Source organism: Eschrichtius robustus, chromosome 8, assembly GCF_028021215.1.
Source record: "Eschrichtius robustus isolate mEscRob2 chromosome 8, mEscRob2.pri, whole genome shotgun sequence".
NCBI classification, from domain to species: Eukaryota; Metazoa; Chordata; class Mammalia; order Artiodactyla; family Eschrichtiidae; genus Eschrichtius; species Eschrichtius robustus.
Genome location: NC_090831.1, coordinates 17472661 through 17544749, shown reverse-complemented (window position 1 = coordinate 17544749; position 72089 = coordinate 17472661). Strand labels below are relative to the sequence as shown.

At 41.6% G+C, this 72089-nt stretch overlaps 1 protein-coding gene across 1 annotated transcript; it reads left to right on the top strand.

Moving 5' to 3' along the window:
- The first annotated feature begins 21136 nt into the window (after nucleotides 1–21136).
- On the top strand, nucleotides 21137–51089 carry PIK3CG (phosphatidylinositol-4,5-bisphosphate 3-kinase catalytic subunit gamma). Its single transcript, XM_068549922.1, has 11 exons — nucleotides 21137–21181; nucleotides 23341–25347; nucleotides 28449–28514; nucleotides 28627–28852; nucleotides 30295–30398; nucleotides 32674–32820; nucleotides 34216–34306; nucleotides 35231–35361; nucleotides 36341–36452; nucleotides 37647–37804; nucleotides 50811–51089. The coding sequence occupies exons 1-11, from the start codon at nucleotides 21137–21139 to the stop codon at nucleotides 51087–51089; spliced, it is 3366 nt and encodes a 1121-aa protein (XP_068406023.1).
- The last annotated feature ends 21000 nt before the right edge of the window (nucleotides 51090–72089 follow it).

Sequence of the window (72089 nt, the reverse complement as noted above, 5' to 3'; positions counted from 1 at the left end):
TAAAAATGCAGATTCCCATGTCCTTTCTCTGGAAGTTTTGGTTCAGGGAGACTGGAGTGAAACTAAGAACCCACATTTTGAACAAGTCTCCCAGAGGGTTCTGATGTTGTCTGACCCTTGGAAAACACTAGCATAGCCCTGTTTCCTACCAAGTTTTGAACTTCCTGCTGTCCTGTAAAATAGGAAGTCCTCATAACCTACTGCCTCACACTAAGGTGGATGCACATGGTTTAGTACTGTCATCATCTTTCCTATCGTGAGGCATTTTGGGGCAGAGGATATAAGGCATCCATGGTGAATCTTGGCACTGGTGGCAAATAGACTGATATTGCAATTTAAATATGGTAATCATAGAATTTTTAAAGCAGAAGTGAGGAAACAAAAGAAGAAAAAGAGCCTCTGGTATTAATTCCAGTTATTTCAATACCATTAAGAAGGAGGAGGTTCTAAGAAAAGCCACACAAAATCTCTGAAGGGAAAGAGGAACAGCAGCATAAAAAAAGACAAAAAGAATTATATGAAATCTACTTTTACTAAAATCTGCATCAAAACCTCTGATGATTATATCTTATTTTAAAACAGCTGGAAATAGAAATCAGCTATTTTTTGTCTATAACTTTGTAGCTTAAACATTAGATTAAATGTTTGCTTTTTCTCTGATATTTTATATAATAAAGAAGTTTAGGGGAACCTCCCCGGTGCCGCAGTGGTTAAGAATCCTCCTGCCAATGCAGGGGACACGGGTTCGAGCCCTGGTCTGGGAAGATCCCACATGCTGCGGAGCAACTAAGCCCGTGTGCCACAACTACTGAGCCCACGCTCTAGAGCCTGCGACCCACAACTACTGAGCCCACGTGCCACAACTACTGAGCCCACGTGCCACAACTACTGAAGCCTGCACACCCAGAGCCCGTGCCCCGCAACAAGAAAGCCCACCTCACTGAGAAGCCCTTGCATTGCAACAAAGAGTAGCCCTCGCTCACTGCAACTAGAGAAAGCCCATGCGCAGCAACAAGGACCCAATGCAGCCAAAAATAAATAAATTAGTTAATTAAAAAAAAAAAAGTTTGGGGACTTCCCTGGTGGTCCAGTGGTAAAGAATTGCCTTCCAATGTAGGGCACGTGGGTTCGATCCCTGGTCGGGGAACTAAGATCCCACATGCCGTGGGGCAACTAAGCCCCTGCTCCACAACTATCGAGCTCGTGTGCCTCAACGAGACAGCCCACACATGCCACAAAATACAGAGCCCACGCGCTCTGAAGCCCGTGTGCCATAACAAAAGATTCTGCATGCCTCAAAGAAGATCCCGTGTGGCACAACTAAGACCCAACGCAGCCTAAAAAATAAGGAAAATAAATAAATAAAAAATAAAAAATGAAGTTTATAACATCACTTTTGAAGCATTTTAAAATTAAATATTGTATTTCAATGAATAAATAGGACTGGTTCATACCACTTAATGTTGATATCAACAAAGTCTTCCACCCAAAGCAACTTTAGATTTCAAACCCCATAGAGTGACGTTTAACCTTTTAAAATCTGATGCAAAATCTTATGTCAGCCTATTTTTTCAAGAAGAACCTTTACCTGATGTAACAGTCAGAACATACTAGGTTGGTCTACAGTTGCAAACCACTCCGAGATTTCAGCAGCTTGACTCACCACGAGAGAACTGGAGAGTTCTGCTGATCCCAGTCTTGCAGGGGCCGGGTTGACAAGGTTCCATCTCAACAGGTGCTTCCAAGTTCTCCACAGCACAGGGAAGGAAACATGGCAACTTGTGACACACTTCTGCGCTCAAATTCCATTGGTCAAAGCAAATCAGTGATCATCCTAACTTCAAAGGGGGTGGGGAATATCATCTTACCACCAGCCTCCTAGGAGACTGGAGTGTTTGTCACCAGCCCTACTGACTATCACATCTGCTTTTGCCTTTTACCTCCTTTGGACCTTTGTGCCACATAACAATCCACACTATCTATCCCCCTGTTTGGTACGCGTATTATCAATCCAACAAATTTATATTGTCAATCCAATGACAACAAAGCATTTCATCCTTTTAGAACCATTGTATTCAAGCAAGGTCTCCGTTGTTTCTTGAAACCACCATCCCTAGTACATCTCATTTTGGCAGGGCAAGGGTGCTGTGTGTAAGTTTAAAGAAAGAGAAGTTGGTAGCCCCGCTGTGGCAGAGATGACTTGTTCACCAACGACTGATGACCCTCCCTCCACCACATAGGATAGAGTTACTGAGTTGCAACAGGGCCTGTATTTCTCAGACCCTTGCAATAGGTGGGGTTACATGACTGAGTTCTGACCAATGAAATGGAGATGGAAATGCCATTTACCACTTTCAGGTCCAACCCATAAACATGCACCATCCACTGCTCTCATCTTCTGGCTGGATGTTGACGCTTGAGGCAACCTAGAAAGCCCCATGTTGGAGATGGCAGAGCCTTCAGCCTGGTCTTCAAATGACTACCTGACCCAGACCTTCCACCAATCCCCTACCCTGTTGATGATACACATAAACATTTTATTAAAAATAGTTTTCTTTTTCAAGTTTATGAAAATGAACTTTTATTATGAGAAATAAACTTTAATAGCGATGGGGTAGTAGGATAAATGGACAAAACACTACTCCAAAAATGTGAATTTTTTGGTTGGCCTTGACAATGACAAAGTCAGCTAACGTAATTCCTTCGCTTTCTACTAATCTCTCTCCAGTCGCCTCTGTGTATCCTCTGGATTACTGCCCTGTCTGATTAGAAGAGAATTTCCCAGCAAGTGAAGAAGGAACTGAATTATTACAGAGGAATTTGGAGACAGCAAGAGGGAGAACTGCCAGTTTCTGGATCTGTAAAAGCCTTTAGTTATCACTAACCACTCAACATAGAAACAAGATATAATCACAACATCAATGACTGCCTAAGGCTGATGGGCCATATTCTAAGTGTCTTATGATAGAAATAATTCATAATGCATGAAATTAGATATATGATAGCACTTAAATTTTATCACGCTCATCGAAGCCCTGTCATCTCTAATATATTGTGGCAAACATAATGCTATGGCTTGGCCAAACCTACTTTCTTTCCCCCCAGGGAACACGGATAGGCTGTATGTCCCAGCCACCCTTGGTATTAGGTGGGTCACGTGACAGAGTTCTGACCAATGGAACGTGGGCACAAGAGATGCGGGCCATTCTCAGACCCAGTGGAGGACTCAAGACCCAAGGGGAGAGCGGAACCACGAGCTGGAAGGAGCTGGGTCCTGAACGAATGCTTAGAATAGCACCTGTCCCACCCAACCAGCTTGGGACTATGATGTGAGAGAGAAAGAAACCACTGAGATTTTGTTATAGCAACTACCACAGTTATCATACCCTCGTGAATACATCAGGACTGCTGCACTTGCATCAGAGAACCATGTGAAAGCTTAAAACTGAACGGGATGCTATGTAATAAAGTAATCCTCAATAAAGCTGTTAATCGAAAGAAGAAAGACCAGGGGCCCCTAAAGATGTACTCTAACCCTGTCCCTCCCCCGACCCTGTTAAATTTGGCTCTTCCCAATTGTTTAACACCTCCTGCAGAATGTTTCTTGCCAGGGCCAGGGCAGGAACACCAACACTTGGCCACAGCTCACCCTCTCTTGGCCTCTTCTCCCATTCTGGACTCCTTGAGGAAATTTCATTCTTCTGAGCTTTGACCGCCGTATGTTATTCCTTCTGATGGACTGCTCTTTCCCCCCACCTCTACCTGTGAGCTCTACCCGTTCTGCCTACCACCCCGAATGAGGCCTTCCCTTTGGAAGGCTTGGTTGGAAAAGACAGCCTCCTGCTCCAAACTGCTATTATCCTTTCCCTGTGCAGCTCTGAGGGTCCAGCTCATGTTCCCCGCCTCATGGTGATGACAGGTGGACATCCTGTCTGCCTGCTAGGTTGCAAGCTCCTTGCAGACAGGAATCCATGTGCCAGCATTTGGATGATATTCGATAATAAACGTTGAATGAACGCATGAACAAATGGCAATGAATGCACAAGTCAACGAATAATTAAGTGGAATTCCACACAGCAGCTTGGATCAGAGACCCCTTTCCCTCCAAATGAGCCCACATGGGACCACCTTTCCTTTATGACATTCTGCCCCACCAGAGGGCCCTCCACTATATACAAAGATGGAGTGTTTAGACAGAGGTCACTGCTTTGAGAGGCAGACACGATGGTCCAGCACTGGCCTCCAGCTGAAATAGCAAGATTCAGATAGAAAGGAGTCTGCAAGAATGTGGAGAAAAAAGAAGGAAATAAACCCCCAGTTAATTAAGAAAATAGGGGAAGTCACTTGAACTTTAGACATTTTCAAGTAAAAATAATTTTAGGTAAGTACTAATTTTTGAACTTTCACTGATGTATAACACACACACAGAGAAGTGACAGTTCACAAATTGGTCACACCGTTCAGCCAGCACCTCATCAAGAAACAGACCATTATCAGCAGCGCAGAAGCCCCTCCCCCGCGGGTCAGTAAATACTATTTTAAAAGAAAAGGAAGGAAGGAAGGAGAGAGGGGAGGGGTGGGCAGGCATCCACTTTAAAAGAAAAGGAGAAATGCTGCAGCCGGGGCGGGCGGGGAGCCGAGGGGACGCTCCAGGGGAAATTCACAGCCTTACTGAGATACACCCATCAGGGCTTCTCCCGATCTGCTGAAAACTGTCATGGGATTAAACAGACCCACAACATGGGTAACTGCAGCAAAAGCTGGCTGAGCTTTGGAGGGAAGAGGATTCCTCCCAGGTACAGAGCAAGGGAACGCGTGCCGCTGTGTCCCCAGCCAGGAAAAAGCTGGCTCGGGACCCACGCCCCCAAACCCTCCCCACACCCAGTCCGTGCCCCTGCACCCTTTCCCTAAACCTGGAGAGGCAGGGCACCCTCCGTGCTTCCTTCCAGCGGGATGTGACTCCTGCCAGACTCTATGCCAGGATCCAGGGCTTTGGAAGGAACAACATCCTGGATAATGGCCAGAGAAGCAGCTTCTACTGATATTTTGTCACCTCTGGAGCCTCAGGACCGGGGCTTTGAGAGCAGGCTCCATCCAAGCCGGTCTACTAAGTCTTCCCCTCTCCTAGGACTCTCTGCTCTGCCCCTGAACAGGAAAAATCCCAGGAATGAAGGAACCATCCCTGGCTTGGAAACTTCACTCCCTGTTTATTGCAAACAGCTTTGTCTCTGTCAGGATCACGGGACGTGTGTAAGAGGTAGATAGAGAAGAGGCAGGTGATTGGACAGGTGTGTAGGTAGATAGATAAAAATTCTAGACAGTCTGCAGGTAATTCAGAAGGCAGGGTCCCAGGGACGGGTCTGGGTATCCATCATATGGGAGGATTTCTTGCTCACAAGGATGTGGTACAGGCAGTTTTTGGTCTTATATTTCTGTCACAATTAATAAGGGAACCACAAAGAGAACTTATAAGTTGGATCAGGCAAAGGGGCTATAAAGGGGATATTTCTCAGGCACTGTATTGAACAGTTCCTTATAATTAACATTAGTCAAACTGGGGTCCTTCCCAAGTTCCATACTCTACACACCATTATCCTCGCAAGTTTTCTGTGCTGAGGTTTTAAGAGCAGGTAGCTTACAGGGCTTTGGGTTAGGAGTTTCCATGGGAGGGAGGGGATGCCTGGGTTTCAGCTGATCTGGGAGGCTTCAGGGGTATCATCCAATATCCTTGTTGCTTCCTGTAAATTCAAGGGAATCCACTGACTTTCCAAAAAGAGATATTCCGTGCAGATTATCTAATCCACAGATAGTTACTGAGACCGTCACTTTGTATGTGCCAAGCACTGTGTTAGGCCTGGGGAATTCCGTGGTGAACAGAGCGTTCACAGCCCACAAGAACTCACAGTCTTGCGGAGGAGGCAGCCTGGTAAACAGCTGTCACCCCGGAGAAGCGCTATGACAATGACCTCTTAGCAGCTGTGCGACCTGGGGCAAGCCACTGAACTCCCCTGTGCCTTACTTTCAACATCTGCCCGTGGGCGTCATAGTAACGCCCTTTTCGTTGGAACGTTGTGAGAATTAAATGAATTAATATATTAAAGTGCTTAGAATAATGTAAGACACGTGGAAAGAGCTATGGAAGAGTTTGTTCTTGGTAGTGCTGATGTTACTGTTACTTCTGTGGTGATCACAAATGGAGGAAAGCTTTCCTAACCCTAAACTAGAAAGCCCTCCCAGGGGAGGTTATGCAAACTGCATACCGTGGTCTGTCGGTATCCTCAGGGCACTGGTTCCCGGACCCCAGCAGATACCACACTCCAGGGATGCTCAAGTCCCTTAGAGAAAATGGCGTAGTACAGTCCATAGACTATAAGGGATAGATCACAAAGGGTCTGATGTATCACGCCAAGGAATTTGCACTTCTAAGAATCAATTTACAGAAAAATCTTTTCTGGAAATTTGTCGAGTGCTTACTAAACTTTATTGGCCAAGTTGAGCTGAACAAGGAAACTGAGAAAAGTGCCCTCAGTGGTCAATTTCTGATAATAAGAATGGAATGTCCCCACAGGCACCGGGATCTGACTGTAGATCCTTGGGGTTGCATTAATTGTGACTGATTTCCTGTGGCTTCTTTTCTCTAAACTTTTACTCTGATTTTTAATCACAGTCTCAACTTCAGTGCTTGTGATTGGTCTGTTCCTATTCTCTCGTGCTTCCTGGTTCAGTCTCAGAAGGTTGTGCTTTTCTAAGAATTTGTCCATTTCTTCCAGGTTGTCCATTTTATTGGCATATAGTTGCTTGTAGTAATCTCTCAGGATCCTTTGTATTTCTGCAGTGGCAGTTGTTACTTGTCCTTTTTCATTTCTAATTCTGTTGATTTGTCTTCTCCCTTTTTTTCTTGATGAGTCTGGCTAATGGTTTATCAATTTTGTTTATCTTCTCAAAGAACCAGCTTTTAGTTTTATTGATCTTTGCTATCGTTTCCTTCATTTCAAACATCTGAGGCTGAACTAAAAAATATGAAAAGATGGATTCCAGTGCTTTGTCAAGCTGTGAGATACCCACATGTCTGAGTCGGATAGCTACTCTACCCAGGAACAATGACCAATAAGAGCTTCCCAACCAGTGCACCTCAAAGGCATCCCAGGCCCTTGGAGATACAGGCACTGTCTCATGCTTTGAGGAACCTCTTCACTTTATCCCAGTGTCACAGCCAGTTCTGGCTGCTATAACAAAGTCCCATAGACTGAGTGGCTATAAACAACAAATTTATTTCTCACAGTTCTGAAGGCTAAGAATCTGAGATGAGGGCACCAACATGGCTGGGTTCTAGTGAGGGTCCTCTTCCGGGATGCAGACTGCTATATTCTCCTTGTGTACTCACAGGGCAGAAACACAACAAGAGAGCTCTTTGGGGACCCTTTTATAAGGGCACAACCCTCATGACCTAATCACCTCCCAAAGGTCCCCCCCCCCTCCTAATAGCACCACACTGGGGGATTAGGATTTCAGCATACAAATTGGGAGTTGGGGGGACACAAACATTTAGTCCATTGCACCCAGTGTAGCACACAAATGTTGTTACTATTTACATGTGCCAAGACATGAAATAAGTTTGAGAACACAGGCCTGTCTTCCTATGTCTTTCCCATATCTCCCAATGCTGTCTTTCACAAACCCTCCAGTTCAGGGAACTGATCAGTTCACTGTCCCTCAAATACTTTTTGGCTTGAAGACTTTCCCCGCTGATTCCTCTTGCCTTAAATCCTGGACCTCCCCTTGTATATTTAAATTGCTTGAAATCTCACCCCAAGTGACCTCCTCCAGTAAACTGTTGTATTATGTAAGGACCGTTACATAATGCACTTTTAAAACCACTAGGCCTATACATACTATCACATTGTACATTATTTTTTTCATCTGCATATCTTGTCTCTCTAACTAGACCACAAATACTTTCTCTGAACGCTGTCACAAAGCAGCCTTCCTCATACCAAATAATTCATTCTTCATCTGTTTCTAGACTGTTGTCACCTCTTACTCTGTTCTTATTTTCTAATCTGTTTGATCTTGTCATTCCCATGATGGTTGGATGTGATAAAGATGGTCAGGCTATTTGATTGCATTATTTTCAGTCAAAATGTCATGTATGTCTACTATATGGAAAACATGGTGCTGGATGTATGGACATTCACAGAAGAGAAAAAAAGAAGAAAAGAGAAAAACATAGTAATAAAACAAGATAGTGATAAGGCTGAGGGGTTTTCTAACTTGAAAAATCTGGGGATACAAGAGGCCCCAACTAGTAAAGAATTCTTCTGCATGGAGGAAATATCCACATACAGGAATGAGAATCTGGCCATTATTTCTCCTCTGAAACATTTACTACATATAGTCAAATTTTAGTGGCTATATTAGGATTTGGGGAAGAGCAGGGTACTTAATCTCAAACCACCAAAAAAGCGTGAAGTATTTGCAAGCTTAGTCAAAGAACAGACAACCTTTGCATAATTGGACTTAGCTAAGTAGTTCCTACAGAGGCAAGGAGACCCAAGAGCTGGAGTCTAGCATTTCTAAAATAATTAGTGTGTGTGTGTATGTGGTGTCTGGTTGGGACTTGGCCTCCTGGGTGTGACAGAACCAGGGCAGGGAAGGAATCTGTTGAATGATCTGTGGAACAGAGCTGGCCAAGCTCATGGTCCTATGGTCAGCCCTACCAGCCCCAAACTCCCACCCAGCCCACCTATCCCTCCCATTCTGGGTGAAGTACAGCTTGGCAAACTTCTAAGGTGGTCCCTCCCTTGGTCCCTCCCTTGAATCAACCAAGAATGCCAACTCTGAGGCTTCTAAAGCCTCCAGTTTCCTAAGGGTGTATTCCTATATACTTTGGGAAACTGGTACAATCCCTCTAAATATTTGGGAGGGAGGCAGCCTTTGAGTTAAATAGTTTGCCTGCTGATGTCAACTATTACAGCACTGTTTGTAGAAGGTTAAAATCCAAGAGGACTACTGTGAAAGGAAATAGATCAGATGAGAGAATCATTTATTTTGATGTCAGAATAACTGAGAGGAACTCTTAATTATCCATCTCCAAGAAACCAGTGAGGCCAAGGCCATTCTCCCTGTTGTCCCTGGGCCTCAGCTGGAGTCCATAAGAGCCTAGGTTGGAGGATGAACTCTAGTATAGGAAATCCTGGGATGGAGGAGAGGGGGCACTGGTTCAGGATCCAGAAGGAACAGAGGTCACCTGGGAGATACAGAGCTGCTGTAAAAGTGATGGAGGATGGCTTTTCTATGGATTCTCTACTCGCCTGGGAATCAGGATCCCATCTCCCAGTGACCCTCTGGCTGACAGTGGGGCAGTGCTCAGCCCGCAATCCCCGGGACACCAACAAACCTCCTTCTATTTTGTCTGCAGTCAATCATTGCTCTTAGTAAGTCTCCACCCCTAGCAGACACACAAACACATGCACACTGTACTTTCAGTCTGAGCCAGTGATATTTTGGAGACCAAAAGCTTTGAAAAAATAGAGAACTGTCTCACCAGCCTAAGGAAGTGAACTTGCAGACTTTGTATTTGAAAACGTTCAGCTTCATAACTCAATCCCCCGGATCACTAGGTTTCTCTTCCCTTATGCCTCCATTACAGGGTATGAATAAGGAGTCACGTGCACTCCCATGAGGGAAAATTAATTGATGGGCTTTGCAGGACTAATGGGTTTAATTTGGCTCTATAAAAATCTTCCCACCCCCTCCCCATAAGGATAACAGCTGATCTTTCAGCAAAAACTCTGCAAGCCAGAAAGGAGTGGCATGATATATTTAAACTGATGAAAGGAAAAAACCTAAAACCAAGATTACTCTACCCAGCAAGGATCTCATTCAGATGTGATGGAGAAATTAAAACCTTTACAGACAAGCAAAAGCTGAGAGAGTTCAGCACCACCAAACCAGCTTTACAACAAATGCTAAGGGAACTTCTCTAGGCAAGAAACACAAGAGAAGGAAAACACCTACAATAACAAACCCAAAACATTTAAGAAAATGGGAATAGGAACATGCATATCGATAATTACCTTGAATGTAAATGGATTAAATGCTCCCACCAAAAGACACAGGCTGGCTGAATGATATATATATGCTGTCTACAAGAGACCCACTTCAGACCTAGAGACACATATAGACTGAAAGTGAGGGGATGGAAAAAGATATTCCATGCAAATGGAAATCAAAAGAAAGCTGGAGTAGCAATTCTCATATCAGACAAAATAGACTTTAAAATAAAGACTATTACAAGAGACAAAGAAGGACACTATATAATGATCAAGGGATCGATCCAAGAGGAAGCTATAACAATTGTAAATATTTATGCACCCAACATAGGAGCACCTCAATACATAAGGCAAATACTAACAGCCATAAAAGGGGAAATCGACAGCAACACAATCATAGTAGGGGACTTTAACACCCCACTTTCACCAATGGACAGATCATCCAAAATGAAAATAAATAAGGAAACACAAGCTTTAAATGATACATTAAACAAGATGGACTTAATTGATATTTATAGGACATTCCACCCAAAAACAACAGAATACACATTTTTCTCAAGTGCTCATGGAACAGTCTCCAGGATAGATCATATCTTGGGTCACAAATCAAGCCTTGGTAAATTTAAGAAAATTGAAATCGTATCAAGTATCTTTTCCGACCACAACGCTATGAGACTAGATATCAATTACAGGAAAAGATCCGTAAAAAATACAAACACATGGAGGCTACACAATACACTGCTTAATAACGAAGTGATCACTGAAGAAATCAAAGGGGAAATCAAAAAATACCTAGAAACAAATGAAAATGGAGATACGACGACCCAAAACCTATGGGACGCAGCAAAAGCAGTGCTATAGAGGGAAGTTTATAGCAATACAAGCCTACCTCAAGAAACAGGAAACATCTCGAATAAACAACCTAACCTTGCACCTAAAGCAATTAGAGAAAGAAGAACAAAAAAACCCCAAAGCCAGCAGAAGGAAAGAAATTATAAAGATCAGGTCAGAAATAAATGAAAAAGAAATGAAGGAAACAATAGCAAAAATCAATGAAACTAAAAGCTGGTTCTTTGAGAAGATAAACAAAATTGATAAACCATTAGCCAGACTCATCAAGAGAAAAAGGGAGAAGACTCAAATCAATAGAATTAGAAATGAAAAAGGAGAAGTAACCACTGACACTGCAGAAATACAAAAGATCATGAGAGATTACTACAAGCAACTCTATGCCAATAAAATGGACAACCTGGAAGAAATGGACAGATTCTTAGAAATGCACAAACTGCCGAGGCTGAACCAGGAAGAAATAGAAAATATGAACAGACCAATCACAAGCACTGAAATTGAAACTGTGATTAAAAACCTTCCAACAAACAAGAGCCCAGGACCAGATGGCTTCACAGGTGAATTCTATCAAACATTTAGAGAAGAGCTAACAACTATCCTTCTCAAACTCTTCCAAAATATTGCAGAGGGAGGAACACTCCCAAACTCATTCTACGAGGCCACCATCACCCTGATACCAAAACCAGACAAAGATGTCACAAAGAAAGAAAACTACAGGCCAATATCACTGATGAACATAGATGCAAAAATCCTCAACAAAATACTAGCAAACAGAATCCAACAGCACATTAAAAGGATCATACACCATGATCAAGTGGGGTTTATCCCAGGAATGCAAGGATTCTTCAATATACGCAAATCAATCAATGTGATACACCATATTAACAAATGGAAGGAGAAAAACCATATGATCATCTCAATAGATGCAGAGAAAGCTTTCGACAAAATTCAACACCCATTTATGATAAAAGCCCTGCAGAAAGTAGGCATAGAGGGAACTTTCCTCAACATAATAAAGGCCATATATGACAAACCCACAGCCAACATTGTCCTCAATGGTGAAAAACTGAAACCATTTCCACTAAGATCAGGAACAAGACAAGGTTGCCCACTCTCACCACTATTATTCAACATAGTTTTGGAAGTGTTAGCCACAGCAATCAGAGAAGACAAAGAAATAAAAGGAATCCAAATCGGAAAAGAAGAAGTAAAGCTGTCACTGTTTGCAGATGACATGATACTATACATAGAGAATCCTAAAGATGCTACCAGAAAACTCCTAGAGCTAATCAATGAATTTGGTAAAGTAGCAGGATACAAAATTAATGCACAGAAATCTCTTGCATTTCTATACACTAATGACGAAAAATCTGAAAGTGAAATTAAGAAAACACTCCCGTTTACCATTGCAACAAAAAGAATAAAATATCTAGGAATAAACCTACCGAAGGAGACAAAAGACCTGTATGCAGAAAATTATAAGACACTGATGAAAGAAATTAAAGATGATACAAATAGATGGAGAGATAGACCATGTTCCTGGATTGGAAGAATCAACATTGTGAAAATGACTCTACTAACCAAAGCAATCTACAGATTCAATGCAATCCCTATCAAACTACCACTGGCATTTTTCACAGAACTAGAACAAAAAATTTCACAATTTGTATGGAAACACAAAAGACCCCGAATAGCCAAAGCAATCTTGAGAACGAAAAATGGAGCTGGGGGAATCAGGCTCCCTGACTTCAGACTATATTACAAAGCTACCGTAATCAAGACAGTTTGGTACTGGCACAAAAACAGAAATATAGATCAATGGAACAGGATAGAAAGTCCAGAGATAAACCCACGCACATATGGTCACCTTATCTTTGATAAAGGAGGCAAGCATATACAGTGGAGAAAAGACAGCCTCTTCAATAAGTGGTGCTGGGAAAATTGGACAGCTGCATGTAAAAGTATGAAATTAGAACACTCCCTGACACCATACACAAAAATAAACTCAAAATGGATTAAAGACCTAAATGGAAGGCCAGACACTATCAAACTCTTAGAGGAAAACATAGGCAGAACACTCTATGACATACATCACAGCAAGATCCTTTTTGACCCACCTCCTAGAGAAATGGAAATAAAAACAAAAATAAACAAATGGGACCTAATGAAACTTAAAAGCTTTTGCACAGCAAAGGAAACCATAAACAAGACCAAAAGACAACCCTCAGAATGGGAGAAAATATTTGCAAATGAAGCAACTGACAAAGGATTAATCTCCAAAATTTACAAGCAGCTCATGCAGCTCAATAACAAAAAAACAAACAACCCAATCCAAAAATGGGCAGAAGACCTAAATAGACACTTCTCCAAAGAAGATATACAGATGGCCAACAGACACATGAAAGAATGCTCAACATCATTCATCATTAGAGAAATGCAAATCAAAACTACAATGAGATATCATCTCACACCGGTCAGAATGGCCATCATCAAAAAATCTACAAACAATAAATGCTGGAGAGGGTGTGGAGAAAAGGGAACCCTCTTGCACTGTTGGTGGGAATGTAAATTGATACAGCCACTATGGAGAACAGTATGGAGGTTCCTTAAAAAACTAAAAATAGAACTACCATACGACCCAGCAATCCCACTACTGGGCATATACCCTGAGAAAACCATAATTCAAAAAGAGTCATGTACCAAAATGTTCATTGCAGCTCTATTTACAATAGCCAGGACATGGAAGCAACCTAAATGTCCATCATCGGATGAATGGATAAAGAAGATGTGGCACATATATACAATGGAATATTACTCAGCCATAAAAAGAAACGAAATGGAGTTATTTGTAGTGAGGTGGATGGAGTTAGAGTCTGTCATACAGAGTGAAGTAAGTCAGAAAGAGAAAAACAAATACAGTATGCTAACACATATATACGGAATCTAAGGAAAAAAAAAAAAGCCATGAAGAACCTAGTGGCAAGACGGGAATAAAGACACAGACCTACTAGAGAATGGACTTGAGGATATGGGGAGGGGGTGGGGTGAGATGTGACAGGGTAAGAGAGTGTCATGGACATATATACACTACCAAATGTAAAATAGATAGCTAGTGGGAAGCAGCCACATAGCACAGGGAGATCAGCTCGGTGCTTTGTGACCACCTAGAGGGGTGGGATGGGGAGGGTGGGAGGGAGGGAGATGCAAGAGGGAAGAGATATGGGAACATATTGTATGTGTATAACTGATTCACTTTGTTATAAAGCAGAAGCTAACACACCATTGTAAGGCAATTATACTTCAATAAAGATGTTTAAAAAAAAAAAAAATCTTCCCACCCCCTCCCCATAAGGATAACAGCTGATCTTTCAGCAAAAACTCTGCAAGCCAGAAAGGAGTGGCATGATATATTTAAACTGATGAAAGGAAAAAACCTACAACCAAGATTACTCTACCCAGCAAGGATCTCATTCAGATTCCACGGAGAAATTAAAGCCTTTACAGTCAAGCAAAAGTAAAGAGAATTCAGCATCACCAAACCAGCTCTACAACAAATGCTAAAGGAACTTCTCTAGGCAGGAAACACAAGAGAAGGAAAAGACCTACAAAAACAAACCCCAAACAATTAAGAAAATGGTAATAGCAACTATATATCGATAACTACCTTAAATGTAAATGGATTAAATGCTCCAACCAAAAGACACAGACTGGCTGAATGGATACAAAACTAAGACCCATATATATTCTGTCTACAAGAGACCCACTTCAGACCTAGGGACACATATAGACTGAAAGTGAGGGGATGGAAAAAGATATTCCATGCAAATGGAAATCAAAAGAAAGGTGGAGTAGCAATTCTCATATCAGACAAAATAGACTTTAAAACAAAGACTATTACAAGAGACAAAGAAGGACACTACATAATGATCAAGGGATCAATCCAAGAAGAAGATATAACAATGGTAAATATTTATGCACCCAACATATGAGCACCTCAATACATAAGGCAAATGCTAACAGCCATAAAAGGGCAAATCGACAGTAACACAATAATAATATGGGACTTTAACACCCCACTTTCGCCAATGGACAGATCATCCAAAATGAAAATAAATAAGGAAACACAAGCTTTAAATGACACATTAAACAAGATGGACTTAATTGATATTTATAGGACATTCCATCCAAAAACAACAGAATACACTTTCTTCTCAAGTGCTCATGGAACATTCTCCAGGGTAGATCATATCTTGGGTCACAAATCAAGCCTCAGTAAGTTTAGGAAAACTGAAGTTGTATCAAGTATCTTTTCCAACCACAACTCTATGAGACTAGATATCAATTACAGGGGAAAAAACCTGTAAAAAATACAAACACATGGAGGCTAAACAATATGCTACTAAATAACCAAGAGATCACTGAAGAAATCAAAGAGGAAATCAAAAAATACCTAGAAACGAATGACAAAGAAAACACAACGACCCAAAACCTATGAGATGCAGCAAAAACAGTTCTAAGAGAGAAGTTTACAGCAACACAATCCTACCTCAAGAAACAAGAAAACTCTCAAACAACCTAAACTTACACCTAAAGCAATTAGAGAAAGAACAAAAAAAAAAAAAACCCAATGTTAGCAGAAGGAAAGAAATCATAAAGATCAGACTAGAAATAAATGAAAATGAAATGAAGGAAGCAATAGCAAAGATCAATAAAAATAAAAGTTGGTTCTTTGAGAAGATAAACAAAATTGATTTTCTTGACTCATCAAGAAAAAAAGGGAGAAGACTCAAATCACCAGAATTAGAAATGAAAAAGGAGAAGTAACAACTGACACTGCAGAAATACAAAGGATCCTGAGAGATTACTACAAGCAACTATATGCCAATAAAATGGACAACCTGGAAGAAATGGACAAATTCTTAGAAAAGCACAACCTTCTGAGACTGAACCAGGAAGCAAGAGAAAATAGGAACAGACCAATCACAAGCACTAAAGTTGAGACTGTGATTAAAAATCTTCCAACAAACAAAAGCCCAGGACCAGATGGCTTCACAGGTGAACTCTATCAAACATCTAGAGAAGAGATAACACCTATCCTTCTCAAACTCTTCCAAAATATAGCAGAGGGAGGAACACTCCCAAACTCATTCTAAGAGGCCACCATCACCCTGATACCAAAACCAGACAAAGATGTGACAAAGAAAGAAAACTACAGGCTAATATCACTGATGAACATAGATGTAAACATCCTCAACAAAACAGTAGCAAACAGAATCTAATAGCACATTAAAAGGATCATACACCATGATCAAGTGGGGTTTATCCCAGGAATGCAAGGATTCTTCAATATATGCAAATCAATCAATGTGATACACCATATTAACAAATTGAAGGAGAAAAACCATATGATCATCTCAATAGATGCAGAAAAAGCTTTTGACAAAATTCAACACCCATTTATGATAAAAACCCTCCAGAAAGTAGGCATAGAGGGAACTTACCTCAACTTTATAAAGGCCATATATGACAAACCCACAGCCAACATCGTTCTCAATGGTGAAAAACTGAAATCATTTCCTCTAAGATCAGGAACAAGACAAGGTTGTCCACTCTCACCACTATTATTCAACATAGTTTTGGAAGTTTTAGCCACAGCAATCAGAGAAGAAAGAGAAATAAAAGGAATCCAAATCGGAAAAGAAGAAGTAAAACTGTCACTGTTTGCAGATGACATGATACTATACATAGAGAATCCTAAAGAGGCTACCAGAAAACTACTAGAGCTAATCAATGAATTTGGTAAAGTAGCAGGATACAAAATCCATGCACAGAAATCTCTTGCACGGGGCTTCCCTGGTGGCGCAGTGGTTGAGAATCTGCCTGCTAATGCAGGGGACACGGGTTCGAGCCCTGGTCTGGGAAGATCCCACAGGCCACGGAGCAACTAGGCCCATGAGCCACAACTACTGAGCCTACGCGTCTGGAGCCTATGCTCCGCAACAAGAGAGCCCACGATAGTGAGAGGCCCGCGCACCGTGATGAAGAGTGGCCCGCACTTGCCACAACTAGAGAAAGCCCTCGCACAGAAACGAAGACCCAACACAGCCAAAAATAAATAAATTAATTAATTAATTAAAAAAAAAATTAAAAAAGAGGTGGGTCCTGTGTAGCCAGCCCAAGCCAATAAAGGGCTGTAATGAGTGGTTGCCAAAAAAAAAAAAAAAAATCTCTTGCATTCCTAAACACTAATGACAAAAAATCTGAAAGAGAAATTAAGGAAATGCTCCCATTTACCACTGCAACTAAACGAATAAAATACCTAGCAATAAACCTACCTAAGGAGACAAACAATCCGTATGCAAAAAACTGTAAGACACTGATGAAAGAAATTAAAGATGATACAAACAGATGGAGAGATATACCATGTTCTTGAATTGGAAGAATCAATATTGTGAAAATGACTATACTACCCAAAGCAATCTACAGATTCAATGCAATCCATATCAAACTACCAATGGCATTTTTCACAGAAGTAGAACAAAAAATTTCACAATTTGTATGGAAACACAAAAGACCCCAAAGAGCCAAAGCAATCTTGAGAAAGAAAAACGGAGCTGGAGGAATCAGGCTCCCTGACTTCAGACTATACTACAAAGCTACAGTAATCAAGACAGTATGGTACTGGCACAAAAACAGAAATACAGTCAGTGGAACAAGATGGAAAGCCAAGAGATAAACCCACGCACATACGGTCACCTTATCTTTTTTTTTTTTTTTTTAACAAAACAAAACATTTTTATCTGGTCCATTGGAGCCTGAGTCTGGAAACACCCATGGAGAATCATCCTACAGGGATGGTACTGACAATTGATAAAATAGCCTCTGTGTCAGAAGAGCTGCCATATGTACAGGGTTAAAAATACTCACAGCTCAGAGTAAAAGGAGGAATATAAAGGAGGCCCAAAGGGGAGTCTAGTGCTTCTGGGTGCTTCTCCAGGTGTAAACCCACCCCCCTGCAAGCCCCACGGGAAGCAAGAGGCCATAGACTTGGCCACCTGCTGCCTGGGGGCTGCAGGGCAGTGAGGCCAGGTGGCCCAGGAAGCCAGCCTCAGTCATCCTGGGGCAGACACAGAACTCAGGGCTGAGCAGCCACAGGGAGGACACTGGGCTTCTGAGGTGGGGCGGGGCTGGGAGGGGCCACACCCTGCATGTGACTGGACAGGGCTGGCCAAGGAGTTCTCCTGGACTCTGTTCCTCCCAGCAGAGGTCAGGTGGTGCTGAGGACAAACCCCCTCACCAAGCACAGGGCTGGGCCTGGGCTCAGGACCACCTGACCCACTGCCGCAACCCCAGCCTGGGGCATAGCTTCGATCCTGGCTGGCGCTCCAGGAATAGTATAGTGTCCCTCCCCACCCCTGCTTGAGCCCATGGTCGCCAGGCACCTGCCTCCTGGGACACTGCTGGGACTCCAGGAGCCCCTGCTTGCCTCATGAGGGCTTGGGGGGAGATGGGACCTAGGGCAAACTGAGGAGAAAAGGCTCCTGACCTCGTGCCCCACAAAGAGGGTGGTCTCTGTTCTCACCAGGGGTTCTGGCCTCTGACCTTCACAAGAGGGTGGTCCTGCTCTCATCCTGGGGTCCTGGCCTCTGACCCCCCAAAAAAGGGATTGTCCCTGTTCTCACCTGGGGTCCTGGCCTGATCCCACAGGATGGGGGGGGGTTCCCTGCTCACTCCAGGGTCCTGGCCTCTGACCCCCCAGATTTGGTTTTGTGAATGGAGCTCTTGGCTGCCTCAGCCAGGCAGGAGGCCTCAGGCCCATAGGGAAGGGGCAGCCTCACCTTGGCCCTGGCAGTCTGAGCCAGACCTCAAGGTGGGCTGGTCAGAGGAGCTGGCACACTGCTCCCTCGAGCTAGAGGACGCTTCGAGGTATTCTGCTTGGTAGCTATGAGGCCCTGGGTAGGAGGGAGGGGCAGGAAGGAAGGCCCAGGAGAAGCTGAGCCATGCCGCTGGCACTCCCTGGATGGGGGCCCTGAGATTCTGGTTCAAGCATCCGGTGTTGGGGTCTCCCTCGTAAAGTGCATATGGGGGCAGGCAGGGGGGGCAGGGTGGTCACAGCGGCCAGGGCCCATGCAGGCCAGTAACCTCGGGCATGAGTGGGGGGCCGTGGCTACCCTTGGAGGCCGTCCAGTCACTGAGGAAATCCTGGGCCACCTTGCAGTGCAGCAGGCGGTGGGTGATGGAGAAGCCGGCGTTACCCTCCAGCTGGGACAGGATCACCAGGACCTGCCTCTGCAGGGGCGGCACGCTGTCCTGGGTGCACAGGCTGCCACGCGTGGACACCACGCTGAAGCTGTCTGAGCAGTCGCGTTGCACGTGCAGGTAAGACTTGGGGTACTGGTTCTCCACCACCATGATGAGCCCCGCCCAGCCGTGCATCAGGTTACCTTATCTTTGATAAAGGAGGCAAGAATATACAATGGAGAAAAGACAGCCTCTTCAATAAGTGGTGCTGGGAAAACTGGACAGCTACATGTAAAAGAATGAAATTAGAACACTCCCTAACACCATACACAAAAATAAACTCAAAATGGATTAAAGACCTAAATGTAAGGCCAGATACTATAAAACTCTTAGAGGAAAACATAGGCAGAACACTCTATGACATAAATCACAGCAAGATCCTTTTTGACCAAAGCCCTAGAGAAATGGAAATAAAAACAAACAAATGGGACCCAATGAAACTTAAAAGCTTTTGCACAGCAAAGGAAACCATAAACAAGAGGAAAAGACAACCCTCAGAATGGGAGAAAATAGTTGCAGATGAAGCAACTGACAAAGGATTAATCTCCAAAATATACAAGCAGCTCATGCAGCTCAATATCAAACAAACAAACCAACAAACCAATCCAAAAATGGGCTGAAGATCTAAATAGACATTTCTCCAAGAAGATATACAGATTACCAACAAACACATGAAAGAATGCTCAACATCACTAATCATTAGAGAAATGCTAATCAAAACTGCAATGAGGTATCACCTCACACCAGTCAGAAGGGCCATCATTAAAAAAATCTACAAACAATAAATGCTGGAGAGGGTGTGGAGAAAAGTGAACCCTCTTGCACTGTTGGTGGGAATGTAAATTGATACAGCCACTATGGAGAACAGTATGGAGGTTCCTTAAAAAACTACAAATAGAACTACCATATGACCCAGCAACCCCACTACTGGGCATATATCCTGAGAAAACCATAATTCAAAAAGAGTGATGTACCACAGTGTTCATTGCAGCACTATTTACAATAGCCAGGACATGGAAGCAACCCAAGTGTCCATCAGCAGATGAATGGATAAAGAAGATGTGGCACATATATACAATGTAATATTACTCAGCCATAAAAAGAAATGAAATTGAGTTATTTGTAGTAAGGTGGATGGACCTAGAGTCTGTCATACAGAGTGAAGTAAGTCAGAAAGAGAAAAACAAATACCGTATGCTAACACATATATGAAATGTAAAAAAAAAAAAAAAGGTTTTGATGAACCTAGGGGCAGGACAGGAATATAGACGCAGACGTAGAGAATGGACTTGAGGACACGGAGCGGGGAAGGGTAAGCTGGGACAAAGTGAGAGAGTGGCATGGACATATATGCACTACCAAATGTAAAATAGATAGCTAGTGGGAAGCAGCTGCATCACACGGAGAATCAGCTCGGTGCTTTGTGACCACCTAGAGGGGTGGGTTAGGGAGGGTGGGAGGGAGATGCAAGAGGGAAGGGATATGGGGATATATGTATACATATAGTTGATTGACTTTGTTATACAGCAGAGACTAACACAACATTGTAAAGCAATTATACTCCAATAAAGATGTTTTAAAAAAATAAAAGTAAAAATCTTCCCACCAGGCTGTTTCTCTAATATTGTGGCTATGAGGCCTTTCCTTCTACTGAGAACTAGCCAGAAAAACATTTTGTGTGTTTATGTCTCATGAATGTATTTTTGGTTTAGATCTATGTCATTTTAACTCATTTCCACTCTCACACTTTTTACAAAATTAGTTCGAAGAGTAAAAAATATATAGTCAACTTAGCTCACATTCGTGCTGGGCTCTCTGTGTGTGCTTTAACAGGAAATGCATTTCTGACACTTTTTAAATGAGCAATCACACGTATAATCAACTTGGTTAAAACTTCCTTCCTGGTAACTGCAACACTTCCTCTGCATCTGGATATGAAGGGAGACCCAGAAAAGCGGAAGAGTTTAGAAGCACACTGGGTAGGTTTGAATTTGTTTTGTTTTCAGAAATTAAACAAATGATCCTTCAACATCATCACCTCCGCTGCTTTATCAGGTATTGCTTCCTTCTATTTTTTGCCCTTTGTTGGGTCTGACTCAGAATAGTGACACTTCCTTTTCAGCCAGGAGATTTTTATGTGGAACCGTTGTCGCTCATCTGATGATACTGCCACTGAATGTCTTGTTTCATTGTCTAGTCCAACCCGTGTGTGTGGATATCCACAAGGTTCCGGCAATAGCTTTGCAGGTGCATCAGTCCTTTTTTGTTTTTGTTGGGGAGGAAGAGGGAGGGCACGGGGGGCTGTGTCAGCAGCCTTCACGTTCTTACAAGTGCACTCTTCGCGATTAGTGTACTGAACGGTGTTTCTAACATCTTCTCGTAAAAGGAGAAAGCTTCACAGCCTCAACCATGAAGGAAAGCAGTGAGTATTGAGTCAGCCAGTTTTCTTCTGCACCTCGTATCTTGTAAGTCTATTTGATGTCGTGGAGGCAGAAGTGATTCCTGTGTATTTGCATGTTGCCTAAATTTGGACCTATTTTATTTCAAGTTAGTGCCAATAGTCACATAACTTACAGTTCTCTTCTTTGTTATTCTGTAAAGTAGCAAAGGAGCAAATAGTGAAGGTCTTAAGCTGTAAGAGACAGTCCTTTGGGACAGTTGATTTCATGTATTTACTAAGTGTAACTTCGTAATATTTTAAGAGAGGGACTGCTGAATTTAAAAGTAAGTTTAAGCCGAGTACAGAAGTTTGGATCTAATGAAACCTGCCTTTCTTACCCTTTAATCAAACTCTCCTTTCTGGTATGTGTCAAATGCTCCACTATTTCTTAAGGAAATAAGTACTTATGAGTGTCACTAACATTAGTCCTTTAAGAAGTAAATAATATTTTCTGAAACATTAATTTTTGTTTCACTAGTTGATTGTTATTTAGAACATCTTACAAAATATTAAAGGATACTAAATAGTAAAGTCAAAATACCTTATTCATATTTCAATTTTAAGATGTTTAACATTTCAGTCATTATTTGAGGAGTTTCTTACTGCAATAAGCCACATTTATACTTAAATGCTTTGTGAAGGTAGAGTGGATAAATTGTTGAGAACAAATTGGTGAATTCTCGTTATAGAGATGAAAATATTAGAGCAAAAAGAAGTTAAATAATCGATTGGGGCCCAAAAGCAGGTCCTTCCTTCCATCCTGTGGCTTGTCCAGAGGCAGATGGGATGAATTGGTACAAAGTTAAAATTACCTGACTGTTCATATTTGGAGAGTACAGCCCTGGGGATTCCCCTAAGATACTGCCCTAACGGAGTAATGACAGCCACTATACTTACACATTTCATGATTCAGTTTTAAATATCTGCAAATGCTCTTGAGTGCAACTTCACCAATTCTGATCTTTCTGAGTTTTATCAATGAAATGACTACCTCTCCTAACAAGAAAGAAAAAAATGAAAAGAAAACAAAAACAGGAAGTTGACTAGGGAGCAGATACCTGATCCAGAAAGTTTGAAAAGGGACCGTGAGGCCAGCTGGGTAAGGTGTCTGGGTCCCCCAGGAGACAAATGAGACTAAACGAAGAGGAAATAAGTCAAAGGCCTATTTTCAGAGGGGGTTTTTCAGCACCTCACATTGCACCTTATAAACCAGGACATGATCCTTTAACTGGATAATTTGACTCATGCACGCGCTTCAGTATGCTTAACAACAATTACCACTTAGAACTACTGCAGTAGGTCAGACACAGTGCTAGATCAGTGCTTTACCTCTCTCTTTTAAAATTCAATTTTCAAACAAAATGAAAGCAGAGAGAATGATTAATGAATCCCCATCTACCCATGGCCCATACTCAACAAGTATATTACCTTATTTAACTCTCACCTTACTTACCCCTCTGAGGTATTGCTAACCCCATTTGACAGATAGGAAACAGGCTCAGAGATTATTTAAAGGGCTCATGCCCCAGATTCTAAGTGGCGGGGGCCAGGATTCCTGGGCCCCGACTCCAAAGCCCCGGTATCCTCGCGCGCACGTCCTTGTCATTCGTCTACACCTTCTCCTTCTGCCAGCTCGCGGGAAACCATTAAGGGCAAGTGCCTGCCCTGTGACCGAGCCCTCTGTTTCTCCGCTCCCAGGTCGCAGAGGGCATGGAGCTGGAGAGCCATGAACAGCACGTGGTGCTGAGAGAGGACAACCACCGCAGGCGCCGGAGGATGAAGCCGCGCAGCGCGGCGGCCAGCCTGTCCTCCATGGAGCTCATCCCCATTGAGTTTGTGCTGCCCACCAGCCAGCGCAACACCAAGACCCCCGAAACGGCGCTGCTGCACGTGGCTGGCCACGGCAACGTGGAGCAGATGAAGGCCCAGGTGTGGCTGCGCGCGCTGGAGACCAGCGTGGCCGCCGACTTCTACCACCGGCTCAGCCCCGACCACTTCCTCCTGCTCTACCAGAAGAAGGGGCAGTGGTACGAGATCTACGACAAGTACCAGGTGGTGCAGACCCTGGACTGCCTGCGCTACTGGAAAGTGCTGCACCGGAGCCCCGGGCAGATCCACGTGGTGCAGAGGCTCGCGCCCTCCGAGGAGACGCTGGCCTTCCAGCGCCAGCTCACGGCCCTCATTGGCTACGACGTCACCGACGTCAGCAACGTGCACGACGACGAGCTGGAGTTCACGCGCCGCCGCCTGGTGACCCCGCGCATGGCCGAGGTGGCCGGCCGCGACCCCAAGCTCTACGCCATGCACCCCTGGGTGACGTCCAAGCCCCTTCCCGAGTACCTGCTGAAGAAGATCACCAACAACTACATCTTCATTGTCATTCATCGCAGCACCACCAGCCAGACCATCAAGGTCTCGGCCGATGACACCCCGGGCACCATCCTCCAGAGCTTCTTTACCAAGATGGCCAAGAAGAAGTCCCTGATGGATATCCCTGAAAGCCAGAACGAACGGGACTTTGTGCTGCGCGTCTGTGGCCGGGATGAGTACTTGGTGGGTGAGACGCCCATCAAAAACTTCCAGTGGGTGAGGCAGTGCCTCAAGAACGGGGAAGAGATTCACCTGGTGCTTGACGCTCCGCCGGACCCAGCCCTGGACGAGGTGAGGAAGGAAGAGTGGCCGCTGGTGGACGACTGCACGGGGGTCACCGGCTACCATGAGCAGCTGACCATCCACGGGAAGGACCACGAGAGCGTGTTCACCGTGTCCCTGTGGGACTGTGACCGCAAGTTCAGGGTAAAAATCAGAGGCATCGATATCCCCGTCCTGCCCCGGAACGCGGACCTCACGGTTTTTGTGGAGGCAAACATCCAGTATGGGCAGCAAGTCCTTTGCCAAAGGAGAACCAGCCCCAAACCCTTCACGGAGGAGGTGCTCTGGAATGTGTGGCTTGAGTTCAGCATCAAGATCAAAGACTTGCCCAAAGGGGCTCTGCTGAACCTCCAGATCTACTGCGGCAAAGCTCCAGCTCTGTCCGGTAAGGCCTCTGCGGAGGCTCCCGCTCCCGAGTCCAGAGGCAAAGCTCAGCTTCTGTATTACGTGAACCTGCTGCTGATAGACCACCGGTTCCTCCTGCGCCACGGGGAGTACGTGCTCCACATGTGGCAGCTATCCGGGAAGGCGGAAGACCAAGGCAGCTTCAATGCCGACAAGCTCACGTCGGCCACCAACCCGGACAAGGAGAACTCAATGTCCATCTCCATCCTTCTGGACAATTACTGTCACCCCATAGCCTTGCCTAAGCATCGGCCCACCCCTGACCCGGAAGGGGACCGGGTTCGAGCAGAAATGCCCAATCAGCTTCGGAAGCAGCTAGAGGCGATCATAGCCACTGATCCGCTTAACCCTCTCACAGCCGAAGACAAAGAGCTGCTCTGGCATTTCAGATATGAAAGTCTGAAGGATCCCAAAGCGTATCCTAAGCTCTTTAGCTCAGTGAAATGGGGACAGCAAGAAATTGTGGCCAAAACATATCAGCTGTTAGCCAGAAGGGAGGTCTGGGATCAAAGTGCTTTGGATGTTGGATTAACAATGCAACTCCTGGACTGCAACTTTTCGGATGAAAACGTAAGAGCCATTGCAGTTCAGAAACTGGAGAGCTTGGAGGACGATGACGTGCTACATTACCTGCTCCAGCTGGTCCAGGTAGGGGATGCACTCGCCTCAAGGGATTTATCTGCATATGCACAGGTGCCCCATTCAGCTGTCTTCCAACGCCCCTTGTCCAGAGAGTCACGATCAGTCAAAGGAGAGCTAATGAAACTACCTCAGAAAGTAGTAAACTCTTCCATTTACTTTTTTACTGTCTTTGAGGGCTTGTTGACAAGCATTTTGATGACATTAATATTTCTGCTTTTTAGGAGAACCGTTCCCGTGGGAATACTTTGTTCTCATTTACTGTATCAATGATAGACTTGACTTATCGAATGCTCCCTTGTGCCAAGGCTCCAGGTGATCTACATGATTTTCGTGTATTATCACATTTAACTCTCCCAACAACGATGACAGAGGTCAAGTTAATATTTGCATTTTATATATCAGGAAACTGAGGCACAGAGAGGCTAAGTAATGTGCCCAAGGTCACATACTTTGAAAGACAAATTCAAACCCAGGAGGTCTGACTCCTGGCCCTGCTCTTTTCACTGAGTCCCAATATCTGACATCAACCCAGCAGTGTCAGGATAGTGTGTCCTAGAGGAAAAACATCATACTCTCTGATTGTATTTGTCACAATTCGTAGAGTAACATCTCATATCTGGATGGGACCTTGAAAGCCCCTCTCTTTAGACAGGTCTGGTACTGTGTGTCCACTCCTCTTCACATGCCTTTCCCTGGGGTCCAGAGAGACTAAATCATTTGCTAAACCCTTGACTAAATCAAGGGTTTCCTTAGGACGTTAAAGAAAGGAGGAAGCGTTCTCTTGCTCACGGTAGCCATTCTCAAATTATATTGTGTTGCTTGACAAGGAAGAGGAAGGAAAGGACTTGGAAGGGAATTCTATTTTAGATAGCAGAAGTGTTCATTCATTAATTCAACAACAGAGACTGAATGCTTCCTCAGTTCTGGTTGCTGGATGTAGAGCAGTGATCAAAACAGGGCTGGACTCTGCCCTAGTGTAGCTTGTGGTGCATGAAGACTGACACCAAATGAGTACACATACAGGCAGGTATTGAGTAACATGTTGTGACAGACACTTTGGGGAAAAGCTACAGAGTGTTATGAGAAAAGAGTCAGGGGTTCTGGGGACACTTGATTTAGATTGAAGAAGCCAGGGACAGTTCTGAGTAGGTGATGTTTGATCTGAGATGGTTAGGATTAGCCAGGCTGACTGGTGGACACCAAACTATCTAATCATTATCTATATTTATAGGAAGTTTCTGAAGTTTTCTGATGCGAATTTTGGATACTCTCAACTTTGAATCTTCACCTTCCCATTAGGCAGATACTTGAAACATTATATTTGGCCTTTGCTTTCATCTATCAAATATAACCGATGTTTTTCTCTGCCATGAGTTCAGAGGCTCGCATAAACACTAATGAAAATTTTAGAAAAATCAAAGTATCCTCAGTTTTCTAGCTCTCCATAACAAAAAGAACATAAAACAAATTTGCATGAGATCTGTTCCAAGTCCCAAGGCTATCATGAATTATTTTACATTGTCATTTTCACAAGTAAACTTTGCAGAGTTGGAAAATGAATAGTGTTCTTCTTGGAAATGTTTAAATGAAAGAGGTCAATAAGTAATATTAACATTGAATCTGTGGTCCTAAATTTGAAGAAGAGTAGTCATTTGTAAAACTATTTGAGACACTGCAGATATGGCCAAATGACTCATTCATTCCTAATTAAAATGGTCTCCTGGTTGAGATCTTCATGGTCTTTACAGAAGTGAAACACGAAGAATGTCAAAAAGACTCACGTTTGGGTTAGAAACTTAACATTTCTGAAGTGACTACTGGTGGTTAAATAACCACAGTCTCAGAATTAAGATCTTAGCTGCAACTACTGTGGCACCAATTAGAGCACACCCCATCTTTGAAAGCATGGGGATAATTGAAATATTATCAAGTCAGTATTGTTCTGATCATTTCCAAACTGAAAAACCAGAGTAAGGATTGGAAATCATACCAAAAAGCCCCCAGGCCCTAAAACATAAAGTGGAATGGGAATATCTCTTATTTCTTAGGAAAAAAAGGATAGACTGTATCTATTTATAAAGGAGATACTCTGAGATATTTAATTTTAAACCTCTCTTTATGCTTATACATGACATCTACCCTATAATTTTATATGTGCATGTCTAATAATCAAACAATTTTTGTTAGTCTTACTGCTTTTAAAATTATGAACTATTGCAGACTTGCAGAAAAGCAGAGAATGGTGTAACAAATATCCATGCACCCACCAGAATTTAATTATTTTTTATGTTTTATTTTTAATTGGCTAGGCTGCAGCGGGCAGGGGCGGGGGGCGGGGGGTGGGGGGGGGCAGCCACCCACCTGGGCCCTGTTTTTGGTCCAACCCCTATTTTTCACTTGTCATTGGTTCTTTTTCCTCAGTCACAGAGCTGCCACCTATATGAATATCTCTGTTATTAGCCAAGTGATGTGAAAACTACTAAACACTGCTGAACCTGAGGAACCAGATAAAACAAGAGATTTTCAGGCAAATAGCCCCGTATACACTGCATCATGGCAGGGAGTAATGACCATTCAGTTGCCGTAAGAACCTGGGAGGCAGCACAGTGACTTGCCAGTGAGAGGCCAACCACACAACTTGAGCAGAAGAGAAGCTATAGGATTTTTAGGATCTTCACATCTAACAAACATTTCTCTCCCTGCATGTACAATATCCCCACTGTCTATTTTCTTTCCAACAACCTTTCTTCCCTTCCACTTTTATAGATGTGTTATAGCCATCTCCATCTTTCCTTTCTATCTTTCCAGCAAATCAGGTAAGCCTTCATGGGAACAAAAGCCCTCACCTCTTCATCTCTGAAGTCATCAAAAGCACGTGATTGTGAGTCAAGAGTTCTGGCTTCTAATCCTGGTCGTTCAGCAAGTGGTTCACCCTGGCCCAAACTGTCCTTGAAAAGAAAGGATTGAACTTAAGTGACTGCTCAGATTCTCGTCGCCCTATCCCTACATACCCACTAAGGCAGAGCACCAGTTTTTCTCCGTTTCCTGTTTCCCGATTAATCAATGGAGAATGCAATCCCACAAATGCCAATGTGTTCTTCCTTTAGGCTGTGAAGTTTGAACCATACCATGACAGTGCCCTTGCCAGATTTCTGCTGAAGCGTGGCTTGAGAGTAAGTACTTCCATTTTGATAAGAGCGTGACATTTAAAAAGTTACAGAGAATTGGCTGATAGATCTAGAGCATTAGTCATAATGGTGGCAACCTTCTTGTTTTCACCCTCAGAACAAACGAATTGGTCACTTCTTATTTTGGTTCTTGAGAAGTGAGATCGCCCAGTCCAGACACTATCAGCAGAGGTTTGCAGTGATCCTGGAAGCCTATCTGAGGGGCTGTGGCACGGCCATGCTACGCGACTTCACCCAGCAAGTCCAAGTAATTGACATGCTACAAAAGGTCACCATTGATATTAAATCGCTCTCTGCTGAAAAGTATGACGTCAGCTCCCAAGGTACGGTGGCTCTGTTCTCTTGGTTCTCTTTACAAATGCCTTTGTCTCCAAATGCCATCACTCCTGTGATCCTTCTTCCTTCTGGAAGGCAAGTCGCACCTTCCTCAAGGTAGCCAAGAATACATTTTTTAATCTTCTGTCTTCATAGAGTAAGCAAATTTAAAGTTCTCCCTTTACAAGTTAATATTTTTTAAAACTACATATATTTTTTCATGATGAATGTATGATACTAGATGTTAAACTCACTGAAAACTTAAAACAGCATTATGCAGATGTAAGATGTATTTTTTTAAGAGCAACTATGCACACACACAAAAAAGATTAGTTATTTCCAAATATCCTTTCTTCGCCATCTCTCAATACATGCATCTAATTTTCAAGTCCTCAGTCTTTTAAAGTAATGAATTATTGAGAAGTTATTTTAAATTTTTTGTATATATGTATACATATACATCATATATAGCTATATGTACATATATATGTACTTCCTATAAAAACATATATATCACCTCCTCTGTGTTCCAATGTTGTCTTCTTATCCCTAAGAAATCCTGTCCCTCAGCCCCTGCTTTAGGAAAATTAATCACTCTTTATCTGTATTCCCATAGGTTTTGGTTGATACTACATTAAATTAAAGTCATTAACACATCTTTCTGGTCTATTAAACTGTATGAGCCTTGAAGCTAGGAATTATCTCTTATTCACGCTTGTATATCTCAATCCACCACTATGGCTCATAATGGACACTCACAAACATACTCAGAGAGTATTTTAAATTTCTGGATATTTTGATTTGCCATTTTTGCCTTTGAATCTTTTCCAATAAACCAATAATGGTCTCTTCTAAAAATAATAATGGTAATAATAATCTTGCTTTTATTTTTATTGTAAGAAAGAAAGAGCAACATTTGTACCAGCCTCCAGTCTGTCTGGTACCCAGGCAGTAATTTTTTATTTATGTATTTTGCCTTCACAATTTTGAGGCTGTCATATTGCCTCCACACAACCTAACTTCCTCTTCTGAAAAGAATTTCCCAAACCCTAACCGAATTCCATTTAACATGGTCTTCCGATACCTGTTTCCCAAATCAGATGGCAGTTTAAAGCTTCACGCGTTGGAGAGAAAACTACAGTAATTCCTTACCATTATCCATAAAGCATCCTTCTCCCTCTGACTGTCTGGGTATCCCATATATATTCAGATATTTCTGTCCCCTGTTGTAATGTGTGTACGTGGTTATGTTGCTCCCAGTAAGCCTGACTTATCCTGCCACCCTCAATGGTTAGTTCCTCAAAGACAGAAACCTACCCCCTCTTCTCCTGTTCCTCACCCTACCAAATATATAGAATGTTGTCAATACCTGCGGCCTCGGGAAATGTTAGAGATGATATTGGTAATTTCTTGAACTCACGTAACTCTTGTGTGTGTTTGACAATTACAGTTATTTCCCAACTTAAGCAAAAGCTTGAAATCCTGCAGAATTTGAATCTCCCCCAAAGCTTCAGAGTTCCGTATGACCCTGGACTGAAAGCGGGAGCACTGGTGGTAGGTATCGCCTTGATGTCTCTCCATGGTCTCTATGTCGTGACGATGGCTCTGCCTGCTTTACTGGGCCTAGTAGATAAAAGCTGACGTTTATAGAGAGACAGGGAAGCTGGAAAGTCCCCAGATGGGCTTCCATCAAGCCCTTCCCTAATGGCTAGATACTAAAAACCTCAACACCAGGCAATCTTCCATCCATTGTGTTTTAAATCAGCTTTCTTGAGAAACCATTTGTATACAATAAAATGTATCCATTGCAAGTGTACAGTTCAAGGAGTTTTGCCAAACGTATACAACCATATAACCATCACCACAATCAAGATATAAAATATTTCCATAGAAATTTATAGAAAAAATTCTTTCATGTCCCTTTGCAGTTAGTCCTTTCCTCCTTCCATCCTCCATCCCGGATGACAGCTCTGTCTTCTATCGTGTAATTTTGCCCTTTCTAGAATGTCATGAAGTGGAATCATACAGTATGTAGTTTTTGTATATGGATTCTTTTACTTAGCATAATGCTCTTAAGATCCATCCATGTTGCTGTGTGTCTCAGTGATCTGTCCCTTTTTATGACTGAGTAGTATTCCCTTGTATGGTTATACCACAGTTTGTTTTCCGTTCACCTTTTGAGTAAATATTTAACAGTGAGATAGTTGGCTCAGATGGGACGTGTGTGTTTATAAGATACTGCCAAACTGGTTTTCCATTTTATAATGGCAACCGTGCCATTTTATATTCCCACCACAATGTATGCGAGCTCTGATTGTTCCACATCCTAGAGAACACTTGTTATCATCAGTCTTCTTAAGTTTAGCCATTCAAATGGGTATGAAGTGGTACTTCACTGTTGTTTTTATTTGCATTTCCCTAGTGATGTTGAGCATCTTTTCATGTGCTTTTGAGAAGTTTCCATCTTCTTTTGAGAAGTTTCTATTCATATCTTCCATCACTTTCAATTTAGGTTACCACCTTCTTCTTATTTATATATTCTGGATACAAATCCTTTATCAGGTATATAGTTTACAAATATTTTCTCCCAGTCTGCGGCTTACCTTTTCATTTTCTTAGCAATGTATTTCGAAGAGCAGAAGGTTTTAATTCTGATTAAGTCCAATTTATCACTTTTTCTTTTATGCTTCATGAATTTCGTGTCCTAAGAAATATTTGCTTCATCCAGCGATTCTCAACCAGGGGTGAACCTCCACCTCCTCCACCAAGGGGTATTTGGTAATGTCCGGAGACATTTTTGATTGTTACAACTGGGAGAAGGCTACTAGCATCCAGTGGGTAGAGACCAGGAATGCTGCTAAATATCCTACAATACACAGGAGTGTCCCCGCTGCAACAAAAAATTATCCAGCCCAAAATGTCAGCAGTGCCAAAGTTGAGAAACACTGCCTAATTCAATGTAACAAATATTTTTTCCTAGAAGTTTTATAGTTTTAATGTCACATTTAAGTCTTTGATCCATGTTTAATTTTATATACAATTAGCAGCAAACTGGCTCTCTAGCAAAAGCACACACTATCCACTGTCCTTTTGAAGTTAGAAATTGGTAGGAATAATGATATATTAATACAGCTTCAAATTGTGTTTGGTGGTTTTTTAAAGACCACGTCACATTTTTGATCCTTGGTGAATTCACTTTTGGCTAAAACTCCTAAGATTTTCTCTTTTCGAATGAGTGGCTGCTAAGCCACCTTTCTCCCACCTTGAATTTATTTTGACATATGGGGGTTTGGGGGAGGGGACAGGCATTGTGCCTGAGTGCTAGCGTCTCATCTATTGCTGTGAAATTTCATCTTGTTACATTTGGCCTGGAATTAGACTGCATCTGATTTTTGACAACCATTTTTAAACACTATGGTAGCAATAGAACTCTTTTTTTTTCAAACTAATTCTTAGAGGGAGGCCAGATATGTATGGACAAATAACAGCACAATTGCTCTTTGTTAGAGGGGACATGGAAGCACAAGAGTCCTATAGGAGGGGGGTATACAGAGGATGGGATATGCCACACCTGTTAGGCACCTCCACAGATGCTTAGGGTTCCTTGCAACACACTTTGAGAACCACTGGTTTAAGGGTTGTAACTTGCTCTCACTAGCATTTTTGGATTTGGTGAAAAAGCCTTCTGCATTTTTACGCAAATCACTGAAAATCCTTTTCCAACTGGGACTTTGCCCTAGGTGTTTACAGAGATGCTTTGCAAGAGGGTGTGCGCCTCCACAATGTGTCTTCAATTGTGTGTGGGAAACATGTGGCTGTTTTCTTACAGATTGAAAAATGTAAAGTGATGGCCTCCAAGAAAAAGCCCCTGTGGCTTGAGTTTAAATGTGCCGACCCTACAGCTCTGTCACAAGAAACAATTGGAATTATCTTTAAACACGGCGACGATCTGCGCCAGGACATGCTGATTTTACAGGTGTGCTGCTGTTAAGGAATTTTTTTCAGTTATCTGAAACGAGAATTCTGTGCTAGATCTAAAGAAATGCCTTCTACTGACCCTGTTCCATTCTCCTATTTTGTATGATGAACAGTGATCAAAGATGACATAATAGAGTTTTCATTGGGGAATATAGCCGTGGACCATTAGATACGAAATCTAGTGAGTCTCACAGTTCTGTCCATTCCTGAGGAGATGCATAGCCAGCATTCCCAAATAGCCAGATACACTTCCCTCCCCTAACCTCTTCCTTATACACCGCATTCCTAGTGTGGTAACATGGAATAGAAACCTATTTACCCCCAAGTATCCACTTTATTCATATCCATAGACATAGCCAGACACTCTCAGATGCTCTTTAGATACATCACCTTTGGTACACATCCACGTACACAAACTGAAGTGAATGATGTGATAGGAAGGAGGGAGAAGATGAACAGGTAGGTGATTGGAGAATTCATGCAGTTACGTAACAAGAGTGAACAGATTACTAGAACAGAAGATGGATGGTGAAGGTATCAATGTTGATCATTTTCATATTATCTAATATAGACTTTAGCTTTGCAGATTTGTAAAGTAATATTCTCTATACCCTAGTTCAATACTGTAGAAGTAACAATTTCTAATATTTCATGTGATTTATTTAAAATAGGCAAACCATAGAATCTAAAATGTGATACAAATGAACTTATTTACAAAACAGAAATAGACTCACAGACATAGAGAACAAACTTATGGTTACCAAAGGGGAAAGGGTATGGGGGATAAATGAGGAGTTTGGGATTAACAGATACACACTACTATATATATAAAATAGATTAACAACAAGGACCTACTGTACAGCACAGGGAATTCTACTCAATATCTTGTAATAACCTATAATGGAAAAGAATCTGAAAAAGAATGGGAACAGTAATCATACCCACACTAGGGGGTTAATAAAAAAGGATCAACATAAAACAGTCCTCGGTGAATGTCAGCTATCATTATCATCGTTGTTATTGTTGCCTTGGCTGTAGCCCAAGAGTGCCTTATGGATAAAAATGTGTAAAGATGTTAGAGTGGAACTTTTTTATTGTGGTAAAATACACATAACTAGGAACATTTGAATAATGGATAAATCATAGCTAAAACCTACCCCCAGAGAAATCCAACTATTCTCTTCCCCAAGGTGCCTCTCAGGGACCAAAATTAACAGGCTCCCAAGGAAGGGAAACATTAGAGTACCAGGTTGATAAATAAAAGTACATTTGTTACTTACATATTTTGTGTTCACTTCAATATTTTGTGTTACCAGAGAAGACTGTTGTTGTTTTTAACAGAGAAGAATAATACATATTTATAATGGAAACGTTTTTGTGTTTTGATGCCCAGATTCTACGAATCATGGAGTCCATTTGGGAGACTGAATCTTTGGATCTGTGCCTCCTGCCATATGGTTGCATTTCAACTGGCGACAAAATAGGTACGTGGGGACCTCAGAAGATGAATGTACTGCTCAGCTCATTTTAAAAGACCGCCATCCCATGGGACTTCCCTGGCGGTCCAGTGGTTAAGACTCTGCACTTCCACTGCAGGGGGCACAGGTTCGATCCCTTGTCGAGGAACTAAGATCCCGCATGCCAAGCGGCCATCATCCCTTCAGTGTAGGCATTTAATAACAGAAAATTTACAATCATAATCCATATAAAAAGGAAGAAGATGTTCCAAGGCTGGTGCATGTGACTCAGTTTAATACGGACGTGTTGAAAATATATGAATGCATGATTCAACTCCTTGTGACTGACTGTACATGGAAATGATTTTAGTGAGAACTTGTTCCTTCCTCTTTACTTCTCCACCACTAAACTTTCACTCGTTTCATTGCACAGTAAACTTCTCTCTCACAAATAACATTTAAAAGTAGATGGAAAGATCTGTCACTGGTTTCACCGTCCCAGACTTTACATTATCAAAGCTATTACATACTCTCCTCTTAGGTGCTTTTACAGACATTTCACATTTTAATTTCAATCAAACAGATTTTTAGCCAAGTTTCCAATTTGAGAAGTAGAGAACATCATTCCCATTTGACCCTGGAATTTAAGAAAGGAAAAGGCAAAGGTTGCCAAGGGAAGAAGGATGTGTTTGGCACATTAATGCTTTTGCTTATTCAAAACCAACCCTTTCCTCTTTTCATTCACGGATAGTGAAAACAGGTCCCACACAACTTCCCTATCTGCCTCCTTTTCTTTCTCTTCCTCCTAAGAAAACCACCAGCACGAACCTGGAAAATAACCCTGTGGTTAAGAAAGCTCTCTGCCCTCCACTCAACAAAGACACAGCCATTCCTCCTCTGGGACAGGCACTCAGCCCCAGTTCACATCAGACTCTGTGCATCTTCCTGCAGGAATGATCGAGATCGTGAAAGACGCCACGACGATCGCCAAAATTCAGCAAAGCACAGTGGGCAACACGGGCGCCTTTAAAGATGAAGTCCTGAATCACTGGCTCAAAGAAAAATGCCCTATTGAAGAAAAGGTGGGCTCCTGCTTCTCCCCAGTCTGAAGGCTCCTGACAAGTTATCATGATACAGCAGAATAATGACATGTTTTTAAGGGGTCTACCAGTGCCAGGTCTCCTGACTCACTGGTGAAGCACCTTCCTCCTGAGCTCCTGGGGGCTTAAGCGCTTTCCCCTGGTGACACAGCAGATCTGTGCAAAACAGAGGTGCTCACTCAGACCTCGCTGAGCATTTGCTTCTCCTTTGATTATCAGGCCTGCTTTGCATAAAATTTGGTTCTGGGAAATAACTTGTTAGCATTTTTTATGACCATCTATTTCTGTCGTTCAGCAGAAAAATTTAGTTACCACAGATAAACTCTTTACTACCTGGAAACACTACAGACCCTAAAAAGTAATTTATAATTTACCACTGCACCCTAATCTAAATGGTAAATTATGGATGCTCAAAATGTCACTTCCATTCCTCGGAAGTGCATCCGCTGAGTCCTTCACAAGCTGTTCAGCTGCTGGTTAAAATTCTGTTGTAGAGGATTAGCACTTCTCACTTGCGTGGGTAGCAGTCTTTCGGGGAGGAAATATAATTAGTAGCATTTATTAGTCTGTTAAAATGTGGATTTGTGAACCCGTGTGTACTTTTAAGTGGTCACAAGCAAAACATATGTTCACCAACGAAGGAGGAATCATTACAGGTTCTGTACTGGCGTTGGCAAATGATGCATGGAAAGGCAGTGAACCCTTTGATTAAATTACTGTTGTCCTTTGACTGTTGTTTCCTCCTCATGCTACTGTGATTCATTGTATCTTCACCTAAAATGTAAGTAGAGCAATGAGGAAGTTGGCTCCTAATAGATAGAACATTAATGATATCAGGTACCACTAACTTGCTCTCTGAAAATGATTCCCAGAACAGTGTCTTTTTGGGAGTCCTTTGTAATAGATTCACGCTGCTCTTTGTAGTTAGGACACAACTAATATTTGGTTGCATTTTAACTAGTTTCAGGCAGCGGTGGAGAGATTCGTTTATTCCTGTGCTGGCTACTGTGTGGCAACCTTTGTCCTTGGAATAGGTGACAGACACAATGACAATATTATGATCTCAGAGACAGGTGAGTTTATTTTTTATAGAGTAATGTTTTTTGATTGTGGTAAAATATGCATAACATAAAATTTACCATTTTAACCAGTTTTAAGTGTGTACTCTAGTGGCATTAGCTGCACTCACATTGTTGTACAACCATCACCACCATCCATCTTCAGAACTTTTTCATCTTCCCCGATGGGACCTCTGGACCCATTAAACACTAACCCCCCACCCCTCCCTTCCCCAGCACAGAGTAATTTTTACATGGAGCTCAAGGTTGGAGCAAAGATCTAGAGGTCATTTTTGTGTAGGGACACAGAGGCTGTGATCACCCTACAGAGGACCCAGGAGTGAGTAACAGAAGAAGATGCAGCAAAGGAGAATTAAGAAGGGCAAGCCAGACGGGAGCTAGAAAGCTAGGAAGGTGGGCGTGATCAACAGTGTCAGATGGTGCAGAGAAGCAACAAAAAGAGTCACCTTTTTTCGATACCCTTCAATCTGAAATGCCATCCCTTCCTCACCTACTGCTCCTCGCTGGGTCACTGTACTCTCTGACAGTGGTCAGTATTGGCTGCATACCGTGACATTTTCCTCTAAGAAATCTGGACCAATTTAAGAGTAGAGTCTGGAAAAAACACCATATCGAGGTAAATTGCTAACTCTCTGTGGGAATCAAGAGATAATGCATTTATGGATCATTCATATGATAGAGAGCTCTGTAAATGAGAAGAGAGGAAGGGAATTGTGGTGGTGATGGTGAAATTGACCCAAAGGAGATGCAAAATGATTTCTTTCTAGCCTGCTACTCAAAAATAAAAGGTGACTGCCCCTCCCCCAAACAGAGTGAAACAGTCTCTCCTGAGTTACATAAAGCGCATAAGAGAGTCCTGGGCATAATGATGACATATAAGCCAGAGAGTTTTGATTTATATTTGTAAGAATAATTCTGAGACAAGAATTTTTTTTAATGGCATTTGGCTGTCATTGAAAGAACACCAGAAGGATGTCAAAACTACGCTTGTTTCAAAGAGTGCTTTGTGGCTACTACTACACACACCTGCTAAGACAAAATACATCACAAGCAGAGAGTAAAAATAGCTCTCTCACCCAAGATAGCTCATTTTCAGGCAACTTCAAAATATTTCAAGAAATGAACAAACCAGGGTGTTGTTTGCAAGTGATGCCAGTATAATGACGTCAGACGTTTTCTTCTCTTAAGGAAATCTGTTTCATATTGACTTTGGGCACATTCTTGGGAATTACAAAAGTTTCCTGGGCATTAATAAAGAGAGAGTGCCATTTGTGCTAACTCCAGACTTCCTGTTTGTGATGGGGACTTCTGGAAAGAAGACAAGTCTACACTTCCAGAAATTTCAGGTAATTGGCCTCCCTCTCGACCACCTGCTGGGAACATCAACCAGATGGTGCCTGCAGCCCTCACCTGTCACTTCGCTTTGATGCTCCTCTCCCCTCCGCCCACCCGCTTCTGGTGTGACCCACCCCCGCCCCCCATTCGCCTCTGTTCCTTCCCCAAGTGCAAAATGATGCTTCTCAGTAAGCCCCTCTCCTAAAACCAGACAGCAAATACAAGCATTCCATAATCAGTGAGACTGGAGAACACAGAACAGCAGGATGACACGGCCCTGAAGACAGGGCTTTAAGGAAGAGCACCTGGCAGGCAGGTTTAGCCTTTGAATATTTACCTAATCAAGACGTTGCCTAGAAGATGCAAATTTTACATATATTTTTCAGGACTCGCCAATGACGGTGAGCTTCTCTTGATTTTTGCTACAGGTGTGTTTTTATCAGTTACTAGCACAGGAAATTCTTGCTTGTCTCTTTTTGTAAAGGAGGGTCCCTTCTCTCATTTGAAACCTTGTCAGCTCAACTACAGGTTGTCCTGAGAGCTCTGGCTTGTCCCACTTCACCTGTCTACCGGCCCCTCCATGGGTCTCCCAGCTCCCTGGGGGGGTGTCCACATTCGGCTTTCCCTTTCTATTCCTTCCTGGTCTACATTCACTTTTGACTATCAAATGGTATTTCAAATACCCAAGGAGTAAAATGTTCACTCTTGCAAATTTAATAACTGTGAATGAACATAACTCAGAAAAGTCGTCATTGCTACTGCAGTATACCTATTTTAGAGCCATACAAACACAAAACAGATCAGTAGAGGCAACAAGTGATTACTTTATGTGCACATTTGTCTCAGGCTCCCTTTAAATAGCCCCCTCTCTTAGCGCCTCCGAAACATGGTTTGATTTGTACCAGCATTTCAGGACTGACTCTTCCTCCTGAGTGTCTACTTGAGGACCATGTTGACCTTGAGAGATGACATGGGCCTTGACGTTCAGTGGAACAGGAACTGGGATGTATTGTTTTGAAACCTTTCTGTGCTTGTTTGTTCTCCTGGCTGATTTTCGATGTGGTGGTTACCAGATTTCCCCTCCCACAGCTCCAGGGGTGGTTGTCAGAGAAACTGAGATCTCTGTGGCCAGATGGTCTTAGGATTTTTAGTGTGTTTTTCTGCGTAAACTCAACTGGGTTTCAGACTATTTCCAGGGATTTGACACATTTCAGTCCTGTTTTTCTTTAAGGTTAAAAGTCACATATTGCGACAATTTCCTGGAAGAGAAAAATGGTTACACACACACACACACACACAAACCTGGAAGAGTTACCATTTAAAGGGGAGGCGAGAAATACTAAATTCTCCTCTCGTGGAGGTGGGGTTCACCTCCTTTGAACAAACACAGCAGCAATAGTGCCATTTGAACACTCAGGCAGACACGAGGTCTTTTTGGCCAGTGGTTTTCTCCAGAATGACTGCCCATCTGTCCTGCTGTTGACAACATTCCCATAGACCCTATAATACCCGTGTCACCCCTAAAACCCCAGCAGTACTTCTCCTGTGTCTTTTTTGTTGTCGTTTTAAGTTTCAAAATATTCTTTAATGAAAAGATTGGGGTTCGGGGAGGCCCCCCAGAGGTTGCCTCCCCATCTGGGCAGCTTCCACCCAAAGCAACAACTCTTTGCAGCGAGTCTGTCCTCTCCGTCTGGGAGCATGTCTCCATCCTTTTTGTGACCAAAGCTTGTTTCTTGAGCATTTAGAACCTCTTTCATTAAAGCAACATCTAGGCAGCATGTGTACTGCCAAAAACACACCTTGGTAAATTTTATTGTACTTATATACGTCTATGTTTTGCACTGTTGGCATACTCTTTGATTGAATGTATGCACTTTAGCCTTAAACACAGATCAGCCTGGCATTGTAGTTGAAAGGATGGGCTTTGGAGCAGATCAACTTGAGCTTGAATCCTGGCTCTGCTGCTTAATCGCTATGGATGTGATGCAAATTGCTTATCCTTTCAGAACCTTGGTTTCCTCATCTGTGCAGTGGGAATTCTAAGGCTCACCTCATGTGGGGTTTTTTTTAGGGATTATTTATGTGAAATATGTAGAAAGCTTGGCCTAGTGCCTAGTCCACAGCAGGAACTCAATCAACGGAGCCGCCATTGTCATATCCATCACAGGGGGTCCTCGAACTTTGAAAACTTTTAGGCTGAGAAGCCCTCTATGAAATGAGATCTCAAGCAGATCTGTAATACATAAAACACAACGAAGTAGCATTGTTCCCGTTGAAGAGCAAGTGAGGGGTTCAGGCTCTTTCTCCCCCACCTGCCCCCTTATCTGCTCGTCTCCCAGCCTTTCCCACCCTCCTCAGTCGCATCAGGAAAAAGGCTGAACACATATACATATATGTGTACAATGCTACATCTGCAGAATTTCTAAAGTTTCCAGCTTGACAAAGATGAGCAGCGAGTTTTTTCATCTTTTGACTCAGACCTGCTGACAGTTTTTTGTTTTTTGTTTTTTACATACTACTAAGCCTTCCAGAAGATATTCTATTTCTTCGTCTTGTGCTCTCTTATTGAGATGAAGTCCTTCAAGGTCAGGGAGCACGTCTCTCAACTCTCTAAATAGCCTCCCAGGATCTTGTATAACAAAGCTGCCATTTCTAGGTAGGCTGGAAGATGTTGTATATATTTACATTTTGAATGAAAGGTAATCCTCGTTTCCAGCAAATCGCTGATTTTGCATTGATCAGGTTCATGAATGCACGCAACACGTCTGAATCACCTGTTGGGAAGGGTGGAGAAGAGCTGGCCCACTTTTTGTTGAGCATGAGGGGAGCCTTCTCCACAAAGACTTAAAAACCTACCCAGCTCGTGGCAAGAGGACGGAGTCAGGGGAACTGAAAGAGGAAAGTGTGACTCTGTTCCACCTCCCTCTTCTTTCCAAGGTAGCTCGTTTAGGCTAGGACCAGATTCATGAGCTATTTCTAAAGAGGGCGGAGTTCACAAAGAAGCCATAATAAGACAAACACACACAAAACCAAAGCCTACTATTTGAACCCAAGATTATCTGTTTGCCTTTGGAGAAGCATCCTACACACAGGGTGCTAAACGGATATATCGCAATGATGATGATTTTGATAAATCAATTCTCTATAGAAAAATATCTCTCCCTTACTAAAGAGAGAAAACATTAAACAATGGTTTTCCCACTGGTACTGTATTTTATAGCTACTTTATTTATTTATTTATCTTTGGCTGTGTTGGGTCTTCGGTTCGTGCGAGGGCTTTCTCTAGTTGCGGCGAGCGGGGGCCACTGTTCATCGCGGTGCGCGGGCCTTTCACTATCGCGGCCCCTCCCGTTGCGGGGCACAGGCTCCAGACGCGCAGGCTCAGTAGCTGTGGCTCACGGGCCCAGCTGCTCCGCGGCATGTGGGATCTTCCCAGACCAGGGCTCGAACCCGTGTCCCCTGCATTAGCAGGCAGACCTCCCCCCCCAACCACTGCGCCACCAGGGAAGCCCCCGGTACTGTATTTTAGAACCACTTTATTTGAAATGTCCCTGAACGAATATAGAACATACTCACATGCAAATACATTGATATCACTGGCAAATGAAATGTGGCTTCTCATTTACTTTTATGTAAGAACGTGGGGGGTTTTTTTCCCCTCAATTTTAAAAGTAGCAAATGTTTCCTTAAAAAACAAAGCCAGCAAAGTATTAAAAATATCAGGATATAAAATACCCACTATCCCACCTTCCAAAAATAACACTGTCAACATTTTAGTGGTTTTCCTTCATTCTGTAAATATTTGGTCTTTTACCTAAATAAGCTCTTTCATCAATGGTATCATTGTAGCTTTAAATGTTTCAAACTCTGTACTTCTCAGTTGTCGTTTTGATTAGGAAAGGAATGAAGAGGGGACATCATAATTGGAAAAACTCTGAATTTGAGTTTGGATCTGACTTCTAATCCCATTTCAACCACTATCACCTTAAAGACCAAATGAATCAGAATTTGGTTAAAAACTGAACTTAAGCAGCAGACACAATGTTACTCCCTTACTTTAAACCATTTAGTGGCTTGTCATCTCATTTTGAATCATATCTGAACACCTAAGCTCGCCCTACAAGCCCCTGCCCCCTCTAGCCTCTCCCCAGGGCACCAGCCTTCCTTCTCTCACTGGGTCAGGGCGGCCTTCCTCTGCACCTGCCCCCAGTCCGGGCCTCCTCCCTGGAACGCCCTTCACTGCGCTCTGCTCAAATGTCATCCCTCAGAGCCCTCTTCTAGACGAGGCCCCTCGTGTTATCCTGGCCACAGCGCGCCGCGTGTTGCCTTCGGAGCATCCGTCACAGCAGGCAGTTCTCGGTACCATCTGCCACTTGTCTCTCCCTTCCCAGAGGCAGCTCTGGGCAGCAGGGCCATGTCTGACCTGCATCCCGCACGTGGGTCCTGAGACCTAGGATGCCCTCAGTAGGTACCAGTCGGTAGAGGAGCAATTCCTGCCCCGGGGAGGAGATAAATGAGACGAGAGAACCCCTCTGGTTTCTTCCTTCCCCACAATACGTCGTATTCTGGGAGTTTATGAAGTGGTAACTCAGGCACAGACTGACAAGCTGCCATTGCACAGCTGTTAGTTAATAAGCCTTCAAGATGCGGTTAAATACCACACATCCCGAGAGGAAGTGAGCCTAATTATGAAATCTGATGTTTTGGTAAATAATACAGACCTGTAAGCATCATCTGGTGCCTAGTTGTATTTGTGTGGCGATTTCCTTAGTGACATAAACATTACTTTTTTTTCCCCAGTCAGAGCAGTAGTCATGCCGATGGGACACTCAGGATAAACCTATAGTGTACATTCAACATAGGACAGTTTGCAAGGAGTGTGAAACTTGGCCTTGTAGAAGCAAGCACGCATTTTGAAGATGTTCTTTGCACACAGTAGGAGCTGAGCAAATGTGTGTTGTCGGATGGAGCTGAAGAAATCCGGGGAGTCAAGTAACCTCTTCACGTACACAGCTCCGCACAGTAGGCGGCGATGAGCGTATTTAAAAGGCACTTGCCCCTAGATGTCACTCTTAAGGAGGGCTTGATAGGAGAGAAGTCTGGAGCCCCTACACGGTGTTGCTTTAATCTAGGAGGCCAGTTTCATCAGCCCCTGCAGGGTCACCACCATGGGCAGTGTTGTCCCCAAGCCAGGGCGTCCCCAGGCCCCTCACCCAGCAGGCTCAGCCCTGCCCCCAGTCTCTACACAGAGTCCTGGCTCGGGTTCCTACGAACCTACATCCAGAGTCCATCTCTGCAGTGGTCTCGCTCTCACCTCAGATGCCAGGCGGTTGTAACTACTTCTGCCTCAGTTCCTCCTGTTAACCCTGCCTGTTAACCTGCCTCTAGGACTGAGGCCCTGCTCCCTCCTGCCGTTCACCTTGCTGGAGACTCCCGTGCTCTCCCTAACCCCAGCCACAGGGACCGGGGGCACCACGGAGACCTTACCTCTGGCACTCTTCTGTGGTACTCCCCAGTCCTAGGCTCTGACGCCCCTTACTCGCTTGCATGTGTATATCCCTCCAACTGCCTGTACCTGGCACCTGCCTGGCTGGGCTTTCTCAGCCTCCTGCTCCGTCCTGAGTCACCAGGCCCTGTTTGTCCCTATCCAAGACGGCACGCCCATTCAACACACGACCACCTCTCAGGTCGTGTGCCAGGCCCAGGGAAGGCTCATGTCTTTACAGTTGAATTCCCTTTAGATATGACTGTTCCCTAATTCACCCTGATTTTAAAGCAATGAATCTTGCCCCACATTGACCTTGACTTCGGCACATGAAGCATTCATTCGTCGTGCATTTGCAGATTATCTACGGTGTGGCAGACACACTGCTGGGCCCAGGGGACGCGAGCAGGGGCGTGACCCCAGAGCTCAGCCGAAGAGATGCGCACAGAGCTCTGTAGGGAGGATTTCACCAACGGTTTGCGGAGGGAGCAACAATTCCTGTCCTGGCGGGTAGAAGAGGGCCGTGGAGTGAAGGGGATGTTTTTATCGGGGGCCTTAAGGTCCGAGTTCGTTTTCATTTTGCCTGGCAGATGCAGGAAGGCAGAAAGAAGAACATGAGCAAGGGCATGAAGTTAGGATTTAGTATCAGTATTTTAGGAACAAAGAGTACGGTCATCCAGAATGGATGGAAGCTAGGTATACGTGGGCGTGTGTAGTGGAATTTGAGGCGAGAAGGGAGATTTGGGTCCGATTTGAAGCAGTGCATGGGCTGGATTAGGGGGTAGAGAGCCAAGCAAAGAAGTCACTTGGAGCTCAAATGATTAATCACAAATTAATGTAATAAAGGCCTATTATAAGTCAACAGGGAGATGAGTTTGTTGAATTGTTTCTAATATACTGAGTCGATAAAGGATTTGCATCCTCTGGGGATTTACATCCTGGCCCACTAACGAGGTCGAGCTCAGCCTCCTGCATTCCGGTACTGAAGACTCCAGTACTTCCTCCTCTCTCCACGCTGTCCATCAGAAGATGCCTTCAGAGAAGTGTCCGCATCAGCCATGGGTAGAAGCTTGCATATGTCGGTGTGATTTCTCTGCCAGATGCAGACTTGCGTGGGCTTGTAGAATTGTTAGGACTTAGATAAGCTTGCCAAATTTTATCACTTTTCTGGAAAAGATATGAGCACAAGACTGGAAAGGTGACCTTGGACTGGATTTGTGCATTAATCCACCAGCATGCGGTGTCACTCGGTTCCTAAGATTAGACCCCTGTTACTTTTAAACATTTATCAAGATTAACCTTCTAACTGGCATCCTTCTCTCAGTGTTTAGTTTCTCTTAGAGAATTGTTTTGTCTTGCATCAGAATATTATCGAGGACATTATTCACCACGTTACAAAGTGTACTTTTTATAAAGATCCTCTTGCAAAAGTTCTATCAGGTCTTAGAAAAGTTGTGTTTCTCCTAAACAAATAGTTTTTTAAAATCTTCTGAACATGGGATGAAGTAACTGATTCGATTTCCCTTTTGGCTGAAGATACATTTGAAGGCCGCCCTTAGCAAGAATATAGGATTTGTGACGTATAGTTCTAGTCTCTTTTCCAAACCCATTGTGGATCCCTTTGCTTTTTCTACCCACTTCTAATGAATGTACTGTGACTTTTGTGTATCCAAATAATGCACCTTCAACCCTTTTTGGGACAAGGCACAAATAAACACACACACATACATACAGTCTGTTTAGAATAGTTGACTAAAGTAGAACAGTTTAATTGTACCTTTAGGTTTCTAATGAGCTTCTAGCTAAATATTTGAGAAGATGGCAGTACAGCCCTTCCCCCTTGTAGACAGAGCTAGTCTGGGAATCATTTCTAAGTCCTTAAAGATGGCAATCCTAAGTCAAACTCCACGAATGCACGACCAAGTGTCGGACACACTCTTCTTTCAGATTTACCAGATTCCAGCATTACTAGGTCCTAATCATTGACCTTCTCTGTTTTGCCAAAATAACTTCTAAAGGCATTGCTTAGCCAACTCATTGATTTTTATTAAAAAAAATGAAATTCTCTTTGACAAATCTTATTTTTTCTCCCCTGTCTCTGAGGAAGGAGACAGGGGAGAAAAACTAATAGTAATAGTAATGTGGCAGACAGAGGCTGCATTACTATTTAGGAAAAGTAAGTGGGTGAGGACATTTCTTCTCATTGATGAGTATATGTGAGTGTTGTTTCTCTCTCTCCTCTCAGCCTGGCTTCTTTTTCTGGAGTTTCTGTTTTATGGCCCTGAGGTTACTTCCTCATTTTTGTAGCTGTGTACAGTAATATTTCACTTCCACTTTGTTTCTAGATGAGAATGGAGGCGTTTGGTTTTCAGAAAAAGTAGGACTATTCCACATGACCTTGGACTGTCTAAAGCAGCCACAGTTCATTGGTGGTTAAAAAATTAATAGATTATGCATAGAAAGGACTTTGTTTTCAGTATAGTAAACTGATAAGTTGGGCCAGTGAACGAATCAAGTCAAAGTGTTGACCCTGAAATGGTAATAGTTTCCTTTGTTCTTAAGACTTATGAGAGGGGTAGCTCTGTAAAAAGCAACCTTTCCTTTGGTACTGGTTGCTGTAATTAAGGCATTTGAATCAACTCTGAAATAAAGAGCAGATTGCCTACTATATAGGCTCAATCTACTTATTAGCTACTAATGGGTAGTGGTCCAGCCAATGACAGTAACAATGTTACACTGTTCCCCACATTCACACTAGTTAACAAGTATCTTAAACCAAGTCCCTGGACATCAGGTTCCTCCTTTCCCCCTTCTTCTCTGCTCCATAGTACAAAGCCTCAACCTGCAGTTGAGAAGGACAGGATGAGGATGCATGTGGTCAGTGGCCGGCAGCCCTGGCAGAAGGGAACATTCTGTTGCTACAGCCAATAACTTCTGTGTTCTGTGCTTCCCCCCGAGCTCCCCGAGCCATATCCTCACAGCCCTTCAAACCACAGGCCTCTGCTGAGGCAGCACGGTCAGGAAGCTCAGACAGACCCTAGGGCTGAGTCCAAGGGCAGAAATGAAACCCCTGGGGCTTGAGCAGGCCGAGCAAGGGCCCAGCTGGGCCCCTCCTAGCAAGAGAACCATCTGCTATGTAGTCAGTGTGCTATATGCTTCCATCATCCCCCTCACCTCCTGGGGCCAGCGCCAAGACACCCCCTCCACTGACTCTGGTGGGAGTGGGGCTCATCTCCTTCCTGCCCTGGCCCAGCCCACCCCTAGGTCTCTGCTGTCGGAGGGGACTTTTTGGACAGGTGGTCTAGATGGCAAGGTGACCTCCTTAGTGATGAGAAGTGTGTGACTTCTTACACTGTCAATAATAATAGCCAACCCTTTACATAGCACTTGAATCTCACCACAATCCCATGACACGGGTATTGTTGTTATTATTATTCTGATTCTACGATGAGGAAACCAAGGTCCAGAGAGGTTAAGTATCTTCTCTGATGACAAACAGCTTGTCGATAATAAAGGCACGATTTGAATCCAGGCAGTGAAGTGTGACTGCGTGCTTTTAACCCCTGCTCCACACACCTTTAAGCAAAAGATAATTAAGTCTGTACCATGTCTCTAAGTCTGCACCGCCAAACAGAATTTACACAGCGTGTCTGACCAGTATGGAGCATGTGGTTAAATTTGGAGATGAAATTTTGTTCTCATAGAAGTGACCCTTGGGTGTGAAAATTAGAATTAACTGAATAAATTCAAGCCAGCAGAAATTCCTTATATAGGAGAGGTGGCCTTGGAGAACAACAGGACAGTTTCTTCCCTTTCATATGTCTCTCTGTGGCTACAGCGATTGGTGAATCGGTGCATTGCCACTTAAATATTTACTGAGCACCCATGGATTGGTGTTATAATGACGTGACCCCAGATTAATTTTCCTCCTCAAAATTTTCCTGTTAAAGAGTTTGACCACACAGTGGGCTCAGACAGCAGGGGGTTTGCCCGGAGCCCCCAGCGTACAGAAGGCTAGAAAATAATTAAAAATCAGAATGTCCTCTAATTCAAAAGCAAAAGGCATCCCCATATCTGCCCTTGTGAAAATTGTGCGAGTTGGCCAATTAATGAGACTGTTGCCTGGGGTGAAGTCTGCCCCTAGCCTGTGTAATTGCCAAGAAATGAGAGAGACCTCAGTGGGTCCTAGGGATGAGCAAAAGAAAATGATTTCCGGACGTAAGTGGAATCATTAAGAATGCAAGAGCGCTAATGCACCACAGCTGCTTCCAGGGCGCAAGAGGTGCCTGGACCAAGGCAGGAACAGCCCAAACAGTGTTGAGTCTCCTGCTTTGTGGTAAGTAAGCAGGGAGGAGATGCAGAGTTGATCTCCCCTCCAGGTAGGGAAGGGAGAGGACTAACATTTACTGAATGCTCCTTATGTACCACCCTCTATGTTGAGCATTTTATATATACTGTCTGACTTAAAAAATGCCAGAATAGTCCATGGGTTTTTGTACCTGGACACGGTGATGCGTACACAATCCAGCCTTGACATACAGAATGACACCGGCCTGACCCCCACTATCATTGGGGTTACCCTGCCACGTGCAGGTGACACAGACAAGATCATATAAAAGCAAAAAGAAAAATCACTACTAAAATTTTGACCACTAAACTTATATTCTTTTTTTCTATGTAAGTATTTTGTGTCCATTTACCAAAATGGGATTGTACTACATGTGGTGTTTCATACCTGCTTTTTAAAACTCGCTTTTACATGCTTATTAAATACTCTTCTACAGGATCATTCTAGTAGTTACAGAGCTATGTAGATACTTTCATAAACCCTTTTTATCGATCTACGAGTGTAGGATATTTAAGTTTATTTAAGTTGCTTTCAAGTTTCCACAATGTTAAACAATGCTCTAATGAACATTCTTGTAGATAAATCACTGCAAAATTATCCAGATTTTTTAAAGGTAAATTCCTAGCCTGGAAATTGCTGGGTAAAAGGATTCTAACATTTTTTAAGTCAAGTTCATTGAAGCATAATTAGGAGAGAGCGGAATTCAGCCTTTTCAGGTGTACAGTTCTTTGAATTTTGACAAATGTATCAGTTATGTAACCACCACTACAATTAAGTTATATAACATTTATAAGTATTTTAAAGCTTTTGATGCATGTTGTCAGTCGTCTCTGAGGAAAAGTATACCATCTACCATCTAGTCCCATCTACCATCAGGCTATGAAAGGTGAACATTAGAGATTATCCTTAAAAATTAAAAAAAAAAAAAGATTTTCCAATGTGGTATATGAATGTTTCCATCTCATGTTCAGTTACATTTATTTGATTACTAATGAGGTTGCATATTTTTTCATATGTTATCTGGTTTTATGTCTTATAGTATGATATACTATATCTTTGGCCTATATTTCTAGCTGACTGTTTATCTCTTTCTTATTGCTTTGTAAGAGCTATCAGGGGCTAGGGATGAAGAAGTGATCTGTCATGTTGCAAATATGTTTTCTCTTTTCATTTCCCTCTTTTAATATTGTTTATAGCTTTTTTTTCTCAAAAATTTGAAGTTTCCGTAATCTCTCCATCTTTTCCTTATGGATTCCACCTTGGAAATCAGCTTCAAAAAGTCCTTCCTTTCTCATTCCATGATTATTTAAATATTTTCCCTTCTTCCATTTAAATGTTTAATTCTTTTGGAATTTATTTTGGTATATCACATGGGAGAAACTTTATTTCCCCCCCAAATTGTGAGCCAATTGTACCACCCCTGTTGATCAAATAATCTTTTCCCCCACTAATCTGAGGAGTCACCTTTATTATATATTTAATATGTACTTAGATATGTCTCTGAACTTTCCATTCTGTTCCACAAAATTTCTTATCTTTTTTAGAGAAGAATAGGTACTATATCACACAGTTTTAAATATTGTAGTTTTATAACGTGCTTTAATATCTAGGATGGCAAGCACTGTTTTTCGTTACTGTACTTTTTCAGAATGTTCTCTCAGGCCCTAATTATCCCAGATGAACTTCAAAACATATCTGGGTTTAAATATCCAATAGGAATTTTTATTCAATTTCATTATATTTATAGATTAATCTGAGAAAAATTTTTATCTTTATAATAAACAGTTTTATCACTGAGGAACATGCCATGTCACTCCACACGTTCAAGTTTTCCTTTACTTACTTCGGTAAATGTTTACAGTTTTTAAAAAATGGGTTCTGCATGTTTTGTGTAGGTGTTTATCTCAGGAATCATGGGGGTTTTGTTACCGTTATTCACAACATCTGTCTTTTTACTTTCTAACTGGTGGCTCCTACTTATAGCATTCTATTTATTAATTTTATAAAAAGCTAGTTTAATAAAAACTAGTTACAATAGTATTTTAGTTTTCTTCCCCTTCAGTGTTCCTAGTAGACAACGGTTATTTGTAAATACTAATGATTTAACCTTCACGTTTCTGATCTTATACATTTCTTTTTCCCAGACTCATTATTCAGAATGATTGTGACTGGTAATTTCAGATCATTCTTCACATCATTTCATTTTTGTCACATGTTAAATTACATGTTACTTTGATAAAAATCAAAAGTGGGTTTTAATCCAGTACCTTATGATGAACTACTCTTGCAAGTTTCTGATAAACCCTAGTTGCCTATGGAGCGTTATTCTCTTAACATTTTACTCAGTATTTTATTTGAAATATTTAAACCTGTAATCATTAATTTCAGTTTTCTTTAATATGCCATCTTTGCCAAATTACGATATTAAGGTTGGACTATTCTGATTTTGTAAAATTGGGAACCTTGCAACTTTTTCTTCATGTTGGAACAATTTAATTGGCATGAGCATGCCTGTTGCTTCAGAAGTGGGCTTAACTCACCTGTCACCTACTCCAAGGCTTTTAGAGAAGGCACCAGCCATAGCATTGTTGAAAGCCCTCTCTCACTCAGTATTCAGAATTTATTTTAAATTTCCAAAGGTCAGTCAACAATTTGGAGAGTCAGACAATGAAAAACTAATTCATCTGTTTTCTTAGGATAGGACACATTGGAAAATAAAGATGAAAACTACCTAAATCTCAAACACCACATTTCCATCCGTTCTTTGGATTCCATTAGCTCTTGGCAAACATTATTTACGCTTACATAAAGTTATGTGATTCCTGGATGGTGTTCAAAAACTGACTCATTCCTTTTCAGAGACTACAGAAATTTCCACCCTCATTTGCCTAGAAAAGAGATTGAAGTAAAAAGAGTAAGAAAGAAGATGAAACTTACTGTATCAGTTAGTTTTCCTTGAGCACACCCTGGGTGTGTGCAACCAAACTACATTGCTTCAGAGATTATAAAAGCAGTCTGTGTTCTCCAGTTTTTCATCTGAGGCAGGGGACCTGCCTTGCTTGTGATGATTTCCTCGCAGGGACAGGATAATGCCATGTAAATTCCAAAACAGCCTGCTGGTCTGCAGCCTACTTCGATGCCATAACAGCGTTATGTTAACAGCGTTTTCTTTCCCTTTATCCAGGATGTCTGCGTCAAGGCTTACCTAGCCCTTCGTCATCACACAAACCTTCTCATCATCCTCTTCTCCATGATGTTGATGACAGGAATGCCCCAGTTAACCAGCAAAGAAGACATCGAATACATTCGGGATGCCCTGACAGTGGGGAAGAGCGAGGAGGAGGCTAAAAAGTATTTTCTGGATCAGATTGAAGTTTGCAGAGACAAAGGATGGACTGTGCAGTTTAACTGGTTCCTACATCTTGTTCTCGGCATCAAACAAGGGGAGAAACATTCTGCCTAATACTTTGGGCTAGAATTTAAAAGCTTTAAGTCAGCACGGCGGTCATCAAACTTGATGTAAAATGTCATAGGACGTTATGAAAGCTGCCACTTGAGAAACCTAGCTCTTTCTCTAGCTGAACTCTTCACTGGAGAAAAATATTGGCACGTCTGATTGTTTAAGTGATGTTCAATTTCAGCCTTATTTGCAGGTTTGTTTTTTTCTCATTTGTCTCCATGATGTTGGAGAACATTCTAAGTTTAAACAGCCTAATTCCTCCCTCACTGGGGCTGATGTTTTGACTATCATACTATTGAGTACTTCTGGAAATTCTTTAGAATAATTGGTAACATCTCTTTTCATCTGGGCTTCTTCTCAATTTGGGTTATCCTTGTGTTTCTCAAACTCTTTTCAGAAGAAAAAAATATGATCATTGTAACCTTTGTCTCATTCCGTAAACGACACTTCCGAACATCCCCTCCATGGCTGCAGACGTTAGTGATGTGCTAAAAGCAAGGAAAGCGAGCTAGTCTTTTCAGGGTCTTTTGTAATTAGGTTCTCTTACCACTGAGACTCACAAACACAAAACGGAACATCTGAACCTTTGTGCCCTGGCCCTTCTCCGCTGGTCTGGTTCCAGGGTTAAGAATAGCAAAATCTGTCTCAACTCTGCCCACAGAGCAAACTCTCAAGTGCAATTATGATAGCCTTCTCAGCATAGAAACAGGAAGTAACTAAAGGGACTCATTTGGGGCCTTTATATTTGCCCCCACCCCCGCCTTCTCCCTGCCTCTCTTCTTCCTCACTTTCCACATTCTCACAGCTCTTTATGCAGAGTTGTGAAATCTTCAACAATACCTTTACTTACCCTAGAACTCAAAATTAGTTGAAAAGAATTTCTCCTCTAGGGATACTAGAATTTTAGGTACTTATTTGTAAAGCTGTTTGCTGGAGTTTTTAAAAAGTACGTTATTAAAGGAGACATTCCTGAAATTATGGATGTTTCCAAACGCCTTAATTTCAAATTTTGGTCTCAGCAGTTTTTCCTTTCTTTTTTAATGGAAGAAGATATTTAATATCTAAAACAGTTCTCCAAGTTAGGAAGAACACTACTTGCCCTATGCATCTTGCAGTTTAAAGGACTTTTACACTCCAACACATTCTTCAGATTTTCTAAAAACAATTCAAATGTCTTCTTTAAAAACTATTTTCATCTCTTAAATATTTTCTATTTATTGGAAGTGTTAACAGAGAAAGATCATTAAATTATTTATAAAATATTTTAAAATGACCTATAGTTAATACTTGACATAGAAATAACTCTGTTAATGGTGTCTATGTTTAAGTTTAATGAGATATAAATATATATTTAATTTTTAAGTTTTCTAAATAGATACCTGTTGGACTTTGGTGTAGCCCAAACCTTTCTTTCTCAGTATGCAAAAGCCCAGTGGTTCTTAACTCTGGCTGCAAATCAGAATCACCAGGGATACTTTAAAAAAGTACTCTGCCTGAGCACCCACCTCCACTTGTAATCAATTAGTTTGGGATGAGGCCCAGGCATCAGTGTTTTTCTAAGTACTCCAGGTGATTCTAATATGCAAGCAGGGTTCAAAAGCCCTGCATGACCCTTGAAGGTGCAGGTGACAGTGCTTCCTTTTCTACTGATCCTTTCCCCAGCTCCTAAGGTATCCAGAAAAAGCTCCTCTTCCTTGACAACTCATCCTTTTAAAATCACGCTTATCACTCTGTACAGAGGACCATGCCTGTAATGAAATGTTTATTCCTCTGTGTTAATGGAGAATAGACATTTTATAGCATTTTTAAACCAACTATTCTCCACCATTCTTTTGAAGAATGATGCTTTCTCATTCAGAAGAGGATGTTTCTTTATTCTTATAAAGCACAGTCAAGCTCAGACCTTGCACAAATTCCACTTTTTATTTGAATTGCTCAAGAAATCATCTTATTGATAGAAGAATGACAGAGGAATGTATTTATATTTAGCCTGTTGGTGCATGTGTGTACAAATTTGCTCTTCAAAAGAACAAGTTCTTTTGTTAACGCTGTTTCTGTATATATATGTATCACATTGGGTTTGATTCTTCCACATTCCAATGAAGGTACAATTTTAACTCTGTAGACATACAAATAAACAAAAATCACCTTTGTGTGCTTCCTTCATCGTCCCCAATGACCCACAACTTTTATACCTTTGAAAATGTGCTAGAACCTGGGTCATCTTGCTATTGGGAGGAGATGTTGGGGAACCACCCCTACTCTATCTTCAGTGCCAGATGAAAACAGAGATCACAAGTCAGATGGTTCAGGTCAAAGCAGCATATATGTGTATCTAGGATGGGTTACATAATTTGCAAGCCCAGGGCAAAATGAAAACGTGGGGGCCGTGGTTCACAAATCATTACGAAATTCAAGACGGCAACAGCAGAGCACTAAACCTTCTGAGCGTGCGTCACTGCCCAGCTCACAAGCCCATGGAGGTGACACTGAGCGCATCTGAACAATGGCTTTGGTGCTCAGCTTACACTTAGACCACGCCTGTGTGAGTGCAGGTTAACGCTCCAGATCAAAATGTTGCTTCTGCTCTAACTGAAATACCTCATCTCTACGGCTGTACGTGAAGTCCTAAAACACTGGCCCATGGCTTTGGAACTGGAACTATGGCCACTAAAGTAAAGCAAAGGGGATATTCTAGCCCTAGTCCCACATGACTGCCTTTGACTGGCTTTGGTGATACTTTGGTGAGAGTAGGGGGAAGTGGAAACTGTAATAAAATATGTCAACTCCTAGAGCAAACTCTTAATTTTAAAAAATTAACTTTGTTATATATACCTTTTACAAGAGTCGAATTATTTTTTAAAGAAAGGTTAGATGTCGGAATTCTGCATAATTTGGAGGCTGTTAGTGCTATGTAAATGGAAATTAGTTATTTTTTGAAATGAGTCTGAAAAATAATTTAGAAAGTAAGTTTCTGCAGCAAATTCTGGCCTTTATTTGGTAAGTGAGGCTCTCTTTGACTTGTGAAATAAATTGTCAATTATATTTTACTATGTAAAGAAAAAAGAAATTTGGATTTTTAAAGTTTCTGCTGTATTATTTTCTGTTTAATCCAACCGAATAATTCTGGTCATGAAATCTGGTTCTAGTCTGGGTGCTTGTCTGCATTTTCCAAAAACTCATCTTCAGGACAGGTGCTGGGGAACTAAAGCACACACCTTGGCTTAGGTGAGCCCAGAGAGCTAGCTACTCCCTCTTCCGGACAGTCCCATCTTCCCCACTTGCATTTATATTTTCATTGCAAATTGTTAAATGTAAATTCAAATAAAAGAAGGAATCTGATATCGTGTGTTCTCTGCATACATTTTTCAATGTCTGAAGGTTCAGATATTCCTAAAATTCAAATTTTCTTTCAAGAAATCTTTACTGAGTGCCCACTACTTACTAGACACTGTGTGAAGTATTGGATATGACCAACCATATCCAACACTAGACCAACCCAGTCCCAGTCCTTAAAAAGTTTATAATTTGCTGGTGACGGTAGACACTTCATGATGGGGGTTGCTGTGGGTTACACTGCGTCCCCCCAAAACATATGTTGAAGTCCTGACCCCTGGTATCTGTGAATGTGACCTTGTTTGGAAATAAGGTCTACAGATGTAATCAAGTTAAGATGAGGTGGGCCTTACATATACCTGGACAAAACTGTAATTCAAAAAGATACATGCACCCCTATGTCCATAGCAGCACTATTTACAATAGCCAAAACATGGAAACAACCTAAATGTCCATCGACAGATGAATGGATAAAAAAGAAATGGTACATATATGCAATGGAATACTACTCAGCCACAAAAAAAGAATGAAATAAGACCATTTGCAGCAACATGGATGCAACTAGAGATTCTCATACTAAGCGAAGTAAGTCAGACAGAGAAAGACAAATACCGTATTATATCACTTATATGGGGGATCTAAAACATGACACAAATGAACTTATCTATGAAACAGACTCACAGACAGAGAGAACAGACTTGTGGTTGCCAAGGGGGAGGGGGGCAGGGGAGGGTTGGACTGGAAATTTGGGATTAGCAGATGCAAACTATTATATATAGAATGGATAAACACCAAGGTCCTACTGTATAGCACAGGGAACTATATTCAGTATCCTGTGATAAACCATAATGGAAAAGAATATAAAAAAAGAATGTAAAAATTTTTTAAATAAAAATAAAAAAGATGAGGTGGGCCCTAATCCATTATGAGTGGTATACTTAACAGAAGGGAAGGAAGAATGCCTTGTGACGGAGGTAGAGATTATAATCATGCATCTACAAGCCCCAGGAACTCCTGGGGCTACCAGAAGGTAGAATAGGAAAGGAAGCCTCCTCCCCTAGAAGCTTCCAAGGGAGCATGGCCCTGCCAATGCCTTGGTTTCAGACTTTCTAGCCTCCAGAACTGTGAGAGAATACATATCTATTGCCACTCAGTTGGTGATACTTTGTTATGGTACCCCTAGGAAACTAATACAGTGTCAATAATGAAAATTTTTGTGGGGTTTTTTGGGGGGTCAGGGGATCACATAGTTTAGGTAAGTAAACCTGTTTGATATTTTCTGCTGTTACCAACAAGATTGAATTGTGAGCAAAATACATAACAGAGTGCTAATATTCTTAATATATTAAAAATCTCTAATAATTCAGTAAGTAAAAGATAATACCTCATTAGAAAATATTTAATTCACACAGAGAACATGCATTGTGGCCATTAAACATATGACAGCAGACCCCAAATCACTGTTGATTAAACAAATGCAAATTCAAACCTAAGTTCCTTTTCCCCATTAGATAAGCAAATATTGGTAATGCCCAGAGTTCGCAATACTTTGAGAGAAAGAGCAGTCTATGACACTGTTGAAAGCAGAATATGTTGGTAAATTCATGCCTGGTATTTTGTCAAAACTTAGAAAATGAAGAAGGTATCTATTCTCTGACCCAGCAAGTCCACATCCAAGAATTTATCCTTCAGAAATTCTTGGACAAGTACGCAAAGACTTATGGATAAAAACAGTTGCCAGCACTCTTTGTAATAACCAAAAATTGGAAACAAATGAAAAGCCCCTCTCAATAGCACACTGATTAAATCACATCCATACGCTGGACTGCAATGAAGCCCTCGAAAAGGCAGATCAAAATCTATTGGCAACCAGGCACATCTATGACCTGCTGAGGAGTGAAACAAGGTGGTTACAGGACAGGGTTACATCAAAGTTACGTTCAAGCTAACATGTAGGTTTGCACATGCATTAAAGGCTGGGGGATATACTCACACCAAACCGTTAGTAGTGATTTTTTTTTTTTACCTTGCATTCATTTTTTTCTCTTGGATTTTGGGGAATTTGACTTTCTACAGGTTGAATTTCTTAACAAGGGATAAAAAATTGTCTTTCATTTTGGGGAAAAAATGCAGTCTGCATGATAATCTTATCCTTTAGCTTACATGGAGTGTCATTAAAAGCTCAGAAAATTTTGTTTCTCAGAGGGAAAATAATCACGTGAAGTCAATAATTATCAAGCACTGACATCAAAGCTGTTGTTGGCATAAAGACGACAATGGCGAAGCCTCCTGTCTTACGGGACCCTGCCTGATTGTGATCTGTTTACGCTAAGGCTGGCCCCATCCATCCCCTAAAGTGTCAGTGCTTTTGGCGGGGGCCCTCCAGGGCTGCTCTCTTCAATCATTAAGCGATGCCTTGCCCGGCTCAGTTCTCAGCTCTTCAAACCTGTGCAGCCCCTGTGGCCATGCTGAGCTCTCTAGCTCATGGTTAAGGCTCCCCTTGGAGGTGCAAACTGCCTCATTTTCACTTCTCATGAACGTCAGATTTTTTTTTCCTACACATTCGCTGATTAGTGCGGCTTAAATCTCACTGCCTGCTGCTTTGGTAAGAATTTTCTCTTCTGGGAGCTGGGCTCTGAGTCTGAGTTCACCATGCACGGGTCGATCTGACTTGGAGGATGTAATGGGGATGGGGACCTACCAAGGAACATAAAAACCCTTTGCAGCACCTCAGCAGCACTCCTCTGTGTTTCACAGCAGATGGCCAGTCATCGGAGAAGTTTTATACTCAGAGAATGAAACTCAGAATTCTTTTGATTACACTTAAGAGGTAAAATAGGTCCCTACTGTCTGCAGAGATGCACCCACCATTACCCCCACCGTTTCCAGCCACGTGCAAGGTCTGTGGCTGAACAGCACCTCCCATCGCCAGATGTATAACACCAGCTGTTAGGGACCAGTCAGGCCTCCCACCCAGCAGCTTGCCTTTGCATCATCACCAAGCACCTGTGCTACAAAACAACCGGCCTGTGGCTACTGAGGGCTTCCACTGGGGAAATCCCATGTCCACAAACCACTGCCAAACCCCTGACCTCTCTCCAACTCATGGTTCTGGAAACCAGAGAAGACAATTATTGGAAGCACCTCCTCGCTTAGACAATCATTCTTCACGGTGACAGAGAATATTCTGCAGGTTTCATTGGGTAGATGGTTTTGACTCCTTTAATCTATGGAGACTGAATGGAGTCTGAGCCTTGAGAGCTCCTAGTGGAAATGCTGGACCATTAGCCAGTAACTTGGCGGTAATCCATTCGAGGGTCTGTGCCAGATGTTGCAGGAGAAGTCTGGAGTAGGTGCGGCAGTAAAGAGAGTAGTTAAGTGGCTTTGGCATTAGACCATTCCAAATTCAAGCACTGATTGTCACTTGAAAAAACTGTCTAATCTCTCTAAATGTCAGCCCTCTCCTCTGTAAACTGGGAGAACAGCAGTACCTCATTTGCAGGATTACTGTGCAGATGAAATGAAATAATGAAAGTGAAGCATTAAGTAGAGTGTCTGGCTCTACATTACTGTTATTGCTCAATAAATGAAAGCTGTCATTTCTCTGCTCCTTTTCAAGGAAGGCTGAAGAATCCGGAGAAATCGAAATGAAAAGTTCAATGGCATCATACTTGGAGTGTGACTCTTAGGAGTATTTACAATGATGGAAATCTTAACAAGTTTCTAAGTATGGTGTCTTCTGAGTAGGACTTCAAAGGAGAAATAATTTCTATTCTATGCCAACATCAGATACCAAGGAAATCTAAATAGCATCTTTCTCTGATGAGTTATTCTAATCAATGCAAATTAGTCCCTGGGTTCTTCTGAGCCTAAAGCAAGTCAGACCAACTGGAATCAACTGGCAAGGCTACTAATTCCTATTTACCTTTTTCCACCAGCTTTATTGAAGATTAATTTACATAAAATAAAATTCACCACTTTAAATGTGCAATTTGATGAGTTTTGACAAATGTATATACCCATGTATCTACCACCACAATCAAAATACAGAACCGTTCCATCATTCAAATGTTCTCTCATGCTTCTTTGTAGTCAATACCCTCCCATCTCTCCACTGAAATATTTCTATCATGAGTTTTGTCTTTTCTAGAATTTCATATAAATGGAAACATACAGTATGTGGTCTTCTGTGCCTGGCTTCTTCCACAGAGCGTAATGCTTTTGAGATTCATCTATATTGCCTAATAAAATATAATTAAGGAAAGCTCACTTTCTGGACAGATTTTGCAGTTCACTCTAGAGCCAAAAAAAAAAAAAAAAACTCTCTCTCCCTGCAAACCAGCTTTCCTCCTGTTGGTTGAGCAGTAACTAAGCAGGGCTGCCTCTCAGCTCTCCTCTGGTTTGATGGTCTAGTTTAAACCTCCAGCATCTTTGAGGTCCAATTAAATTGCATTAAAGGTTACGACTGGCTCAGCTTTGGTCAGGTGTCCACCTCAGGGCCAATCAGTTATGATTAGGGACGTGGGGGGTCACATGGTGAAAACATGGCTGCCAAGATTTATCCCTACTACACTGGAAACAAGGGCAGGGTAACAGGCTAAGTTTCTGAAAGTCTTTGGCCATGAATGGAGATATGTAGGTATAGAAACATTTTGGTCAAGTTTTCTGATTTTCTTGCTTGAATATTTCTTTGCATATTAAACAATATACATAAAGACATTCTATTGTATTCACATTTTCTACATAGCCTAATACAGGATCTAACTGGTAGGACACAACTGCTGAATGCAAACATCACTATCACTAATTAGCAGCCATCACAATAACAGGGAAGAAAGGCAATTCAACCAAGTCAAGTTAATCTTCTCTATCTTTCACCGCACAAATGAACCCAGGTCATTTACTTCTCTCCAGCTAAGTATGCAGCTGACATTTAGCGAAGGAAGCATAAAAAACGATTTCTGGCTACGTGGGTGTGTTTCATGCAAACACTCTTCTTCAGCAGCTTCTGACTTCAAACGAGAACTCCAAGCACCAGCAAGCACGTTTAGTGCTTAGTATATTTAAGCAAAAGAGAATGGAAGTTATAGTTTCCCTGGAAACCATTTCTAAAGAAACTTGCACATGCACCTTCTCAAGAAGCAGGTGCTGCAGCCTGGGAATTCTCCCCCTGACCCCTTGCCCAGGCCATCTATTACAGGGTCAAGTCCAGGGCTTCTCCGCTGTAGCTCTAGGAGCAGGGACTGGGCTTATCTGCTTAAGGTTACGTAGTATCAAGTCTTTCTTTACTGGCTGGTTCTATGAGAAAGATTCTCCCAGGTAGCTTTTGGCATCTTTTGAAGCATTTGCCAGTTCTGGCTTACCAAAGGGAAGTGGAAGAAGTCCTATAGTGTATATCAGACTGGGCGGTGGGGATTCCTCAGGGAACAAGAGGAGATAGCTCACTGATTATCGTTAGTTATTTGAATCTGAATTCCCAATGCTCTCATGTTCAGATTAGACAAAAATGGCCTGGAAAAGAGCCATGCATATTTAGTATCAGTTCCAGGACCTTTTTCAATAGCTCTGATCTTATAGAGTTCTTGGGTAGGGTTACAAAGACAAACAAACCCAACCTATCAGATTTTGCATAATTTTAGGAAATTATTGATACCTTGGTTCCCAAAGTGCCACAGGAGCAAGGTTGAGGACGATTCCTATTTGGCTCGAAGGGATATAATGTGAACCAGGAGACTTATATAAGTAACTCCTCCCACTGCAGCACTTCACCGTCCTCTTCCTGTTTCCTCCCCTTCCCACCTTCATAACAACCAGGGCTGTTATCTGGAAGAAATCAGCCTGCCTCTTTAACCTTTGCCTCTAATTTAGGGATGCTTATCTTGGGAGGTCCATGTTATTTCTTCTTTGGGAACTCTTGACATCTTAAGGCATCAGCTCAGTATCTTGGTTTCAGGGTCCTCCCCCATGTCCAACATCAATAGCACAAATGAAAAGCAAGCAAATCACACGGGGAAAGAGGGTATCATTCTAAGATATGGAAGAGACTGCATGACTCTATTTAATAGGTCAGGAGTACAACTGTAACAGTGACTAGTCTTGGAGAGACAAGGGAAAGAAATAGTAGCCAGAACAGCACTTACTCCAGACCCCTTACTAAGCAAGGCCTCCAAAACAATATCCCCATTTCCACTTGAAGTCACCCTCACCACTTAGGATGCCATGAGGTCAAGGCTGAATGTATCCAATTTACTTTCACAATAATGTCCTTTCTCTTTCAACGTGATTATCAAACACGTATGTGCCAGGATCCATGGAAAATCTTTGGAATTCAGAATTAATAACAGACAATTCCTTCAGAGACAGAGTAATTAAGTCTCCTGCCTGTATCTTTTCCTGGCTCACATTTAGGAAAAAATTACACTGCCTAATTAATCTGGATAAAGTAGTATTTAGGAAAAACTTTCTTGCAGCAACTTGGCTTTTCAAATATTCTAAAACACAAGAGCTCAAGTTCTTCAAATGTTTATCACTGATAAATGATTGTTATCCTTCCTAGCCTTTGTTCTTCTTAGAAGGAAAATAGAGCCAGCAACCCAAATTAACATCGGATTTGTGTAAGCAAGAGCCACCATCAGCTCACCTGCAAAGTTCAATAAAGGCTCATCATTTTCTTTGCGGCCCTGCCCTCTAAGTTCAATCCTCTGTTTCTGCGAATCACAAGTGAAATATGCTATTGATTCATAAGTAAAAGCTGCATTCCCTTTTTCTCAAATTTCCTGGAACTCTCTTAAAATTTTATATTTATCTCAGTGAAATATGTAGGGCATATTTTGAATTTTTGGAATATTCTGCCTTCACCAAGTATGTCAATTGACTTGCGAATAGTTTGAATTTACACAGTTTTGGATAGAAAAACTGCAGAACAGAACCAAAGATTTCAGAATGTCTAATTAATTGGACTAAATAATCAAACGGCTGATATTGTGACAACTAGAATTACTAGGTTCTAAATGTATTCAGATTTTAAAAAATCATCTCATGAACTTTCCTTAGACAACCACAAAATACACCATGGACACCAGCAGATCTAACATCCATGAGTTCAATTACTGATGGGCAACTCTAAAGATCCATGGTATGTATTAACTGATTTTTTTTTTTTTTTTGTAGGAAACCAACTTTGAACCCAAGCTGTGAGGCTCATATAAGGAGGTGAGGCATTTAGCTAATGAGCGAGTCTTTCTGACCCATCACATCCATATCTCTACAATCCTTTTGGGTGTCCATCAAAAGCGTATACAAGTGTGATGTAGCGTCACTTGTTTGTTGCTTTGTATGTTTAGTAGTTGTCTATGTTATGCTTTTATACTTGGAAAGTCCATTTATTCACTTGTGCACCAAAAATTAGTATGAGTTAGTCATTGGGGATTCTGCAGTGAACAAATACAGGGCAAGTCCCTGTTCTCATGGACCTGCATCGTATGGTGGAGATAAAAAGTAAACAAATGAGATAATTACAGATTGTAATGTGTCATTAAAGAAATAAACTAGGTGATTTGTTACCAAGTAAATGCAGGAGGACAACCATGCATAGATGGGTCAGGAAGGGCCTTGTGGGGAATTAACATCAGAGTCAAGACTTGAAGTAAGAGAATTAGGACGCCAGCCCTTAGTTAATTATCAGCTGTTGCTGGAGAAAATTAAGTACATGTAGAAATAGATGATGCTATTCACCTATTCCAGGGGTACTTGAGCGTCAGAAACCATCTATGGGATGAATACGATATGTTTAAATGACTTTGCATTATGCATCTGCTTTTTGATGACATATTTCAGTCGTTAGGATAAAACAAAGACACTGCTTGGGCTACAATGTGTTATTTCATTAGCACAATCTACTTAGAACAAAAAATATATCTTTCAGCTCTTTTCTGCTACCAGCGTAAGTTTACCTTAGAGCAAAAGTAAATTAAATGTACAAAATTCAATTGTATTTCTATACATTTGTAATAAACAACCTGAAAAAGAAATAAAGAAAAAATTTGATTTATAATAACATCCAAAGGAATAAAGCACTTAGGAATAAATTTAACAAGTAGTGCAGAACTTATACTCTGAAAACTATAAAAACATTATTAAAAGAAATTAAAGAATATCTAAACAAATGGAGAAGCACCCATGTTCAGGGATCAGAAGATAACACTGTTAAGGTGGCAATACTCCCCAAACTGTTCTACAGAATCAAGACAATGTTCAGGAAAATCCCAGCTGGCTCTGTTGTAGAACTTGACAAGCTGATTCTAATTATGGAAATGCAAGGGATTCAGAATAGCTAAAACAATTTCAAAAAAGAAAAACAAGGTTGGAGGACTTAACATTTCTCAATTTCAAAACTTAACTACAAAGGTACGGTAATCAATACCATGTGATACTGACATAAGAATAGTCACATAGATCAACAGACTAGAATTAAGAGTCCAACTTAAGAATGAGCAAAGGATATGAATAGATATTTCTCTAAAGAAAATATGAAATAGTCAATAAGCACATGAAAAAATGCTCAACATCATTAGCCATCAGGGAAATGTAAATCAAACACTCAATGAAATACCATTTCCTACCCACTAGGACAGTTAATCAAAAAGAGAATAATGAGCGTTGGTGAGGATGTGGAGGAATTGAAACCCTCATACACTACTGGTGGGAATGTAAAATGGCACAGCTGCTTTGCAAAACAGTCTGATGGTTCCTCAAAAGATTAAACATCAAGTTCCTATATGACCCAGCAATACCACTCTTAGTTATATATCAAGAGAAATGAAAACTATGTCCACATAAAAACTAGTACAAAATGTTCATAACAGCATTATTCATAGCCGGCAAAATTTAGAAACAACACAAAATTCACCAGTTGATGAATGGATTAAAATGTGGTGTACAACTGAATATTTTCAGCAATGAAAAGAATAAAGTACTGTCATGCTACAGCATGGACGAACCTTGAAAACATCATACCAAGTTTATGTGAAACAAGCCAGTCACAAAAGGCACATATTGTATGATTTCATTTATATTAAATGTCCAGATTTGGCAAATCTATAGAGACAGAAAGTAGATTGGTGGTTACCCAGGCCTGAGGCAGGGCATGGTAGGGGAGTAACTATTCGTGGTTATGGGGTTTCTTTTTGAGGTGATGAAAATGTACTAAAATTGGTTGCGATGATGGTTACACAACTCTGTTGCTATACTTTAAATGGGTGAATTGTATGGTATGTGAATTATATCTCAATTAAACTTTTATATTTAAAAAAGGTAAATCAAAGAGAATGTTTGTATGTGTATAACTGAGTCACTTTGCTGTACAGCAGAGACCGGCACAACATTGGAAATCAACTATACTTCAATATAAATAAATAAATAGATAGATAAATAAATAAATGCAAATCGGAGAGAGAATACCAGGAAAATCAATGCTCCTATCATTGAAACTTAAGATCAGAAGAGTCAACAATTTACTAAGTCAGCTTACCTATCTTGTTTTCAGGTGTGACCTCTGTGTAATGACACTAGATGAACATCTGTTCTGTTTACTGGCCCTTAAGAAAAAAAGCATCCATGAAGTGCCTCAATAAACCACTCCAGTTCTGACAGCAACTCCAGGAACCAACAGAGTCTTCCCTAAGGCCAACCTCACATTGGATTTTAGGCTAACATTAATCTCTTTTTATTCTAGAACGATGACTCTGGTACTAACATATTATGCCTCTTCTCTATTGGTCTCATCTTGGGCTTGGTTCTTTACTGCAAATGCTGAGCAAAAGTTTCACATCTTATTGATAATTTCGGACAAGAGTGATGCTGTGCAAATGAGTTACTTGCTCTCTGCTTTCACTTCTCCCTGTTGTTATTTCTAAAATGAGATGATCTGACTCTATCAATTTCAAGGGATACTGTGGCAAATGAACTGCATACAAAAGGAAAATTATTACCTACTAGAAACAGCGTCATCTTAAAAAATGATATGATATTGATTACTATTTTACAGCTTTGCCAAACTCCAAAGGTCCTTTTTTTTTAATTTTTTTAATTTATAGCTGTGTTGGGTCTTCGTTTCTTTGCAAGGGCTTTCTCTAGTTGCGGCAAGTGGTGGCCACTCTTCATCGAAGTGCGCGGGCCTCTCACTATCGCGGCCTCTCTTGTTGCGGAGCACAGGCTCCAGACGCGCAGGCTCAGTACTTGTGGCTCACGGGCCTAGTTGCTCCGCGGCATGTGGGATCTTCCCAGACCAGGGCTCGAACCTGTGTCCCCTGCATTGGCAGGCAGAGTCTCAACCACTGCGCCACCAGGGAAGCCCTCCATGCGTGCTTTTAAGTGCCTTAATTTAAAGTTATTAACTTCTCTTTGCCAGATGCCTTTAGTATCAGCAGATTTTAAGATACCACAGTCTTCTGAAAATCTGAAACCAGTGACTGGCGACTGTGAGGAAAGGGGCTGAAAAAATAACTTTTCCTGCGGGAGGCGAGTTCTCTAAGAATTTAGAAAAGAGGAAGAGAAGAGTGGCGGGTAAAAACTAATATGAGGCTTTTAATTTGGGGTCCTATCAGTTTTCCTTCTAGCCAGCATATTTAGATGGTAGCCTGCCCTCAGGTTATACTTTATATTCATTGTCTCCAAAGCTGTCCTAGAGTGTTTTGGCTGAGGCATTCATCATCTAGAAAAGTTTGATAATGGATCATGGAATAACTATAATTCATTTTAATGCAGTAAGAGCTTGCCACACTGAGACAGCCCTTTCTCCAGATAACGTTGTCCTTATTTTCAGATGCTTATTCTCATGGAATCCTAGTTTCCTTAAATTTGTGAAATTTTTGTCTTTAAATGGAATTCCATTTCGGCACAATGATTATTGAATACTTTATATCGCTGGGGGGGTTAAGAAGATGACTTAGATACAACTCTCGAGGATCTTTTTAGAGTCTAATGAGGGGATAAAGGGCACAAATAACTTGGATACAAGGCAGAGCATGACAAGTGTCAGCCATCAGCATGGGTATTCAGTTGATGATTTTCCTACAGCTTTCCTTCCGTGTTTAATTCCCAGTAGCTGCTAAGAATTTGAATAAAATGCAAATATTAAACAATCATCCCAATATGAGATCTTCTACACACTATTATATATCATTTTCTCCAGTTTGCTGTCCTGCTTAAAAACAACACTCAAGCCCTCTGATACTCCAGCACTTTGATCTCTTTTCATGGGGAGATTTGCATCCTCTAAAAAGAACAAACCACGGTAAGTCAGAAAAGCAGAGGAAGCTTTCAAAAGTAAGCCGGAGACTCTAGTAGAAAACTATGTAATTCTCTACAAGCTTAAAAGAACCAGGTGTTTTTAGATTCCCTCAACAGTTGGATCATTCTTTAGATAGCTCCCGCAAAAACACAGGTAATACTAACACCTTAATATCCACCAACGTCATGCATAAATATTTGAGACTTTCACAAACGCAAAACTCCAACTCCCTTTATACACCACAGAATTAATGGAATGTTCTCTCAAAGCAAACAGTGAGGTTTCTCTCTGGCAGAGTTATACAAAAACCTTTTCTTTTAGAAGATGGTTATAAAGGCTCTTAATACTCTGGGTGTGAATGCCATAGATTTGTAGCGTGTGTCATATCCATTATATTTTCTCATTTTCCTCTAATGCTTCAACTACTAATGCTGCAACCTAACATCATATCCACTTAAACCTGAGAGTCTAGTCTTGGATAGGCCAACCAGATAAAGCTCGCTAATAAGTTTGACTGCCCAGCAGATCTAGTGAACCTGTTAAATATTTCTTAGTTGTGCCATGGCAAAAACCCCTGATCCCATATGAATTCACCTATGTCTCCTATCAGGCAGGTTGATTCTGCCCCCAAGAAGTTTTATTGAAGTTCATTTGCTCATATTCAAAATCCCTAAGTAGACATGGATTTCTTTTCCAAGAGCGGACAATAAAATACAAATAAAAACAAAACAAGCAAACAAACAAAAAGAGAAAGCACTCCCCAAATGATGTAATTCAGAGGATGTACCAAATATATCAGCCATGATGCCTGTCCCACCACAGCCCAAGCTAAGGAGCTCTGCTTTGCTCCAAGAGACTGTGACCTCACCCGAAGACGGTTGAATATGAGCCAGTCCATAGCTTGGCTAATGACACATGAGGTATCCTGGCATGGAAAGCTGATGAAGATGAATCCTTGTCTTGAAATTTTTAAACTAAGAAATACTGAGGAGGGCATAAGGGCCTCACCCTCTCGGTTTCTCATGTCCATAATGGACATGATAATAATATTAGTATTCACAACATAGCAGAGATTAATCAATAATAGTAAAGCACTTGGAACAAGATCTGGCACTTAATAAGCATGCAATAAATTCACTGTCATCACCATCATCATCATCATTATGAGTGGTTGTCTTCTATTCAGCAAACCTTGCATGAGAACGCATATGTAACAATATATGTGTAATAAGCTGAAAAATGAAAGGAATGAGGGATGACTAGCCCTACCAGGTATGAAAATTTAAAAAAATAAAGCTACTTTAAGTAAAATGATATGGGATTCATGTAGAAAGAGGCAGATAAAAATTTTTCCTGAAATTGACCCAAATATATATGGAAATTTAGTGTATGATAAAGGTGGCATTTCAAATTAGTGAAGAAAAAAATGTTATTATTAATAAATTATTAATAACTATTTTTAGAACAATTCAGCAGCTATGTGGAAAAAAGTAAAATAAAATCTGTAACTCACCCCTTATATCAAAATAAATTCTAGATAGGTCAAAGATTTAAATGTAAAAAATGAAAGTAATAGAAGGAAATATGGATGAATATTTTTACAGTATTGGGAGATGCTTTTCTAGGATGAAAAAAAATTCTGAAGGCATTAAAAAACTACTGACTATAATTAAAAGCAAATGTTTGGGGGGAAAGTTAGAAGCAAATGTTTGGTGGAAAAATCATGAAGTCAAAAGACAAATAGCAAATAGAGAGAAATATTTGCAACCCAAGTAAAAGTCTAAGGGCTAATTTCTATAAAATACAAAGAGCTCTTAAAAATCAGTAAGGAAAAAAAAAAATCAGTAAGAAAGGAGTTGACCTTTCAATAGAAAAATGCACTAAGGGCATACAAATGACTAATAAATATAGGGAAAATATTTAATTTCTTTATAATTCAATAAATATAAATTTTAAACAAAATTAAATATCAACATAAGTTATCAGATTAGCTAAGACTTCATTTATAACAATCAGCATTGAGAAGGTGAGAGAAACTCTTTGATTCACTGCTAGTGGGGGCAATTTGATCATATATTTTCAATTAGAAATGTACCTTCCCCTTTACCCAGCAATTGTATTTCTACAGACTTGGACAAAAATACAAGAGTATGTATAAAGATGTTCATTGCAACATTGTTCATAAGAACAAAATACTGGAAACAATCTAAATGCCTGTTAATAAGGCACTGGTTAAATAAATTCCATGCTGTAGAATACTATACAGTCATTAATAAAACCAAGGGTAGATGTATATATTGCCTTTACTGACACAGAAAATGCCCAAGATGTATTTTTAGTGGAAAAAACAAAATGACAGAAGAGAATGTTTAATAAGAGTCCATTTAAGCATTTCAATATCAATATAAACATGCATCATAATATTGCATATAAATATGCCTCATTTATGTATTCATATGTACATAAAATACATACATATTAAAATACATGAATGAGGCATATTATGCCTATATCTATAAGTAGTAGCAGTACTAGTAGTAGTGGTGTGTGTGTGGCGGTGGTATTTGTATACACTTCAAGAGTGTCTGTGTAGTATCCCCAACTCCTAACCTCTGGGGAGTGGGGTGGGGGGTGGGAAGCAAGGCAGTCAGAAAGGAAATCAAGAACCTTTACTTTTTACTCTTATATTACACATTTCTGTGCTGTTAGAATATTTTTATAATGAATGTATATTATTTTTATAATTTTAAAAACTCAAAGAAATTCATTTTTTTAATCCTGCTGTGGCTCCTTTTGGAGAAAAAGATAAAGCCCGGACTCCTTAGCCCACCAAAGGCTGCCATGATTTGTTTCTTATCCGCCCCTCCCTTTCAGCCTATAATCTCCTATAATCAGAACTGCCTTGCCCTTCCTCTTTTGCTCCCCTCACCCCCTTGGGGATAATTTGCCTGTCCGCTCTCAGATCCACTCCCTGCCCTTCTCCCTTCCCTCTGGGTCACAGGAAACTACATTTCCCAAGCTCCCTTGCCCTTCAGCTTCTGGGTGGAGTTGGCCAGCAGGAGCCCTGGCAGGAGCTGGGAAGAAGCCAGGGTATTTCTCCCTCTCTCTCGGCCTCAGATCATCATCTGACTGTATCGCCAGCTGCCATGGGACATGGTCTTCCATGGACCTAGCGTCTGTAGGCAGGTCTACTCTGGTCGCTGCTCCCACAAGATGGTCCCAGATCCCAGGCTCTGATAACACCACTCTTTGTCCCTCCAGCCCGATTGGAGGTAGCAGCTTCCTGCTGTTGCTAAACTTGGAGCTGTCTCACCACCTCTGTTGGACTTCTTAGCTCTTCCATTGACCATGTAACCAATTTTCCACATTAAATTTTCTCCTTTTGAGATACCTCAGGTGCTGTGTGTTTTCCGGACTGAGAACGATGCCCTATTCCCTCTTCCCACGATAATAAAAAACTAACAGTCTGTTGTACCTAACTGCAACAAGCACAGTAAGTACTCCAGTACCTCTGGGCTTTTGTTCAAGTCGTTCCCTCAGCCTGGAATGTCATTCTTTCCCTTGTCTTTCTGTCAAAACCTTACTCATTCCCTAAAGCTCAGCTCAAAGCCCATCTTCTCCAAGAATCCTCCTCTACGTCTCACACATATTCACCCCCTGCCTGCTTTCCAGCCACATGTAGAGAGCAAATGGATTATCCCAATGCACTTTGTGTCAAGTATTGAATAAAATACTCTAGTGACAGGTGACATCTTAGGCCAATCAACTAACACCTTACTGGCCATTGGGTTGTCATTTTTTTCTATTTTGAGAAGCTGAGACATAGTCACCTCATCATAGAGCCTTCCCTAACCACCCTATAAATAATACACCCTTTTCTGGGGAATCATAATTGCCAGTAAATTCCAGAGTCCTTTGTTTGGTTTTATTTTTCCATGAGCTCACGTTTGCATTCAGGTGCCTTTTAATAGCCCTTTTCTCTTCAGTTTGGTAATAAATGGCTTCACATTCTTGCTCCAGTTCAATGAAAGTTCTTTTTAAAGGCAGTGCCAGCCAAAGTGTAGTCACGTGTATACTGTCCCAGCGTGTAGACGCATTTGCAGAAGCCGACCCCCAGGGGTCAGAATGAACAAGCTAGATGTGGACTCAGGGGTTTGATCATTAGCTCAAGAACCCTCAGCTCTGTTTCCCTGGAGAGTAATCACTTATCTATTGTGAGAGAATTGGGGCTTTCCCCAAATAATTTTTGACTCCTCATCGCCTGGTGATATAGGAGTAGGTCTGAACGACAGAGAAGACGATGTCAAAATCATGGTGAGTAAGCTAATGAACGTTTTGTATATTGCACAAAAACATTCCTGATCTGACAATTTTGATGACTATTTTAAGTCTTCCCTAATCCTTTAGCAAAGAAGAATGTTCCTTTCTGCTTTGCCAACTTAGACCAAATAGGCCCTCTATTCACACTGACAGAATTCTTCCTCCTTGTTACAAAACCACAATATGTATATTTTTAGGGGAAGAGTTTCATTATATAAATTTAAATTATAATTGATAAACACTCTTCAGAAAACCATTTTCACAGATGCACATTTTTATCTGACCTCAGTTTATAGAGTGTAGCAAAGGCAAACAGTTGAGAAATGCTTAATGTTTAAAGTATTTATGGCATTAAAATTTCAGATTAACACTTAATACCTCTTGGTGGATAGTCCTATCAGGAGAGTTGCTTCTTTAGATTAGAGTGGAAAATTACTCCCTTAGGAGGAAACAAAAGTCCCAGCGTTCCTTGTGTCCCCGTCGACTTCACTTTTGCCCACAGAAGGACATAGAACAGCAAAGGGCCCTATGCATGGAGAAAAACCAGGCTTGCGGCACCAACGTTAACCCAACTTGCATCAGAGTTCCAGCAACCCCACTACCATCCTTGGACATTATCAACATTGCAAAACCCTCTAATCATCTATCCCCTTCCCCACTCTGCTCCTCAAGTCCAAGTTCCCACTATTCACCTCCTTCTTTTTTTTTTTTTTTTAAACATCTTTATTGAAGTATAATTGCCTTACAATGGTGTGTTAGCTTCTGCTTTATAACAAAGTGAATCAGTTATACATATACAATATGTTCCCATTTCTCTTCTCTCTTGCATCTCCCTCCCTCCCACCCTCCCCATCCCACCCCTCTAGGTGGTCACAAAGCACCGAGCTGATCTCCCTGTGCTATGCGGCTGCTTCCCACTAGTTATCTATTTTACATTTGGTAGTGTATATATGTCCATGACACTCTCTTACCCTGTCACATCTCACCCCACCCCCTCCTCATATCCTCAAGTCCATTCTCTAGTAGGTCTGTGTCTTTATTCCCATCTTGCCACTAGGTTCTTCATGGCCTTTTTTTTTTTTTTTTTTCCCTTAGATTCCGTATATATGTGTTAGCATACTGTATTTGTTTTTCTCTTTCTGACTTACTTCACTCTGTATGACAGACTCTAACTCCATCCACCTCATTACAAATACCTCCATTTCATTTCTTTTTATGGCTGAGTAATATTCCATTGTATATATGTGCCACATCTTCTTTATCCATTCATCTGTTGATGGACATTTAGGTTGCTTCCATGTCCTGGCTATTGTAAATAGAGCTGCAATGAACATTTTGGTACATGACTCTTTTTGACCTATGGTTTTCTCAGGGTATATGCCCAGTAGTGGGATTGCTGGGTCGTATGGTAGTTCTATTTGTAGTTTTTTAAGGAACCTCCATACCGTTCTCCATAGTGGCTGTATCAATTTACATTCCCACCAACAGTGCAAGAGTGTTCCCTTTCCTCCACACCCTCTCCAGCATTTATTGTTTCTAGATTTTTTGATGATGGCCATTCTGATCGGTGTGAGATGATATCGCCTCCTTCTTAAGACCGACTGTCAGCTGTCATTCCTCGTTTGATGGTAACCAAACACTTTTATTATTCAAAGAGGTTCCCCACCCTCTATGTCCTCTGCTATCCTTGCAGAGAAGGAAACTCCACTCTCCACTCTCGCAGAGGCTCCCACTTTTCTGCAGTCATCTGGGGTAGAAGCTGTGCTATATTTTCAAGCTCTGCTTGTGTGCAGAATCCTACCATTTCCACTTCCAAATTTTAATACTGCCTTTAGTCTCTCATTGTCATTCTTGACTCTGACCTCACTACACATTCACCTCAAACTCAGTCACTTGTGTCACCACTTCTTTCTGGAGCACTTTGCAGAAGACCATTCATAAACCACCTTAGTCTCCTGATACCTTGAGCTCTCAAGACCACACCTTGAGTTTACTTATTCCCTAGAATTTCTGTTGTTTAAGCCACCCGGTCTGTGCAATTTTGTTATGGTAGCCCA

Bases quoted from the DNA above. Each gene is read 5' to 3' on its own strand.
- PIK3CG (XM_068549922.1), top strand. From the start codon at position 21,137: ATGAAGGGAGACCCAGAAAAGCGGAAGAGTTTAGAAGCACACTGG. The intron at 28,515-28,626 runs GTAAGTACTTCC...TTTCACCCTCAG, and splicing joins TGCTGAAGCGTGGCTTGAGA to AACAAACGAATTGGTCACTT. The intron at 28,853-30,294 runs GTACGGTGGCTC...TGACAATTACAG, and splicing joins GTATGACGTCAGCTCCCAAG to TTATTTCCCAACTTAAGCAA.